This window comes from Triticum aestivum, chromosome 4A (genome assembly GCF_018294505.1).
Source record: "Triticum aestivum cultivar Chinese Spring chromosome 4A, IWGSC CS RefSeq v2.1, whole genome shotgun sequence".
Lineage (NCBI taxonomy): Eukaryota > Viridiplantae > Streptophyta > Magnoliopsida > Poales > Poaceae > Triticum > Triticum aestivum.
In genome coordinates, this window is record NC_057803.1 from 708,643,346 (window position 1) to 708,715,434 (window position 72,089).

General features: G+C 46.8%; 2 protein-coding genes and 3 pseudogenes across 2 annotated transcripts; 4 read left to right on the forward strand and 1 right to left on the reverse strand.

Moving 5' to 3' along the window:
- The first annotated feature begins 10,848 nt into the window (after positions 1 to 10,848).
- On the forward strand, positions 10,849 to 14,523 carry LOC123088268 (uncharacterized). Its single transcript, XM_044510465.1, has 12 exons — positions 10,849 to 11,270; positions 11,631 to 11,695; positions 11,814 to 11,892; positions 12,059 to 12,077; positions 12,176 to 12,295; positions 13,036 to 13,105; positions 13,199 to 13,242; positions 13,431 to 13,472; positions 13,563 to 13,622; positions 13,731 to 13,798; positions 13,962 to 14,019; positions 14,107 to 14,523. The coding sequence occupies exons 1-12, from the start codon at positions 10,969 to 10,971 to the stop codon at positions 14,215 to 14,217; spliced, it is 1,038 nt and encodes a 345-aa protein (XP_044366400.1). The 5' UTR covers positions 10,849 to 10,968; the 3' UTR covers positions 14,218 to 14,523.
- Positions 14,524 to 15,782: 1,259 nt separating this feature from the next.
- Positions 15,783 to 16,333, forward strand: LOC123084355 (uncharacterized; annotated as a pseudogene).
- An 11,808-nt stretch (positions 16,334 to 28,141) lies between these two features.
- LOC123084356 (uncharacterized) lies at positions 28,142 to 30,138 on the forward strand (annotated as a pseudogene).
- Positions 30,139 to 45,322: 15,184 nt separating this feature from the next.
- Positions 45,323 to 45,458, reverse strand: LOC123088972 (uncharacterized; annotated as a pseudogene).
- Positions 45,459 to 59,939: 14,481 nt separating this feature from the next.
- On the forward strand, positions 59,940 to 60,555 carry LOC123084357 (uncharacterized; the record flags this gene model as incomplete). Its single annotated transcript, XM_044506002.1, has 4 exons — positions 59,940 to 59,993; positions 60,066 to 60,133; positions 60,300 to 60,357; positions 60,445 to 60,555. Coding segments are annotated over 4 exons (291 nt in total), but the record flags the coding sequence as incomplete, so codon positions are not given.
- Positions 60,556 to 72,089: the final 11,534 nt, after the last annotated feature.

Genomic DNA, 72,089 nt, shown 5'->3' on the forward strand with positions numbered 1-72,089 from the left:
TACCACATCGGATAGAAAAATAAATTTCAACGATGAACGGATGAAAAAACAGAGAAACACACCTTGCCTCATTAGTAGACTAGCAAATATGCCCGCGGGTTGCAACGGGACAAATTTTTTTTTTTGTGGGTAGCAACAGGAATGACAATTGATGTGTAATCCAAAACAAGGGTCTCCACAACGGTAGGCCACAAAGCAAGGAATTTTGAACATTTTTATAATTTGTTCTTTTTAATTCTAAACGTTTTTTGAGAGTTTTGAATTTATGAAATAAATTCTATAAGCAAAATAAACTTGAAAGAAAAAAATTGATAGGGGAAAGAGAACAAAAATAGAAGTAAACATAGAAAGAAAGGGAAATGGGCCAGCCCATTATTTTGTTGTCTTGTGCGAAGCTCCGACTATTTGTCACCCTGTACAGAAAGTAGAATTTTCTCAGCTGCGTGGGAAGAAAAATAAATCTGCTGGCTTTGCTGGGCCACAGCGTGCCGCCCATGTACGAAATTCTGGAAAAGCCTTTTTTTCTTCTAGCAGACGAACACATAAGAATTTAGTACGACCTTAGATATAAGAAAATATCCTTCTCCCGTTTGAGCAGCTGAGCTATAGGAACCTACTCATCGCGGCATTTGATCCACATGTGCAATTCTTTAGAAAAGGCCATTATACCCAACACATTGTGCTACATTGCCATGCTTGTTTACCATCAATATTGGTTGGAGAGTCACTAACAAAATAAATCCAAGTAATGCATGAAGTTAATTATAATCTGCTATTTCCCCCAAAAAAACTATTTAGGGAGGTAAGTCAAGCTTAGTTAACTACCATCGAAGAAAGTGTTGTTAACATAATCTAGTGTATGATTTTTTTAATCTAGTGTTCTAGCGGTATAACGGTTGCATAGAGTAAGTTATTTTGTAACAAATTGCATGGTAGTTCTTCGTGCCTCCAAGGATCATGATAGCTAAGGAACAGTGGACACAGATGCTTGGAGACTCACAAATCGCTCTTCATAATTAGTTTAAAGTTTAAGAGGTATGAGTAAGAGTTGCAGCTTCCTCACCTTAAAAAACAGCCTAACTAACTGTAGTGCTCATAAGTTGTGTACCTTGGTATCATACTTGCTACATGTTTTCATTTCTTTGTCATGTTTCTTGGTGTGTTAGGCTCTCTATATAGCTTCTCATATTTCCTAGTTGATGTTTGTATGATCCACTTAGATCTCTGATTGCTTACTCAGAAATCAGAATGCAGCTTTTATGTACCACATATCATCTATTAAGCTAGGGGTTCGTCATGGCATCAGTGTAGATATTAGAGGAAACTGACCTGCTCACGCACTACCTACAGTCTCATGACTTGTATCTTCAATGGGGTTTCAATACCTTGAAGCAGGAGGCCCATACATATATTTTATTTACCTAGGATCGGTTCTCACTCATGCAAGGTGTTGTAATCAGTACCTGAATTTAAGCTAATCAACTGGCTTTTCTGTACAACCAAAGGGGGCTAGCCGGAAAGAAGATACGGCATCGAGCTTGCTCAACGTGCGCCAATGCCAAATAAGACGTGCCGATGTACCGAGAACTAAGAGATATACAAATTTAACACATAGCCTTAGCCTTCTTGCAAAAAAGAAAAAAGAGAAAAGAAACAGTAGCCAGCCGGGCAAAAGTATCAACCGGTTGATCCAGATCATAGCAATCAGGGTGTAGTGTAATCATCCTTTTATTTCTATCCACCGATTGAATTGAATCATTTCAAGATGAGTTTGCCGAGATATTTTGTTTTTGAAATAAAATCCTAGTTCATATCATTTTTTAAATAAAAGATGAGTTTAGAAAAAAAAATAATAACAATACTAGTATTTTATCGATCTCACAATATAAAATCGTTTTTCAAGATACTCAGTGAGCTACTACTACAATACAAGGAGAGCTACCCAGTGAGCCAGCGGAAGTTGGTGGAGGGATATCTTTCTCCCGTTCGAGCAGCTCCCTCGGCTACACTCCGCACCCCTCCCTGTCCACTCGCGCGCGCCAGCGGCAGCCTCTGTCTCCCGCTCCGCTCGCGTCGCCCCGCGCGTGGCGGGCAAATGGCCACGGCGGCGCTCCGCTTCCCGCGTTACTCTCCTCGCGCGGTGCACCTACCACCACCGCCGCCACCTGCACCCGGAGGACGGCGTCAGCCACCCTCAGGGTCGCCGCGCAGCCCGAATCCGCCCCGCCTCTGCCTCCACCTCCACCTTCGACGGGCCACTGGAGTTCGCGCCGCCAGCCGGGTTCGCGCCTCCGGTGCCCAGGCGCTTGGCTATCAAGGATGGCCAACTCGGAAGATGAGGAGGAGGTATAGGAAGAGGTGGCGAGGAGCGAGGCGTAAGGGGTTGATACAAAGGCCGAGGAGCTAGACGCGGAGGAAGAGGATGATGCCGGCGACCACATTCACATCCTCTTGTGGGAGGAGGTAGAGCGGGAGTACGAGAAGGCCATGGCGGAGAAGAAGAAGCACCGGACGGTGGAAGGAGGTTGCCTGGATCTCCGGCGACACGTAGGTGATGGAGGTTCAACTTGCCTTTGGGCACTCCATCACCAATGGGCAGGAGGCACTCGATCGCGAATCGACATTTCTTGGATGAGACAGATTGAGAGCGGGACACTCTCTTCGTCGAGATCGACACAAACGACTATGTTGACGAGTCGGTGCCATGGCGGCACACCCACAATAGCGAGGTGTCGCGCTCCGGCAAGCCGTCAGTGATCAACCTCAAATCCGAAGAGGATTAGTGTGTTTTAGATTTTGGACATATGTGCAATTTAAAGGGCCCACGCCCCATGTTTAAAGAAAAAGGGTCCACACCCCAAGTATTCCTTACAAAATGGCCATTCTATGCTTGTTTATCATCAATACTGATTGGAAGTCTGTCACGCCCAATATGCGATACTATCCTAAAGAGACTCGAAGGTCCCACCAAGGATAGAACCGCATATTGATACGCTTTTGCAAGGTGGATATCATTACATCAACATTACATAATAGATGGGGATACATACAAGAGGCATACAATGCCACACGAATACAACATCACAATACATAAGAGCAACATCCGACTACGGATGAATCACAAACAGAAACTCAAACGACATCCACCCTGCTAGCCCAGGCTGCCGACCTGGAACCTATCCCCTGATCGAAGAAGAAGCAGAAGAAGAACTCCAAAACAAGAAAACATCGCTCTCGCGTCATGATCATCGCAAAACCTGTACCTGCAGCTGTTGTTGTAGTAATCTGTGAGCCACGAGGACTCAGCAATCCCATTACCATGGGTATCAAGACTAGCAAAGCTTAAAGGGAATGGAAAGGATAAGTGGTGAGGTTGCAGCAACGACTAAGCATGTATGGTGGCTAACATACGCAAATAAGAGCGAGAAGAGAAGCAAACGGAACGGTCGTGAAGCTAGAAATGATCAAGAAGTGATCCTGAACTCCTACTTACGTCAAACATAACCCAAAACCGTGTTCACTTCCCGGACTCCGCCGAAAAGAGACCATCACGGCTACACACGCGGTTGATGCGTTTTACTTAAGTCAAGTGTCAAGTTATCTACAACCGGACGTTAACAAATTCCCATCTGCTACATAACCGCGGGCACGGCTTTCGAAAGATAATACCCTGCAGGGGTGTCCCAACTTAGCCCATCACAAGCTCTCACGGTCAAAGAAGGATATTCCTTCTCCCAGGAAGACCCGATCAGACTCGGAATCCCGGTTTACAAGACATTTGGACAATGGTAAAACAAGACCAGCAAAGCCGCCCGATGTGCCGACAAATCCCGATAGGAGCTGCACATATCTCGTTCTCAGGGCACACCGGATAGGTCAGCCTACGAGTAAAACCAGCCCTCAAGTTGCCCCATGGTGGCCCCGCAGTCTGCCCGTTTCGGACCAACACTCAAAGGAGCACTGGCCCGGGGGGGGGGGTTAAATAAAGATGACCCTCGGGCTCCGGAAACCCAAGGGAAAAAGGCTTAGGTGAGGCAAATGTAAAACCAAGGTTGGGCCTTGCTGGAGGAGTTTTATTCAAAGCGAACTGTCAAGGGGTCCCATAAATCACCCAACCGCGTAAGGAACGCAAAATCAAGGAACATAACACCGGTATGACGGAAACTAGGGCGGCAAGAGTGGAACAAAACACTAGGCATAAGGCCGAGCCTTCCACCCTTTACCAAGTATATAGATGCATTAATTAAATAAGAGATATTGTGATATCCCAACATAATAATCCTGTCCATCATGGAGCAATCTTTGACTTCACCTGCATCTAACAACGCTATAAGAGGGGCCGAGCAAAGCGGTAACATAGCCAAGCAACAGTTTGCTAGGAAGGGTGAAAAAGGTTAGAGGCTGACATGGCAATTTGGAGAGGCTTGATAAGCAAGTGATAGGTAGCGCAACATAGCGATAGAACGAAGCAGCTAGCATAGCAATGATAGTAGTGAGATCCAGGGTAGCGGTTATCTTGCCTGAAATCCCTCTAGGAAGAAGAACAAGTCCATGAAGAAGATGAAGCCACGAAGACGAACCAAGCATAGACGAACGAATCCTCACGATCGCAACGAAACATGAACTAACGAGAAGGAGCACAACCGGAAAGAAGCAAACACACGGTAAACACACAACACATAACAAGGCATGATGCACAACCAAGCATGATGCATGACAAGGCTACATGCAGCTGCTCATGGCAAGAGATGATGCATACAAGAGCAACACATCAAAGCAAGCTTAAATGAGGCCGGAAATAGCATGTAACAAAACCGGTAAGTCCTCATATGCAAATTTCAAAATTGGTCCAGATCTGAATAAACCGTATGTTCAAGTTTTTAAACAGCAAGTTAAAATGCACCAAGATGATCTACACGAAATTCTAGTCAAGTTTCATATAAAGTTCATTTAGTTCGGAGCTACAACCTAGAAGATATGAGCAAAACAAGTTAAACATGGCATTGATGCAAAAGGCACTCAAACATCAAACAGACACATTCAAGACATGGATGCAACAAGGTAATATGAAACTACATGCAAAACTAAGCAAGTTTCATATAGAGCACACTCAAAACAGAGCAACGGTTCAACACATACACATAAAACAAGTTTAAAGGACAAGCTGTCCAAAACAGCAAATAGGCATCTAGCAAGCATCAAAACAATATGCTACAGCACTTCAACATGAAAACAAAAGGCATGGACATGATGTACAGGTAAAGCACGACAAAACATGAACACTGAGCTATCTCCAGAAAACACTATAACATGCTCAAAAGGACATGTCAAGATTTCAAATAATAACAGTTTCACAGACTTAGCAGTAATCACTGGACATGGCAGAAATAACATCAGGTTGCAAGGTTTAGAGCTATCAAAGAACATGCTACAGGAATTTATCATGGCAAACAAATGCATGGAATCCAAATTATACATAGAATGACTTGTAGCAGCAGGTTTAGATAGCATCAAGATATAACAGATTCAGCCTAGCAAAACAGTAACAACAAGTACCCTACTTCACGAGCTTGATTCACTCACCACAGGGCACACAAAAATACATGGATTGCACCAAAGTAAAGATGTCATGATGTAGCTCAAAACTCATGTAGACATCAAGCTCATAGGATGCACACACAAAATGCAATGAAAAAGAGAAATCACCAAGTTCTAACAATTTCAACAGGTTAACATCATATAGCACTCTTGCAATGATGATTAGGGCATCAAGATGAACTCAAACAAGCATGGCACAATAGAACAAAATGTAGAGCACCTTATGATGAACATTTTGATATATTATATGCACAAATCGGAGCAGCACACAAGAAGTTATGACATGATGAACAGAGCAACATAATGCAACAATTTCGGGACTTGGTGGAATTCCAACCTCGCAGAAAACAGGACGGAGCCATGCGGGATGGAGGGATCCGGGACGGAGGGGCCGTTTGGATGGATGAGCTGGTGGATCTCGTCCCGATCCACTGGATCCGACCGGCGACGAGTCCGGCGAGCGGTGCGGCGGCCGGAGGCGGCGCGAGAAGGCTCGGTGGAGGAGGGGAGGCCACCAGCGGCGCGGATCTATCTGGGGCGACGCGCTCCGGCGACGACCCGGCGGCGGGGAAGACGCGTCGGCGGCGGGGTCGAAGGAGCGCAGCTCCGGCGGCGGGGACGGCGATGGCGACAGCGGGCGGCGACGCTGGGTGATGTGGCGAGCGGGAGTCCGAGGGGGCGGCGGCGCGGCCAGATGGGCCGGGAGGGCCCGCCCCGGGCCGAGCGGGCCGGCGGCGGCGGGAGCGTGCAGGGGCGGCGCGCAGGACAGGTGGCGCGAGGCCAATGGCTGCGGGCGGCGGCAGATAGGGCGGACGATGGCGGCGGACATGTCCATCGGTGGGGGGAAAAGGTCCGGCGACGCGAGGGGAAGAAGTCTAGGGTTTTCATCCGTGAATTTGGAGGGGGAGGCACCTATATATAGTGAAAGAACATGTGGTGCCCCCATGTTTGGTTTTGGTAATTGATGACAATCTCTATGAACTAATGGTTGTCTTGAGTTATATTTGAAGGATTTGTCCATAGGATTTTCTTGAAGTCCATGTGTTGGTTTCAAGGAGTTTATGAGTTGACCAAGGTGCTATTAAGGAATTATCCAAAGATTGGTCATGCGAGTGTTGAGCTTATTGCAAGCATGTCTTGAAGAAGAAGGTTGTGTGACCATTCATGTTTACCTTCAATACATCATCCAAATGAAGAGAGTTGCAAAGATTTAAGGTTGATCAAGACTAAGTCAATAGTGAATCAAGTTGATCAACTCACAAAGCGTAGAAGATGTACCGAGAGGGATCAAGTGATCCCATGGTATGGTAAGCATTGTCCATTGCACTTTGTGTACTAACCCATGGTCTATGTGAGAGTTCTATGTGGGGTTAGGTACGTATCCATGGGCTTGCATCAAGAGGAAGATATCATACAACCCATGGAAAGGATGACATCAAGTGGTGATCGTCATCAAGATTGCCGTGTGCAAGTTCAAGTGGAGCATCACGAAGAGATCAAGTGCTTGAATCTTTCCATCCATTGTGGTGTCAATGGACTTGTGAAGATGAGCCGAAGAGTGGCTCGCCCATAGTGGACTATGGGGGAGCAATCATCTAGTCTTCATCGAGCCAACGCAATCAAGAAAGGTGGTCCATCTTGAGGGAGTCAAGATCGTCATCATCTAGCTCAAGTGGACCATGTACAAGGCAAAGGTTTGCCCTTGATAGGTTTTCTATTTTACCGGTCTCATGGTGGTAGTAGGGGGACCGGGTTATATGATCGTTTGCCGTACTACCAAGGGGGGCTCTCAAGTTGGTAGCTTGATTGTATCGTTAGTAGAGAGCTCAAACCCTTGCATCCTTGCATCATGTTTCTTGGTTCTTGTTTGGTTCTCTTTGTGAGTCTTAGAGCTTATGGTCATCTTGATGACAAGCTTGAGTTCATCGAAAATGGAGTTCACATGCGTCTTCTATGATGTTTTCGGTGTTGGAGGTTTTACCGGTCTTTTCCGAGGAAGGGTTCTCACCTTTTTCCTTTGGGACTTTTCTCATTTGCTTATTCTTGATATTTCTATCAAGATTGTGTTAGCCCAGGTCGTTAACTTTCCAACAAACTTGGTTTCGTTGAATTCGGAGTCCATTTGCAAAAGTTGTGGCTGTTTTGGTAAAGGCTGCAGCGGTACTACCGCGACTAGAGCGGATGTAATTTTTTACTACCGCTCCAGAGCAGTACTACCGCGGCTCCTGAGCGGTAGTACCGCTCCGGACCAAAATCTCGTGTTTTGCTCAGCGGAAGTAGGCACAAAAGTATTTTTTTAGTACCGCTCGCAAGCAGTAGTACCGCTACCATTTGCGGTAGTACCGTGAGGTCGAGCAGTAGTACCGTGAGGACGAGCGGTACTACCGCTCCGAAGGTTCTTTTGGCCTTTTTGCCTCCTCGCTGTTGTGTTTCGAAGGGGTACTACCGCCCTAGCGGTAGTACCGCTCCTTGGAGCGGTAGTACCGCTCTGTGCGGGCTGTGAGCATAACGGTTGGATTCGGGAGCTCCTATAAAAGGGGGTCTTCTTCCCCATTCAACCTTATCCTTTGAGCTCGTGTTCTTCCCCCATTATTGACCTTCTTCGAGCTTGCTAACTCTCAATCCCTCCATGGATTCTTGCTAGTTTTTGAGGGAAAAGAGAGAGGAGATTTAGATCCACATTTTCACCAATCACTTTCTCCTCTATGTGAGGGGAACCCCTTGGATCTAGTTCTTGGAGTTCTTGGTGTTCTCCTTCTTGTTCTTCCTCTCATTTTCCTCCCTAGCATTAGTTGCTTCGGTGGGATTTGAGAGAGAAGGACTTGGGCACTCCATGTGCCCTTGCCATTGCATTTGGTGCATCGGTTTGAGTTCTCCACGGTGATACGTGGAAGTTACAAGTTGAGAAGCTTATTACTCTTGGGTGCTTGGTGCCCTTGAGCTTGTTCCTCTTGGGTGCTTGGGCGCCCTAGACGGTTGGTGGTGTTCGGAGCTCAATCATTGTGGTGTAAAGCTCCGGGCAAGCATCGGGGTCTCCAATTAGGTTGTGGAGATCGCCCCGAGCAATTTGACGAGTACCGGTGACCGCCCCCAAGGGTTGCCAAAGTGTACGGGTTCGGTGACCGCCCCCAAGGGTCGCCATTTGTACGGGTTCGGTGACCGCCCTCAAGGGTCCCTTAGTGGAATCACGGCATCTTGCATTGTACGAGGGCGTGAGGAGATTACGGTGGCCCTAGTGGCTTCTTGGGGAGCATTGTGCCTCCACACTGCTCCAAACGGAGATTAGCATCCACAAGGGTGTGAACTTCGGGATACATCATTGTCTCCGCGTGCCTCGGTTATCTCTTACCCAAGCCCTTTTACTTATGCACTTTACTTTGTGATAGCCATATTGTTCTTTGTCATATATCTTGCTATCACATAATTGCTTATCTTGCTTAGCATAAGTTGTTGGTGCACATAGGTGAGCCTAGTTGCTGTCGGTTTTGTGCTTGACAAATTAACCGCTAGGTTTATTCCGCATTTGTTCAAGCCTAAACCGTAATTATTTTAAAGCGCCTATTCACCCCCCCCCTCTAAGCGACATCCTCGATCTTTCATATAGGTAGGAGGAGCTAGGAGAGTCCAAATAAGGTGTGATTTTCGCCCACACGATCACGATCGAACGACCGAGAGCATGGAGGGGGTTTGGATGGGCTCATGGGTTGTGGTGAAGAGGGGCTGGTCTGCAAAGAGAGAGGGGTTTCGGTTAAGCGTTGGGGCATAAAACGACCTCCAAATGGAACGAAATTTGATAGGCGGTCTACCGGTGATATACCAAGGCCACTCGGCAAATCTCGGTCCATTCCGAGAACGTTATTCGGCGGCTCACAAAACAAGGTCTGAGAGGTGCGATGGGCGCGTGCGAGTGTGCCTGTGCTCAGAACGGACAACGGAAAGAACCGGTGGAACCCGAACGGATGCAAGTTTTAAAAAACATGCAGATGAAATACAGATGATGATATGGCAAAAAGCAACACGCAAGCAAATGATATGGCAACTACGACGAATAGCTGGAAGAGACTTGGCGCATCGAATCCGGGGCGTTACAAAGTCGCTAACAAAATAAATCCAAGGAATGCATGAAGTTAATTATAATATGTTATTCCCGCAGTAAAAGAACTATCTAGGGAGGTAAGTCAAGCTAGTTAATTGCCATCAAAGAAAGTGTTGTTAACATAATCTAGTGTATGATTTTTTAAATCTAGTGTGCTGTAGCGGTATAGCAGTTGCATAGAGTAAGTTATTTTGTAACAATTGGCCTGGTAGTTCTTCGTGCCTCCAATGATCATGATAGCCATGGAACAGTGGACACGACTCACAAATCGCTCATCATAATTAGTTTAAGGTTTAAGAGGTATGAGTTGCACCTTCCTCACCTTAAAAAACAGCCTAACTAACTGTAGTGCTCATATGTTATGTACCTCGGTATCATACTTGCTACATGTTTTCATTTCTTTTCCATGTTTCTTGGTGTGTTAGGCTCTCTATATAACCTCTCATATTTTGTAGTTGATGTTTGCAAGATCCACTTAGATCTTTGATTGCTTACTCGGAAATCAGAATGCAGCTTTTATCTACCACGCATCATCTATTAAGCTAGGGTAAAACTGTTGTTTCGTCATGGCATCGGTGTAGATATTAGAGGAAACTGACCAGTTCATATGCTGCCTTCCATTCCATGACTCATATCTTCAATGGGTTTTCAAAACCTTGAAGCAGGAGGGGCCTATGTATATTTTGTTTTCCTAGGAATGATTCTTAAATATGTCAAGGGTTCGTATCAATACCTAAAATTGAGTTAATTAACAGGCTTCTCCGTATAGCCGGAGGGGGCTATCCTGGATTGAGAGTTGCGGTCCAGCTTGCTCAATGTGGCGTAGTAAGATGACAAGTCGATGTACTAAGGACTAAGAATTATACAAGTTTAATATATAGACTTAGCCTTCTCGCTAGAAAAAAAGGAAAAAAGTAGCCAGTCGGGCAAAAGAATCAACCAGTGCAGTGTCAACAGGATGAGCACAATGTATTCATCCTTTCCCTCGATCCACCGATTGCATTGGATCATTGCAACATAAGTTCGTCGAGATATTTTGTTTTTGAAAGAAAATCCATCCTTGTTCATATAGTAAAATGTTAAATAAAAGGTTCACTTGGAGAAAGAAAATGTAGTACAGTACAAGCAGGCGAGCTACCTACTGAAGCGAGTGGAAGCTCGTGGAGGGATATTTTTCTCCCCTTCGAGCAGCTGAGCTACGCTCCCCACCCCTCCCTGTCCACTCGCGCCTCCTTCTCCCGCTCCGCTCGCGTCGCGCCGTGCGCGGCGGGTAAATGGCCACGGCGGCGCTCCGCTTCCCGCCCTGCCTCTCCTCGCGCGCCGCGCCTACCACCACCGCCGCCACCTGCACCCGGAGGACGGCGTCAGCCACCCTCAGGGTCGCCGCGCAGCCCGAGTCCGCCTCCGCCTCTGCCCCCACCTCCACGCCCGACGCGCCGCCGGAGTTCTCGCCTCCGGCAGGGTTCGCGCCTCCGGTGCCCAAGCGCTTCGCGGTCAAGGATGGCCAGCTCGCCAGCGTCGCCGGCGCGGCCCTCGCCCTGCCTTTCCGCCTCGGCACCGGCCTCTTCGTCCTAGGGTTCGTCCCCTCCAATCCTTCTCCAGTTGGGCTTGTAAGATGCAAATCTGTTCCGATTAAGAACCACAGTGGAATCTGTCCAAATGAGCTGCTACTGCTTCAGCAATTAGCAATGTGTAGTTACTTCGATGTCAATAATTAGTACTCGTAGTAATTAGCAACGTGTAGTTACTTTGGTGTCAATAATTAGCAGTGCCTGGTTAATTTGGTGTCAGTGATCCGCGAAAATTAGCTCAGTACCGTCGCCGGCGAAGAAATGCGAATGGGAAATTCCTCTTCAGTTTGAAGATTTCGTCTCACATTGAGCTGTATTCATATCTAGTGGTCGGTTTCTCATTTCTATGTGCCTGCGATGTGCAGATACTCGGTATCACTAGTCTCCGCTGACAAAATACCCCCAGACCAATACTCTCTGGAATTTCTAGGTGAATTTCTCTAATTCCCCATTTTTGCTAGCTAAGATCATTTTATTTTACTTGTTCAGTGCCTATTATGTTTCAATTTAAAGGAGTAGTACACAAATACATTTGTTTCTTATTTAAGGTCTGAAGGTGAAGGAGACCTCAAAGATAGATCAGTGCCGTCGACCAGAAAAACCTATCGAGATATACGAGTTTGAAGGGTATGAGTTTTCTTTCAATTGAGATTCGTAACTTTCCATTGAGAAAAATGATGGTCCTGCATATCTATAATTGGACATGCTTTTTTATATATACCAAGGGCTAATATTTTTCTTTGCTTCTGATTCTTGGCTTCACTTATTGGTGTATTCTGGCTAAAACTTTCAGATGTCCATTTTGTCGAAAGGTGAATGTCCTTTTAGTTTACTGCATCTGCATTTTGTAGTTGTCATTTTCCATGTTTGGAAAATCTCGGTGTTTATGGTTGCCATGTACAATTTTCAGGTGAGAGAGATGGTATCCGTGTTGGACCTTGATGTTTTATTTTACCCCTGTCCTCAAAAGGGGCCAACATTTCGTCCAAAGGTTTTAGAGATGGGTGGGAAGAAACAGTTCCCTTACATGGTATGCAAGAATTCCTCACCAGTTCTATGGTTTGTTAGGTTATATGTGATCGCTACCATTTCCAATTTTACATATCTCTCTAATGTAGTTTCTGAATTATGTTCGACAAACAAGCATGAGCCCAGCAGAATCACCATTAACTAATACTCACTATGTTCCGAAATGTAAGAAGTTCTTGGTTTATTCTAAGTCAATATTCTTCATGTTTGACCAACTTTATAGAGAATTGTACTAACATCTACATTCTACAATATCAACTTAGTATCATTAAATCCATTATGAAATATGTTTTATAATATACTCACTTGGTGTTGTACTGTTGTGAATGTTGATGTATCTTTCTATAAATTTGGTTAAACTTGATACAGGTTGACTTAGGACAAAGATAGAACTTCTTAGATTTTGTAATAGAGGGGGTATTAATATTTCTGAACTTCTTGTTTCCTGGCAAAATGGGTTTTTTGTCATATTTTTGCAGTCTTATGCTGCAATGCCATGCGTTTTGTCATTCATTAGTAAGCAGACATGTTATGATTTGTCATACTGTTGCAGTTCTCTGCTGCAATGTGTTTTGCCATTAACTAGTAAGCAGACATCGGGTGTTTTGTCATGTTGTTGCAGACTTCTGCTGCAATGTGTTTTGCAGTTATTAGTCAAAACCGTTAGTTCTTCTATGTTGCCTAAAAAATGCTGTGTGAAAGCAAAATTATATCTTCATTTAAGATAATCATATGTTGCAGGTGGATCCAAACACCGGAGTTGCCATGTATGAATCAGATGCCATTATAAAATACCTTGCGGACACATACGGTTTGTATCTCATCATTTATTTTACCAGACCTTGCTTGCCCTGTTCCTCACAGGGTCCTTCCTGTTAGCTCCTTCTCTGTGTTTGTCTTTCAGGTGATGGAACTGTCCCGATTATGCTATCGCTTGGTCTATTTACGGTAAGTAATTAAGTATTCCATAATCCAAAAGTATAGACTATGTTCAGAAGCACATCACCGTTTATTTATACGCGATCTTTATTTACCATATGTTCATGATTTTGTTACTGTTTGACTTAAGTATGATGGTTCAATATTAGTTAGTAATCAGTTGTGCAAAAGCTGATGCTTTATGGCTTATTTTGTAGACAATAACAGCAGGGCTTGCTATGATTTGGCGTGTATGGAAGGTAGATTGCCAGTAAACCATATAAGCATGTATACAGTATGTGCCCTCTGAATGTTTTTGCTCAAACCGGGCTGACCCATATTGTTTGCAGGGATCTTCCTACACTGTTTCAAAGCTTCCACCCCAGCCGATAGAGATCTGGGCATACGAGGTTTAATTCTTCTCTGATGCCCATCCATAGCATCTGGGGTCATTATTTCCTTTTTGTTCCCGTGTGGTACCAGTTCGAGAACCTGATGAGCACATGTTTTGTCATCAGGGATCTCCTTTCTGTAAAATAGCACGAGAGGCCCTTGTTGAATTGGAGTTGCCACACCTGCTACACAGGTATTCGATATTGGAAACTTCACGAAAAATCTGTAAATAGAAGCTAAATACTCAGCCATCATAGGATCTACTTTTTATATATGCCATAAGTGCAGTATCTTGTTGACACAATACATCCTTGTAGCGTCAAACATTGGAATTAACTTTTACTTTTTTGCTGCAGTTGTGCTCGTGGCAGCCCCAAGCGACAGGAAATTTTCAAGAAACATGGCCTTTTCCAGGTCTGGAACCTTGTGAACATGCTGTTGCTAAACCTTTGCTTTCGCATGGCCTAGTAGTGTGTGACATTTATCATATTGTCTTTGCAGGCGCCTTATATCGAGGATCCTAACACGGGGGTCAAGATGTTCGAAAGCGCTGAGATCGTAGAGTACCTAAGGGCAACATATTCACTCTATCCTCAGTACCAAAATCTCTGAAGTGTCGATATATAGTATGGATTTAGAATATATTCTTTACAATAAGCCGCCGAGTCCCAAATGCAGTGTAAAAGTTGTATTCATCCACTTGCTATGATGGCGACCTGGGGTTATATGGTAGAGAAGGAAGAACCAGGCCAAGTATTGTTGAGTACCGTCAAATGTTACCCTTGAGATTTTTTATGGTTGTGCGAAACCATGTGGAGATGAAATTTTGTAGCACGGGAACATGTTGGATTTATGATGCAAAGGAAGACATATGTAATGTGTAAAATCATACATATGCAAATAAGGTAGTATTCCCTCCGTTTTTAAATATCGTTTTTAAATATAAGACCTTTCAGAGATTTCAATACAAACTACATATAGATATATAGATGCATTTTAGAGTGTAGATTGACACATTTTGCTTCGTATGCAGTTTGTATTGAAATCTCTAAAAAGTCTTATATTTAGGAACGAAGGGAGTAGAAACTAGAAATACTTATTTTTTTGGAGAGAGAAACTAGAAATACTTGTTTTGTAGAGAAACTAGAAATTGAACATATAAAGGATGAGCTAGTGCATGCGCCCAACTAGTGGCACCAGCCACGTCTCCTTTTATTCATCTATGAGTAGTGCGTGCATAGTGCGTGCATTGCTGTAGCGACGAGCGAAGGGATAAGGTCCTGAGCGCCGCATCCAGCATCCTCTCCTCTCCCTTTCCCCTCGCTCGCTTCCCCCTCCTGAGGCCCGCAGATCCCTAGTACTTTGAAGAGACGAGATCCATAAATTACAGTGAATAATGCTGAATGTTTTATTGGAAAAGGGAAATAGAGGTTAGGCAATACTCGAGTCCAACATTATACTATAAAGTTGTAATCTAATAACAAGTAAGATCAACAAATAATTAGGGGGTGACATGATAAAATTATCAACAAATAATTTGAATTGCCAAAACGTCATATATTTAGGAACAGCAGGAGTATATGGTAATACAAGATAAAACTAGCCGCACAAATGCGCGAGCCATATGGCCCACACCGCAGATTATTAATTTGACAAGTATGATAGTTTTGCACTAGTACAACTTACTACTCCTCCGTCCCGAATTACTTGTTACAGAAATGGATGTATCTAGACGTATATTTAGCTCTAGATACACCAATTTCTACCCTTTTTAGTGACAAGAAATTCAGGACGGAGGGAGTATATATAAAATCAAGTCTAAGAATGATCATCCAGATATTGTGACAGACCACGGAAAAATCCTGGCACATGCTACACGGATGATAGATTTTGCGTCATAAGTAATAATCCAATTAGCAGTATAGCTCATGAGTTGTACATGTTATTTGGTGTCATACTTGTGGCATGCTTCCCAAGTTTCTTCAGCTGCATTGAGCACAATATATACCCTCTCATATTTCACCATATTCACTCATGTTTGCACTATCCAGCCCTCTGCTTATTTAGCCAGGAATTTAAGATTCAAGTTCAGGTACCAACCATCACATTGATGATCTAGGTATCATATCTAGAATATAATTTTTGTGGTGTGATGTGACTGCAAGTTGAGATATTAGATGGAACTGAGGTATCTAGGCAGTCGCGACCCACCAAAAGTCCTGTTGCCTAGGTTTCTTGCCCCCAGGCTGGATGTTCTTGAGGGCCAACCCAACCGTTTTATTATGTTTAACATGCTGGACAGTGTAACCTGGGTGGACAGCCACCATTGCTCTTTGCGATGATGACTTATACGCCCAAGGGTTTCAATAACACTTATAGGCGGCGGAACCACTTCAAAATGTTCAATCCTATTGTGCCAAGGTCCACCAAATTGCCCATTGGCCACTATTACCCGGAGCTACTACCTCCGTATGCAAAGGGCAATGCAAGATCACACGAAGAGCTCTATAACCTAGTTCCCTTGGGTATAGTTGCCGTCAGACGCGCATTTAGGACATTAGCGTATGTCACACCACGCGAGTGTGGCGGACCTTAGATCCGTGTTGTCACCTTAATAGTCATGTTCTATGAAGGGCAGTGCTTTGATAAGCTCAACACAAGACTCAAGAATCAGTGGGATAGACCAGGAGCAATCTACATGCTCCATGATATGGACAGACCGTGTTAAACACACACATCCATGAAGAAAATAATCTTTACATTGCACTGCATTATGTGTGATCCTAGTATGCTTTTTAATCGAAAATCCAGTGTGTGTATAAACTGAATTTGAAGCCTTTTTTTAGAAGTATTTAATAATTTCCATGACATCCAATCCAAGTTGCTGAGAAACAAAACTTTGGCCGGTAAGGAGTTGGCCACTACTTGGCTGCCCCCGTAGTTCAGAAAACAGATCGGGTGCCCAGCGTTTGTGAGTCTTAACCACGTAAAGGTTAAGCAGTCCTAAATAGTGAGGCAAGTTCGGTTCTGTTCACAGTTGGGCAACCATTATGGCGTTATCATCCTCACACGCTCTATCAACTGTCCAAAAAAAAGGTAGAACATGTATTGTATATATCTATATATCCCGCTCCCCAAAACAAACCTAACTAACGCTACTACTCATACCTTGTGCACCTTAGTGTCATACTTCTCGCCTCACATGGATCACCTTACTGAGCACCACCATCACTAAAAAAGGAGAGAGACACGAGAACAATACACATTACCATTATAGTACTTTGCATATTTATTTGACCATTAAATTGAGAGAATCACATTAGTTATATTAGTTGTATTCACCCACTTGCTATGGTGCCCGTGAATTGTCCCACTTGAGATTTTTTTTATGGTGACCTGAAACTATACGGATATGAAAGTTTGTAGCATGGGAAACATGTCAAATTTATGATGCAAAGAAGTACATATGTAGTATGTAGCACCGGATACTTTATTGGAAGAAGGAAGTAAAGACGATAAACGAACATGATGATTTGAGTTGGCAATACTCATGTCCAACATTTTATAGATCAATGCAAAACCAAACAGAACATTGGCTAACTAATGATTGCCGGAACGAAGCAAAATAGTAGAATGATGAACGTGCAAGATGGTGGTGAAGACTCGACGTAGTGAGGCGGCATGCCAGTCTATGGGCGAGTGGGGAGCACAAGGTGCGGGGGTGGAGGGCCGGAAGGTGCGTAGTGGTTCCGGCCGCCTGTTGAAAGCGCGAGACGAGTGAGAGTGACATTGAGGAAGGTTGTGTACAGTGGCATTATATTAACAATTCTACATACGATAACTGATGAAGTGAAAGAATGCGAAGTAAACAGGGGGCATGATTAAGCTAATTGATGATCTCTTAATAAGAAATAGAAGCCTATGTCATGTACCAGATGTCTTCTGTCATTAATTTTTTCTAGATTAATTTTAGTCACCCATTTAAGATCATGCAACTATTAATTGCTAGAGATAATACATACTGTAGCATGTTATTTTCGCTTCTTTAGAAGACTTAAATACATAACAGAAGACCGCCTTATCAACCATTGCACATGTCCTTAGGAGGACGATACTTAGACATTTTCTATGTGGAAAGCCAGCATGTGTGCCATGGCTTTCCTACAAACACATGACCTATAGACCATATAGAACCGATGTTTTTCATACTAGTCAAATTGGAATAAAATATAAAAAATGACTTCAACAGTTCACGGATGATATTATGCTATAATGCTTTCGATATTGAATTTGAAAAAAGAAGATCATGCAGATAGTGTCGACTGCATGAAAAAAATCATGGGACATGCTACCCGGATGGATAGATAGATTTGGAAGAAAAAAGAAGTCCAATAAATAATAGCAGCTCATCAGTTGTACATGGTTCTTGGTGTCATACTTGCTACATGATTGCCAAGTTCTTCGGTGGTGTTGGGGTCAATATATATATCCTGCATATTTCACTATATTTATTCATATTTGAGCTATCCTGCCCTCTGTTTCTATTTCTGCGAGGCTGCCATGAGCTTATATAGCCAGGAATCTAGATGTGATTTTTGTCTAGCACACAACAGTTTGATTCAGCTGGTATCTTGTCTACACCAAATATTTTGTCGTGTGATAGGGCAGAAGTTGAGATATTAAAGAAAACTGACCAGCTCATGTATTCCGCTTTGACTCCACCTTCAAGGTTCAGGGCTGCACTCGCCTCGCATCGTATGTTGCCGCAAGCTTCGTCAACATGCTTTCGAAGGCTTGGGCCGCCATGATTGTCCCGTTTGTTAGAGTAATCTAAACCTATTGGCGCAAGTTAGGACACATGTTGTGTCATGATAGTTAATTAGTGAGTCCGGCTAGGATTAGTGATCAGACCCGTGTCCTGTGCTAGTAATAGTTTAGGTCAGATTGTTCTGTGTACTAGTCTAGGCTAAGTTTAGTTATTGTCCGAGTGGAGTTGGAGTACGCATAGGTTTAGATTGGTATATTTGGTCGGCTGGCTGTGCATATATATATGCACATCACGCTATGAAATTTTGTAACACCGTGGTGAAAACAAGAAAAATAAAGAGAGAAAAAAGAATGCATGTGCCTTTGGCCATAAATTTTCTGTGCACGTGTTCGTCTTGATCTGATGTGATTAATCCAAAGGGCGGATTTCCAACACCGTTCAACATCTCCAATGACTCCCCAGATGTCGTGCTGGTGCCCACGCAGATGGCATCGGCAACGCCATCCTGCAGCCCGACCCTCTACAGTTCCTCCTGGGTTTGGGTGTGCTATGCGGTGTCAACCCAACAAACCTGTTCACCCTCTCTGCACATGATCCGTCAACCTCCATTGACTCTTTCCGTTTCTCCCTTCCATGTAACACCTCTCTCCTTAGCAGCACCTGGAGTCGTGGTGGTCTTTCGATCAGTCTCGAAATTCTGGACTCGAAAATTATGGGAAAAAACTGCTATTTCGATGGTTCTGAAATAGACAGGGGACTGATTACGACCATCTATCTGAATTTAATAACAACAATCTTTTGAGGCACCCAGACATATAAAGAGCGATAAATTAAAACCGAGTTCATGGAGATACCTTCCCGCTCCTCCCCTGTCCACTCGCTCGCTCCAGCGGCAGCTTTCTTCTTGCGCACCACGTGCCGCGGGCGGATGCATGGCTGCGGCGGCCTCCCCTCCCACCTATGCTCCCCTCGTGCATCGCACCCACGACCGGCACCTGGAGGATGGCATCAGTTAACCCGAGGGTCACCATGCAGCCCGCCTCCGCCTCCGACTGCAACGAGCCCCCGGAGTTCTCACCGCCAGCCGGGTTAGTGCCCCCGGTGCCCAGACGCATCACGGTCAAGGATAGCCAGCTCGGCAGCATCGTCGGCGTGTTCCTCGTCCTGCATTTCCGCCTCGGCACCGGCCTCTTTGTCGTACGGTTCACCCCCTTGGATCATCTTCCATCCGGGCTTGAAATTGAGCACCACAAGGGCTGATAATTTTCTCTGATTTATTCTTCGCTTCAATTGTTGGTGTATTCTGGCTAAAACTTTCAGCTGTCCGTTTTGTTGAAAGGTGAATATCTTTTATGTTTGCAGTAAAATAATACCTTAATTAATTTATTAGTTCAATCGTATGGTGACTAAAAATAAACAAGGGGAGGTGAAACTTGCAGATTAAAAAATTAGACCTATCTCTGCCTAAACATGTGTTTTCACATGGAGAACTATACGTAGCATTATCAAGAGTTGCAATTAAGGGATGGACAAAGGGTAATAGTATATAAATAAATATTCTAAAGGCATGAAAAACACAATTTTAGTATAGTTCTTCCTCAATAAGATGTTGATACTGACCTTTTATTAGACGAGGATAAATAATGAAAATTTTGTATATTGCCTCCGTACCGGTGTATTAGTCATCTTAGGTTGTGCACCACGATCAAGATGGAAAAAAAGAGAGAGAACATGATGTTTATTTGCTAATTAATACCATTGCATGCAAAGAATTGACGCATGTTATGCTATGTAGTCTCAAGTCATTGAATGTCCACATGACACACGTCTCCTATTGGCCGATTTCTTTTTTCAAGACAAAAAACAGGGAACGAGGTGGGTAGTTAATGCACTGCACCTAAGTGTTTGGGATTATTTGGTTTTCATAATGTGACTTATGCACCGGTACATAGGGAATACTACAAACTATCTTCAAAATAATAACTAACATATCAGTGCTACCATGATATGGCATGATGGATATGGTCTACTGATATGCATAAGTAATGGAAACATGCATAAGCATTTGATGGAAACAACTCAGCCATACCTAACATTGACGCTTAATATTAACTGCTATGTGAGGGTCATTACATATTTGATAGCATGAATATGAATAGGGGTACGAGAGCTACTGCCAATATCAATCCCAAGTACAAATAAGGTTGATAGGCATAAACAATTTTTTTTGAGGGATAGGCATAAACAAATTAATATTTTCACTACCTTAATTACATCGGTTCAATGGTACAAACACAGGAATATGATAAGAAGAAGTTGGAAATGTGACATGAACAAGAGATGGAAAAACGTTGGACTTCTAGGCCAAAGTTAGCAGCTGCTATGGAGGAGGAAGATGAAGTGTCGGCCGGCCTTGACTCACTAATATGGATGTGTCTTATGGGGGATGAACTCAGTCTAGATCCAAGCTGGCTACAGGAGATGAGATCCATGCCCACAACGAATCAGCAATAGCACCGACGGTGCTCTTTGTTTACGTAGACATCAGCCGGCGACATCAATTTGGGAGTCAATGGAGAAATGGAGAGTGTCTTTGCTCTATTAGTAGCTGGACATCAGTCACCGGCAGCAATTGGGAGTCAACGCAGAAAGGAAGGAAAGGAGAAATGGTACAACAGGGATCAGGCAAGACCAGCCTCTGTGTGAAGACCGTGACAGATGCCTGAACGTTGTGTGCATCTACGTGGGCATGTTGAGCTAAAGATCAACTAACCATTCAAGTGAAAAAGATATTTTAGTACAAATAACACAAATAATCAACTATGAATTATAAAAAATAACTATAATTGATGTACATCATCTAGGGAAAAAAGTATAGTGGATATACGTATTTTTAGCGTAAATTAGGTAAGTTTGGGTGATGTAATTTTTTTTAAAAATAAATTTGTGCTAACATATAATTAATAGGAATATGAACAAAAAATATAATCGTTACAAAATAACCCATATTGACTCAAATGTCATGCATATGATACTTCTTGGGAAAATACTATATACTAAAAATAGGAAACTTTAATATGTCACAACGTGATTGTCAAGCGAGGCACACACCATTTACAAATCACTATAGCCACATTAAGCAAACCCGTGGATTTGAGCACGTACCACTAAAATAGTTGAGCAACAACATAGCCTCCCGAAACATTAAAGGGGTAACTCTTATATCATTAAAATCACCACTTCACGACCAACCCAAAGATCTGCTAAATATGAACTTATTGCAACCAAACTATATTAAGAGGGTGCTTGGATCCAAGGGACTATTAGTCTCTTTTAGAGGCTAAAGTTCCAAACACCCCTGACTAAAAAGAGGGTAGGACTAGTCTTGAGGCTAAAATTTTTTAGTCAGAGGAAACCTACTAAAATATGAAATAGTCCTCTCTCTCCTCATTTAACTTCTCTCTTTAAACACAAGTGAGTTCTGGATTGGAGGGTTTGGAGGATAATAAATGCTCATTAACTTGATTTTAGTCTCTTTAGTATATGGATCCAAGCATGGGTGATGCTAGCAAGTTTTAGTCTCACTACTTTTAGTCATGGGACTAAAACGTATCCAAGCACCCTCTAAATACTAGCCCGCGTGAAGAGCGGGCCACTTTGCTAGTTGTAAAAAAACAAAAAAAAAGGAGAAAAAGGGCACTGTCAAGGATACACATGTGTACTACAACATTAGCTAGATATTGATTCATGCACGTAGGTGCTCCTTCACGTACCCATCTATGCATGCATCGTGATCAAGTATACGATGATGACATGCATGGTCGTGGCCATGTGTGTGTACCGTGGTATGCATGTATCCAAATACTTGCACCGGTCGGATGGGCGCGCACGTACCCGAATACGTGTGTACCGGCCGGCCATGAGTGTCTATACGTGTCCGAATACCCGCGTACCTGGCCATGCTCAGATGCCTGGACACTCGCACGTTCGAAAAGGAACTGATCCACCTGCCGATACACAACTAGGTACATATGACGTATAGGCCATATGGGCCACCGTTTTTCATACTAGTTGTGGAAGGCAATGCAACTCTCGATGTATTGATCGGGTGCACGGTGCACGTATATATGGGTACAAGGGCAGCCCTCAGCCTCATCTATACAAGGAAACTAGAGGCGGGGCCGGTAGGAGATTATCCTAACAGATACATGCACAGATATGTTCAACATCCCCCCGCAGTCGATGCGTCACCAGTGACACATAGACTGGACCGGAACTCCTCGAATGTAGGCGTCGGTAACCCCTTTGTCATGACATCGGCAAACTGCTGGGCAGTGGGAACATGAAGAACGCGGACGCGCCCAAGAGCCACCTGCTCTCGCACGAAGTGAATGTCGAGCTCAATATGCTTCATGCGATGATGATGAACGGGGTTGGCGGAGAGGTAGACCGCAGAAACATTGTCGCAGTAGACAATGGTGGCCTTCTGGACGTCAAGAAACAACTCCTGGAGAAGCTGACGAAGCCACGAGCACTCGGCAACGGCATTGGCCACAACACGATACTCGGCCTCGGCACTGGAGCGGGATACCATAGGTTGTCGTTTAGACGACCACGATATGAGCGAGGGCCCCAGGTAGACGCAGTAGCCTGAAGTCGAGCGTCGGGTGTCCGGGCAGCCAGCCCAATCGGCGTCACTGTAGGCAACCAGGTCAATCGAGGGCGAGGCCGTCAATGTAAGGCCCAGAGCCGTGGTGCCGCGGATGTACCGAAGAATCCGCTTCACCAGGTTCCAGTGAGTGTCACGAGGGGCGTGCATGTGGAGACACACCTGCTGAACGGCGTACTGCAGGTCAGGCCGAGTGAGTGTCAAGTACTGGAGAGCGCCGACGATGGAGCGATAAAACGCTGCATCTGCCGCGGGGGAGCCGTCGAGCGCAGAGACCTTGGCCTTCGTGTCGATAGGCATGGGGACAGGCTTGCAGTTAAGCATGCCTGCCCGCTCAAGAAGGTCCTGTGCATACTGTTGCTGATGGAGAAAGAACCCATCGGCGCGTCGTACCACCTCAATGTCGAGGAAGTAGTGCAACGGGCCGAGGTCCTTAATGGCGAACTCAGCGCTGAGGCGAGCAGTATGCTGGCGAAGTAGCTCGGGCGAGGAAGCCATCAGGATGATGTCGTCGACGTAGAGGAGCAGGTAAGCGGTCGCCGGAGCCTGGTGGAAGACGAACAGCGAGGCGTCGGAGCGAGTAGCTTGAAACCCAAGCTGCTGCAAGAAGCCGACGATCCGCTGGTACCAGGCGCGAGGGGCCTGCTTCAACCCGTACAAAGAGCAGGAAAGCAGGCACACATGATCAGGCTGAGCCGCGTCGACGAAGCCGGCTGGCTGCTGATAGAACACCTGCTCCGAAAGATGGCCATGCAAGAATGCATTCGACACATCCATCTGATGCACCGGCCAGGCGCAAGAGACCGCGAGCTGAAGAACTGCGCGAATCGTGCCCGGTTTGACAACCGGGGCGAACGTGTCGGTGAAGTCGACTCCGGCGCGTTGCCGAAATCCACGGACCACCCACCGAGCCTTATAGCGCTCGAGAGACCCATCAGGACGAGTCTTATGCCGGAATACCCACTTGCCAGAGATGACGTTGGCATGGGGTGGCCGCGGGACAAGCTGCCAAGTGCGGTTGCGCACTAGCGCGTCGAACTCTTCCTGCATCACCGTGAGCCAGTGCAGGTCGCGAAGGGCGGCTCGAGCGGACAACGTGAGAGGTGACGGCGCAGACGTTGAGGCAGCGAGTAGGTACTCGTCCGCAGGATAACGGTTGCTGGGCCGGTGAATACCGGCGCGTGCACGTGTGACCATGTGGGTCTCCGGGGCTGCCGGCGGGGGCGGCGACGAGGCCGGCGAAGAGGCCGGCGAAGAGGCCGTCGAGGAGCCAGGGCCGGGCGCTGGAGAATCGCTCGCTGCCCGGGCTACGGACTCAACGGGAGTCGGTGGCGCTGTGGCTGCCAGCGAGGAAGCAACCGGACCGGTGGAGGCCGTCGAGGAACCCGGGTCAGGCGCAGGAGATGCGCTCGCTGACCGGGCTGCGGACTCAACGGGAGTTGGGGGCGCCGTGGCCGGTGCCGAGAGGTCTGGGTCCGTCGCCGTGGACCTAGAGTGCGGCCCAGGCGCAGCCGGGGCGCCATAGCCGGGAGGGGGCCTGCGCGCTGCAGGGGGCCCGAAGCCAGGAGGGGGCCCAAGCGCAAGGGAGCGGCCTCCGCGAGAGGCACCAGGGGGCGCGGGTGATGATGACGAATCAGCCGGCGGTGGTACTTGGTGAAAAGGAAAAGACCTCTCGTCGAAGTAAACGTGTCGTGAAGTGAAGACTCGGTGGGAAACCGGATCATAGCAGCGATAGCCTTTGGTGTTTGGTGGGTATCCGAGAAAGATGCATGCCATGGAGCGAGGTGCAAGTTTGTGAGGAGTGGTGGAGGCGATTAGGATAACAAAGACACAAAAAAACACGAAGATCATCATATGAGGGTGGGCTGCCGAAGAGGAGCTGATGTGGTGCATAGTTTCCACGAGCACGAGTTGGACGGACGTTGATGAGAAGAGAGGCGGTGGAGAGAGCATCCGGCCAAAACCGGGGCGGGACATTGGCATGGAAAAGAAGGGTGCGCACGCAGTCATTAAGTGTGCGAAGGATCCGTTCGGCGCGACCATTTTGTTGCGAGGTATACGGGCAAGTGAGACGAAGAATCGTGCCGTGTGTGGCAAGGAGGGTGCGAACCCCGACGTTGTCGAACTCCTTCCCGTTATCAGTCTGCAAGGCATGGATGGGACGCCCAAACTGCGTGGCGACATAGGAGTAAAAGGTGGTGAGAACGGAGAGTGCATCAGATTTTCTCCTCAACGGGAAGGTCCACACATAGTGCGAAAAATCATCAAGTATGACCAGATAGTATAAAAAACCCGTATTACTGGCAACAGGAGATGTCCACAAATCACTATGAATCAACTCAAATGGATACGACGCCACCAATGATGACGTCCTAAACGGAAGACGGATATGCTTACCAAGACGACAAGCATGACAAGTATGATCATCGGTTTTATTACACGTGAATGAAAAAGTCCTAAGAATGTGACGAAGGGTGGCTGGGTTCGGATGTCCCAACCGAGCATGCCAAAGGTCCACCGTGGCGGAGAGAGCGACCGGAGTGGATGTGGAAGTGTCGGTGGAGGTCACCTGGTAGAGGCCATCCGGGCTGTCACAACGGTGGAGCACCATCCGGGTACGGGCGTCCTTAACAGAAAAACCCACTTCATCAAATTCAACAGTTATAGGATTTTCACGTGTAAGAGAACGAACGGAACAAAGATTAGTGACTAACTCAGGTGAAACTAAGACATTAGACATATGAATGGGTGTAGAGTTAAACGGAAAAGAGGCATGACCCACATGAGTAATAGGAAGGGAAGACCCGTCCCCAACAGTAATACGGCATGCGCTGGAAACTGGAAATGCGGAGTTGAGGTTACCGGGGTTGGAATTCATGTGGGTGGTAGCCCCGGAGTCCATATACCAGTCACCGCCTCCGGTGTACGTGTTGGGTGTAGGAGCGGAGTGGAGCGCCGCAAGGAGGGCCGGGTCCCATGGGGCCGCCGGAAGGGCGGCGGCCGCGACCGGAGGGGCGGTGTAGCCACCCGGGGCAGCGTAACCACCCGGAGCAGCGTAGCCGCCAGGCACGGTGTACGGAGGAGCCGCGGCGGGATAGCCGCCCGGGGCGGTGAGGAGTGCCTGATGCGCACCGGGACGGGGGCCCGCGGCACGGGCATCGTGTACGCGTGGACCACCCCCGTCCAAGGGTTGGTCGCGGCGGCCCATGGGGCCGGGGGTAGCTGCTGCTGCTGCGGCTGGCGGGTGCCCCCCCTCCCCCCCCCCCCGCGCCGTGCTGCTGCTGCTGCTTCTTGCCGTGGCGCCTCCTGCGGCAACGATCAAGGGCAGGGGGCGGCGGCTGGTAGACGGGCGCCGGAGGCGCCTGGAAGTAGGAGGCCGGCGACGGCGGCGGCGCGGTGGGGGGAGCGGCGCGGGAGGTACCCGCCGCGAGAGCTGTGTGCGTGGCACGGGACTTCACCATCTTCATCCTCCTCTCCTCCAACCGAAGATAAGCCACAACCCTAGGAAAGGTCGGGTCCGGGAGGAACGTAAGGTTGGAGGCCGCGTTGCTGAACTCCTCGTTCAGGCCGGCGGTAAGCGTGCTGAGAAGGAGGTCGTCGAAGACCCGCTCCCCGAGGTCGCGGAGTTCGTCAGCGAGTTTCTTGAGGCGCATGCAATAATCGTCAATGGACCAGTCAAGCTGATGGCACCCAAAAAATTCCTGCTGAAGAAAGATGCGGCGCTGGAGGGCGTTGTCGAGGAAGAGCCCGTTCAGCTTCGCCCACACCATCTGCGCGTCGTCAGTGTCGCAAACAATGGTGTGGAAGATGTCCTTGGAGATGGTTTGGTACAATCAACGAGTGATGGTGGCGTCAATGGTCAGCCAGTCGTCGTCCGCGTACATGAGACCGGAGTCAACGGAGCCATCAACGTGATCGATGAGGTGGTATTCACGGAAGACGAGGGAGAAGTAGGTTTTCCATGCGTAATATGTGGAGGTGGCGTAGTCGAGCACGACGGGGACGCGGGCGAAGATGTCCAGATCGCGGACAACCTTGACGGGAGGAGGGGCCGGACCCTCGAAGGGGTTGGAGGGGAGGGAGGCGGCGGAGTGAGGAGAGGCCATGGGTGGCGCGGCGACCGAGGGGAGGGGTGGCGGCGCGGGTGTGGTGGCTCGGGAGGGGATGGAGGCGGCTCGGGAGGGAGGCGGGTGTGGCGGCTCGGGAGAGGAGGCGACGCGGGGAGGGAGGAGGGGTGGATCGGGAAGGAGGGAGGGGAGGGAGGCGCGCGCGGCGGCGGAAGGGTGCGACGGCGGCGCGGGTGGATGGCGGCGGCGGCGGCAGCAAGGAGCTGCGGCGGCGGCGGCTAGGAGCGGAAGCTAGTGTTGGATCCAAAAAAAACTGATACCATGTGGAAGGCAATGCAACTCTCGATGTATTGATCGGGTGTACGGTGCACATATATATGGGTACAAGGGCAGCCCTCAGCCTCATCTATACAAGGAAACTAGAGGCGGGGCCGATAGAAGATTATCCTAACAGATACATGCACAGATATGTTCAACACTAGTCAAATCGGAAGCAATTAAAAAATGAGTTCGACAGTACATGGATGATATTATGCTGGAGTATAATGCTTTCAATAGTTATTTTTTTTAAAAAAACATCATCTAGATAGTGTGTGTCACATGCTACACGGATGGATAGATAGATTTGGAGGAAAAAAAGTCCAATAAATAATAGCAGCTCATTAGTTGTACATGTTACTTGGTGTCATACTTCCTACATGATTGCCAAGTTCTTCGGTGCTGTTTGGCTCAATATATATAGCTTGCATATTTCACTATATCTATTCATATTTGGGCAACCCATCCCTCTGTTTCTATTTCTGCGGGGCTGCCATGAGCTTATATAGCAAGGAATCTAGATGTGATTTCTGTTTAGCACACAACAGTTTGATTGAGCTGGGTATCATGTCTACGCCAAATATTTTGTCGTGTCACAGGGCAGAAGTTTGTATTCCTCTTTGGCTCCACCTTCAAGGTTCAGGGCTACACACGCGCCTCGCATCGTATGTTGCCGCAAGCTTAGTCAACATGCTTTCGAAGGCTTGGGCCGCCATGATTGTCCCGTTCAACATCTCCAATGACTCCCAGATGGTGCCCACGCAGATGGTGCCCACGCAGATGGCATCGGAGACGCCACCCAGCAGCCCAACCCTCTACACTTCCTCCTGGGTTTGGGTGTGTTGTGCGGTGTCAACCCAATAAACCTGTTCACCCTCTCTGCCACGTGATCTGGCAACCTCCATCAACTCTTTTTTGCTTCCCCCGTCCATGCAACGCCCCACTCCTTAGCAGCACTTGGAGTCGAGGTGGTCTTTCGATCAGTTCCAAAATTCTGGACTCAAAACATTGCCAATCGTGCAGAAAATTATGGGAAAGAACATCTATTTGGATCAGTTCTGAAATTGACACGGAACTGATTAAAACCATCTTTCTGAATTTAATAACAACAATCTTTCTGAATTTAAACCGAGCTCGTGGAGATACCTTCCCGCTCCGCTCCTGTCCACTCGCTCGCTCCGGCGGCAGCTTCCTCCTCCCGCAACACGTGCCGCGGGCGGATGCATGGTCGCCGCGGCCTCTGCTCTCCTCGCGCATGGCATCCACGACTGGCACCTGGAGGACCGTGTCAGCTAACCCGAGGTCGCCATGCAGCCTGACTCCGTCTCCGCCTCCGACGAGCCGCGGTAGTTCTCACCGCCAGCCGGGTTGGTGCCCCGGTGCCCAGGCGCTTCGCTGTCAAGGATAACCAGCTCTGCAGCGTCGCTGGCGCGTCCCCTCGCCCTTCCTTTCTGCCTCGGCACCGGCCACTTTTTCATAGGGTTCTTCCCCTTGGATCCTCTTCCAGCTGGGTTTAAAATTGAGCAACACAAGGGCTGATAATTTTCTCTGTCTCTAATTTATTCTTTGCTTCAATTGTTGGTGTATTCTGGCTAAAACTTTCAGCTGTCCGTTTTGTTGAATGGTGAATATCTTTTATGTTTGCTACAACTGCATTTTTTAGCTGACTATTTCTTGCATGGACAATCTTGGTGTTTACTATTGCCATTTAAAATTTTCAGGTGAGAGAAGCCAACATTTCGTCCAACGGTTTTAGAAACGGGAGGGGAGAAACAGTTCCCTTATATGGTATGCAAGAATTTCCTTACCAATTCTGTGGGTTCGTAGGTGATATCTGTCGTTGCTGTATCAAATTTTATGTTTCTTTCTAATGTAATATCTGAATCATATTTGACCAACAAGCATGATCTTCATACACTGTTTCAAAGCTTCCAACCCAGCCGATAGAGATCTGGGCTTACGAGGTCTAATTCTTTGCTTTTTGTTTTCGTGTGGTACCAGTCCCAGAACCTGACCAGTACATGTTTTGTCGCCAGGGATCTCCTTTCTGTAAAATAGCACTAGGGGCCCTTGTTGAATTGGAGTTGCCACACCTGCTACACAGGTATTCGATATTGGAAACTTCACGACACATCTGTAAATAGATAGCTAAATACTCTGCCATCATAAGATCTACTTTTTATATATGCCATAAGTGCAGTATCTTGTTGACACAATACATCTTTGTAGCGTCAAACAACATTGGAATTAACTTTTCCTTTGTTGCTGCAGTTGTGCTCGTGGCAGCCCCAAGCGACCGGAATTTTTCAAGAAACATGGCCTTTTCCAGGTCTGGAACCTTGTGATTCATGCTGTTGCTAAACCTTTGCATTCACATGGCTTAGTAGTGTGTGACATTTATCGTATTGTCTTTGCAGGCGCCTTATATCGAGGATCCTAACACGGGGGTCAAGATGTTCGAAAGCGCTGAGATCGTAGAGTACCTAAGGGCAACGTATTCACTCTATCCTCAGTACCAAAATCTCTGAAGTGTCGATATATAGTATGAATTCAGAATATATTCTTTACAATAAACCGCCGAGTCCCAAATGCAGTGTAAAAGTTGTATTCATCCACTTGCTATGATGGCAACCTGGGGTTATATGGTAGAGAAGGAAGAACCAGGCCAAGTATTCTTGAGTACCGTCAAATGTTACCCTTGAGATTTTTTATGGTTGTGCGAAACCATGTGGAGATGAAATTTTGTAGCACGGGGAACATGTTGGATTTATGATGCAAAGGAAGACATATGTAATGTGTAAAATCATACATATGCAAATAAGGTAGTATTCCCTCCATTTTTAAATATGGTTTTTAAATATAAGACCTTTCAGAGATTTCAATACAAACTACATATAGATATATATAGATGCATTTTAGAGTGTAGATTCACACATTTTGCTTCGTATGTAGTTTGTATTGGAATCTCTAAAAGGTCTTATATTTAGGAACGAAGGGAGTAGAAACTAGAAATACTTATTTTTTTGCAGAGAGAAACTAGAAATACTTGTTTTGTAGAGAAACTAGAAATTGAACATATAAAGGATGAGCTAGTGCATGCGCCCAACTAGCGGCACCAGCCACGTCTCCTTTTATTCATCTATGAGTAGTGCGCGCATTGCTGTAGCGACGAGCGAAGGGATAAGGTCCCGAGCGCCGCGTCCAGCATCCTCTCCTCTCCCTTTCCCCTCGCTCGCTTCCTCCTCCCGAGGCCCGCAGATCCCTAGTACTTTGAAGAGACGAGATCCATAAATTACAGTGAATAATGCTGAATGTTTTATTGGAAAAGGGAAATAGAGGTTAGGCAATACTCGAGTCCAACATTATACTGTAAAGTTGTAATCTAATAACAAGTAAGATCAACAAATAATTGGGGGTTGACATGACAAAATTATCAACAAATAATTTGAATTGCCAAAACGTCATATATTTAGGAACAGCAGGAGTATATGGTAATACAAGATAAAACTAGCCGCACAAATGTGCGAGCCATATGGCCCACACCGCAGATTATTAATTTGACAAGTATGATAGTTTTGCACTAGTACAACTTACTACTCGCTCCGTCCCGAATAACTTGTTACAGAAATGGATGTATCTAGATGTATATTTAGCTCTAGATACACCAATTTCTACCCTTTTTAGTGACAAGAAATTCAGGACGGAGGGAGTATATATAAAATCAAGTCTAAGAATGATCATCCAGATATTGTGACAGACCACGGACAAATCCTGGCACATGCTACACGGATGATAGATTTTGCGTCATAAGTAATAATCCAATCAGAAGTATAGCTCATGAGTTGTACATGTTATTTGGTGTCATACTTGTGGCATGCTTCCCAAGTTTCTTCAGCTGCATTGAGCACAATATATACCCTCTCATATTTCACCATATTCACTCATGTTTGCACTATCCAGCCCTCTGCTTATTTAGCCAGGAATTTAAGATTCAAGTTCAGGTACCAACCATCACATTGATGATCTAGGTATCATATCTAGAATATAATTTTTGTGGTGTGATGTGACTGCAAGTTGAGATATTAGATGGAACTGAGATATCTAGGCAGTCGCGACCCACCAAAAGTCCTGTTGCCTAGGTTTCTTGCCCCCAGGCTGGATGTTATTGAGGGCCAACCCAACCGTTTTATTATGTTTAACATGCTGGACATTGTAACCTTGGTGGACAACCACCATTGCTCTTTGCAATGATGACTTATACGCCCAAGGGTTTCAATAACACTTATAGGCGGCGGAACCACTTCAAAATGGTCAATCCTGTTGTGCCAAGGTCCACCAAATAGCCCATTGGCCACTATTACCCGGAGCTACTACCTCCGTATGCAAAGGGCAACGCAAGATCACACGAAGAGCTCTACAACCTAGTTCCCTTGGGTAAAGTTGCCATCAGACGCGCATTTAGGACATTAGCGTATGTCACACCACGCGAGTGTGGCGGACCTTAGATCCGTGTTGTCACATTAATAGTCATGTTCTACTTAGGGCAGTGCTTTGATAAGCTCAACACAAGACTCAAGAATCAGTGGGATAGACCAGGAGCAATCTACATGCTCCATGATATGGACAGACCGTGTTAAACACACACATCCATGAAAAAAATAATCTTTACATTGCACTGCATTATGTGTGATCCTAGTATGCTTTTTAATCGAAAATCCAGTGTGTGTATAAACTGAATTTGAAGCCTTTTTTTTAGAAGTATTTAATAATTTCCATGACATCCAATCCAAGTTGCTGAGAAACAAAACTTTGGCCGGTAAGGAGTTGGCCACTACTTGGCTGCCCCCGTAGTTCAGAAAACAGATCGGGTGCCCAACGTTTGTGAGTCTTAACCACGTAAAGGTTAAGCAGTCCTAAATAGTGAGGCAAGTTCGGTTCTGTTCACAGTTGGGCAACCGTTATGGCGTTATCATCCTCACACGCTCTATCAACTGTCCAAAAAAAAGGTAGAACATGTATTGTATATATCTATATATCCCGCTCCCCAAAACAAACCTAACTAACGCTACTACTCATACCTTGTGCATCTTAGTGTCATACTTCTCGCCTCACATGGATCACCTTACTGAGCACCACCATCACTAAAAAAGGAGAGAGACACGAGAACAATACACATTACCATTATAGTACTTTGCATATTTATTTGACCATTAAATTGAGAGAATCACATTAGTTATATTAGTTGTATTCACCCACTTGCTATGGTTCCCGTGAATTGTCGCACTTGAGATTTTTTTATGGTGACCTGAAACTGTACGGATATGAAACTTTGTAGCATGGGAAACATGTCAAATTTATGATGCAAAGAAGTACATATGTAGTATGTAGCACCGGATACTTTATTGGAAGAAGGAAGTACAGACGATAAACGAACATGATGATTTGAGTTGGCAATACTCATGTCCAACATTTTATAGATCAATGCAAAACCAAACAGAACATTGGCTAACTAATGATTGCCGGAATGAAGCAAAATAGTAGAATGATGAACGTGCAAGATGGTGGTGAAGACTCGACGTAGTGAGGCGGCATGCCGGTCTATGGGCGAGTGGGGGGCACAAGGTGTGGGGGTGGAAGGCCGGAAGGTGCATAGTGGTTCCGGCCGCCTGTTGAAAGCGCGAGACGAGTGAGAGTGACATTGAGGAAGGTTGTGTACAGTGGCATTATATTAACAATTCTACATACGATAACTGATGAAGTGAAAGAGTGCGAAATAAAGAGGGGGCATGATTAAGCTAATTGATGATCTCTTAATAAGAAATAGAAGCCTATGTCATGTACCAGATGTCTTCTGTCATTAATTTTTTCTAGATTTATTTTAATCACCCATTTAAGATCATGCAACTATTAATTGCTAGAGATAATACATACTGTAGCATGTTATTTTCGCTTCTTTAGAAGACTTAAATACATAACAGAAGACCGCCTTATCAACCATTGTACATGTCCTTAGGAGGACGATACTTAGACATTTTCTATGTGGAAAGCCAGCATGTGTGCCATGGCTTTCCTACAAGCACATGACCTATAGACCATATAGAACTGATGTTTTTCATACTAGTCAAATTGGAATAAAATATAAAAAATGACTTCAACAGTTCACGGATGATATTATGCTATAATGCTTTCGATATTGAATTTGAAAAAAGAAGATCATGCAGATAGTGTCGACTGCATGAAAAAAATCATGCGACATGCTACACGGATGGATAGATAGATTTGAAGAAAAAAGAAGTCCAATAAATAATAGCAGCTCATTAGTTGTACATGGTTCTTGGTGTCATACTTGCTACATGATTGCCAAGTTCTTCGGTGGTGTTGGGGTCAATATATATATCCTGCATATTTCACTATATCTATTCATATTTGAGCTATCCTGCCCTCTGTTTCTATTTCTGCGAGGCTGCCATGAGCTTATATAGCCAGGAATCTAGATGTGATTTTTGTCTAGCACACAACAGTTTGATTCAGCTGGTATCTTGTCTACACCAAATATTTTGTCGTGTGATAGGGCAGAAGTTGAGATATTAAAGAAAACTGACCAGCTCATGTATTCCGCTTTGACTCAACCTTCAAGGTTCAGGGCTGCACTCGCCTCGCATCGTATGTTGCCGCAAGCTTCGTCAACGTGCTTTCGAAGGCTTGGGCCGCCATGATTGTCCCGTTTGTTAGAGTAATCTAAACCTATTGGCGCAAGTTAGGATACATGTTGTGTCATGATAGTTAATTAGTGAGTCCGGCTAGGATTAGTGATCAGACCCGTGTCCTGTGCTAGTAATAGTTTAGGTCAGATTGAGTCTGTGTACTAGTCTAGGCTAAGTTTAGTTATTGTCCGAGTGGAGTTGGAGTACGCTGTACGCATAGGTTTAGATTGGTATATTTGGTCGGCTGGCTGTGCATATATATATGCACATCACGCTATGAAATTTTGTAACACCGTGGTGAAAACAAGAAAAATAAAGAGAGAAAAAAGAATGCATGTGCCTTTGGCCATAAATTTTCTGTGTGCGTGTTCGTCTTGATCTGATGTGATTAATCCAAAGGGCAGATTTCCAACACCGTTCAACATCTCCAATGAGTCCCCTGATGTCGTGCTGGTGCCCACGAAGATGGCATCAGTAACGCCACCCTGCAGCCTGACCGTCTACAGTTCCTCCTGGGTTTGGGTGCGCTATGCGGTGTCAACCCAACAAACCTGTTCACCCTCTCTGGCACATGATCCGGCAACCTCCATTGACTCTTTCTGTTTCTCCCTTCCATGTAACACCTCTCTCCTTAGCAGCACCTGGAGTCGTGGTGGTCTTTCGACCAGTCTTAAAATTCTGGACTCAAAACATTGTCGCTCGTGCAGAAAATTATGGGAAAGAACTGCTATTTCGTTGAGTTCTGAAATAGACAGGGGACTGATTACGACCATCTATCTGAATTTAATAACAAAAATCTTTTGATGCACCCAGACATATAAAGAGCGATAAAGAAAAACCGAGTTCGTGGAGACTCCTCTCCTGTTCACTCGCTCGCTCCAGCGGCAGCTTCCTTCTCCCGCACCACGCACCGCGGGCGGATGAATGGCAGCAGCGGCCTCTGCTTCCCTTCTCTGTTCCCCTCGCGCATCGCACCCACGACCGGCACCTAGAGGACGGCGTCAGTTAACCTGAGGGTCGCCACGCAGCCTAACTCCGCCTATGCCTCCGCCTCATATCAGCCACCGGAATTCTCACCGCCAGCCAGGCCCGTGCCCAGGCGCATCGCGGTCAAGGATGGCCAGCTCGGCAGCGTCGTGACGCCGGCGTGTCCCTCGCCCTGACTTTCCGCCTCGGCACCGGCCTCTTTGTCATAGGGTTCTTCCCTTGGGATCCTCTTTCAGCTGGGCTTGAAATTGAGCACCACAAGGGCTGATAATTTTCTCGGCTTCTGATTTATTCTTTGCTTCAATTGTTTGTGTATTCTGGCTATAACTTTCAGCTATCCATTTTGTTGAAAGGTGAATATATTTTATGTTTGCTACATCTATCTGCATTTTTTAGTTGACAATTTTCATGTATTGATAATCTTGGTATTTACGATTGGCATCTAAAAAATTTCAGATGAGAGAGGCCAACATTTCGTCCAATGGTTTTAGATACGGGAGGGAAGAAACACTTCCCTTATATGGTATGCAAGAATTTTCTCAGCAATTATGTGATTTCTTAGGTGATATATGTTGTTGATGTATCGATTTTTACGTTTCTTTCTAATGTAATATCTTTTATTTCAATAAAAGGGTAAATTTTATTGGCTCAAAATGGAGCATCAATAGGATACAAACATAACGAGCACATACGTCCAGCCTCTGCATTGGTAGGATGCACACAACCAACACCAATGCACACAAAAAAAATATGTCAGCAAATAGCAAATTCAAATAAGACCAAAGCTAAGATGAAAAAAACCTAAAGCGACCAGATCCGCAATCAGCAAGCTATAAGAAAGTCCATATCCGCACCAACCATTTAATGACACCACATGGACGATGAAATTCTTCAACAGCAACGCTTTTAGGAAGGGAGCAACGCTCAAGCGTCACCGGCATCGGATCCAACCACCAAAGGCAAGACTCTAGGTTTTCACCTTAAAGAATTAGTCGGCACAAAACCGAGCAATGCCTTCAACAAGGTAATGACTTAATATAGCCATTGCGAGGTATAACCAACTCAGGTCAGACCTAGGCTTTCACCCCGGATCTCGATACCGGAAGCTCGAGTAGCACGACCGTCAACATCACACATGTGTTGTGACCACCACTTTTCCGCGATCCCAGCAACAAAATGCGATATGCACCAACGCCGCTACACCATCACCCCTTTGCGTCAAGCCATCTTTTTATAGTTTGCGTCTCACCATCGAAGTTAACTGTCAGATCTGACGGAAGGAACCCTCACAAATACCTTTCGATGGCCATCGCAATCAGTAGTGAGGCCTGTGCTGTAGGCCGGAGTGGTCACCGAAGGACCAACCAACGGCGAAGCACACCACTGCCGATTACCACCTCATCAGAGAGAGCCATGCACAGGCTGTCAGCCTAGGGGATGACATGGCCGGAACCAGGACAGGGAAAAAAGATCACCATCATCGAAGCTGGCTGGCCAGACAGTGCCGTCACTAGCAATATGAAAGACGCTGCAGCAGGTTGGATCGAGGCATCATCTAACCACACCACCACAATGAGGATCGCCATCGGGAATCTGCACCGCTATCAAGAAACCGTCCCGCAGCAGGCCTATTCGGACCCGCCAAAATCGATCCCAAGATCCGTCCATGACACTACCCATGCAGCCACCATGTCCGCCCTCACTACAGAAGAGACCCGGGGCTGCCGCCGTGGCACTCGCGCTCCGCCGTGAGCAAGACCCACAGCCGGAGCCCCACCAAGATGCAGCCCACAGCCCCACACATGCCCAGATGAGCGCTCTGGAAGACGCGGAACACATCCGCCATTGCTACCACCAGCGGCACCTCGCCTCGTGCTGAGCGCCGCAGGACCGGCTAGGATGAGAAGTTCCACGATTTGATGTCGGTTTGATGCGCGGTGCGGCCGCCGCACCGGCCACCGCCATGGACGTCGTGCACCCATCAACAGGGACGCGCCATTGTAAGATCCCTCCGCCGCCAGCCGTCGACAGACTTTCCCTAGCGGCATAACATGATCTGCCTACAAACAAGCATGATCTTCCTACATTGTTTCAAAGCTTTCACCCCAGCCGATAGAGATCTGGGAATACAAGTTCTAGTTCTTTGCTTTTTGTTTTTGTGTGGTACCAGTCCCAGGACCTGACGAGTACATGTTTTGTCATCAGGGATCTCCTCTCTATCAAATAGCATGAGAAACCCTTGTTGAATTGGAGTCGCCACACTTGCTACACAGGTATTCGATACTGGAAACTTCATGACACATCTGTAAATAGATAGCTAAATGCTTTGCAATCATACATGATGACAGTGTGGAATACTTCTACAACTGACCCTAGTACATGTTCACATCTCCCATTTATTTATGCCACAAGTGGAGTATCTTGTTGACGCAATACATGTTTGTAGCATCAAACAAACACTTGAATTAACTTTACCATTTTTTGCTGCAGCTGTGGACGTGGCAGTCCCAAGCGACAGGAAATTTTCAAGAAACATGGCCTTTTCAGATCTGAAACTTTGTGATTTATGAAGTTTTTGCTAAACCTTTGCAGTCGCATGGCCCAGTGGCGTGTGACATGTACATATTGTCCTAACACGGGGATCAAGATGTCCGAAAGCGCTGAGATCGTAGAGTACCTAAGGGCAACATATGCACTCTATCCTCAGAAACATATCGCCCAAGAGCTCTGAAATATCCATATATAGTACGAATTTAGAATTTATCCTTTACAATAAACTGCTGAGTCCCAAATGCAGTGTAAAAGTTGTATTCATCCACTTGCTATAATTTATTTGTTTGGGGACTTGGGGCTTATATGGTAGAGAAGGAAGAACCAGGCCAAGTCTGTCAAACTCCCCTGAATTGTCACCCTTTGAGACTTTTTATGGGGGTACGAAACCATGTGGAGATGAAATTTTGTAGCGTGGGAAATATGTCAGATTTATGTTGCAAAGGAGAACATATGTAATGCGTGTAATCCATTATAGGAAAATAAGATACTAGTTGAAATTAGAAATACTCTGAGACGAGCTCCGTAAATTACAATGAACAATATCGAATGCTTTATTGCAAATGGAAAATAGAAATTTAAATGAAGATGATAATCTGAGTTGGCAATACTCGTGTCCAACATTATACTGAAAAGTTGTAATTAATAACCAATAATATAAACCAATGACGGGGAGGAAGTCAAATATTTGGCAATACTCGTGGCCAAGTGTGTGTACCCGAATACGTATGTACCGGCTGGCCACGTATCTATATGTGTCCGAATACCCGCGTACATGGCCATGCTAAGATGCCTGGACACTTTTTTTTACATGGTAATACGTGTCTCATTCATATCATAAAGATTAAAGTACAAGTTACATAAGGACTGTCATGACAAAACTGAAAAGATAGCAAAACATCTCTGAGCTTGACACCAACACCCATCACCTGCCTCTGGCACCACAACAGCAGCCATCGAAGAAATAATATGATGGATCACTTATTCACCCGAGCTTGACGCGGCTCCATCGATAATATGCAGCTTTACGGACCTCCAAGATGGCTCACTAAAAGTGAAGTCCTTACCGTTCGAAAAGGAACTGATCCATCTGCCGATACACAATTAGGCACATATGACGTATAGGCCATATAGGCCACGGTTTTTCATACTAGTCAAATGGGAAACAATATAAAAATAAGTTCGACAGTACATGGATGATATTGGGCTATAATGCTTTCAATAGTGATTTCTTTTTTAAAAAATTATCCAGATAGTGTGTCGACCACATGGAAAAAATCATGGACATGCTACACGGATGGATAGGTAGATTTGGATGAAAAAAAATCTAATAAATAATACAGCTCATTAGTTGTACATGTTACTTGGTGTCATACTTGCTACATGATTTCCAGGTTCTTCGGTGGTGTTGGGCTCAATATACATATCCTTCATATTTTACTATATTTATTCATATTTGAGCTATCATGCCCTCTGTTTCTATTTCTGCGAGGCTGCCATGAGCTTATATAGCCAGGAATCAAGATGTGATTTCTGTCTAGCACACAACAGCTTGATTGAGCTAGGTATCATGTCTACACCAAATGTTTTTTTTTTTGCGAAAGAATTCTTCCATTACTCAAATATCAGATATTACAATTCGTCCCACAAGTGCCAAAACATCTTCCGGACCAGAGCCTAGCTAAACCAAAGTTCGGTGTTGCAACTTACTAAAATTTGCCAAGGCATGACTAACACTATTACAGCTCCGGCGAATATGAGTAATGCAAGAATTGGTCTCTTCCAAACTACTAATGATCTCTCGAATGATGAAAGCATATTTAGATTTGTTGCTAATACCTCTCTTAATCATATTGACAGCCTCTAGACAATCAGACTCCACGTCTATTGGTAAGGTACTCCACTGAAGGGCCAAAGAAATTCCTTCCCTTATTGCAAGTAACTCTGCCTCCAGAACATCATCACATGCATAGAGAAATCTGCAACCACTGAAAACAGTTTCTCCCTCCTGAGCCCTTAGGATCATTCCGGCTCCCGCGGTAGAGCCCAGGACCGAAGCATCCGTGTTGAGTTTGACTCTACCCACAGCTGGAGCGGACCAAGAGCCGCCCACTTCATCATCTCTGCAAGTGTCCTGATCAGGAATCTGAAAACATGCAGCTGCCATTTTTTCCTTTCTGTAGATCATCACTTGAGCATATGTGACTGGAATTTAAGGAGGACAGATAGCTTGCCAGGAAGCGCACTGAAACATGCACTGGCGGTCGTTGTTCTGCATGCACAATTTCGTTACGCACATACCAGATTCGCCAGAAGAGCATCATGATCCTAGCTCTTTCCTCCTCATGCATGTTTGACAATAGATGAAGGAACCAATCTCGACGAACATGTACAATGCATAGTCGGTCCGGCAATGTCCATTGCTTCGCCATGGCCTTCCATAAGATCACTGCATGGTCACAGGTACGAAAAACATGGAACTGAGTCCTCCTCCTCCATCCCACACACAGGGCATGTTCCTGAGACTTCCAAGTTCCTTTTCACTTTATTTGTCCAATTTGCTAGCGAATCGGTAGCTAATTTCCAAGCAAAAGACTGAACCTTTGGTGGTATATTACTGCGCCAAATAAAGTTCCATCCGGCCGAGAACTAGTAGAAACCTCTCTAGCATTTGAGCATTCATCACTTGCCAATTTGTACGCACTACGTACAGTAAAGATTCCAGTTTTCTCTGGCGCCCAAGCAACAAAATCTTCATCTAGACGAGTAGATGGTTCTATTTTCTGGATTTCAACAATGTCGACCGGGAGAAAAAACTGATTTATTTTGTCAAAGTCCCAATTACCATAGATATTCAGTAGCTCTGAGACCCACTTCAGCCGACACCTCCCATGCTGTGTAATCAGGCCTCCAGTTGGCTCGCATGCGATCCATCGGTCTCTCCATATACATACATTCTGGCCATTTCCGATTCTCCAGACCACATCTTTTTTCAGAAGATCAAGACCATGGGTAATGGCCTGCCATGTAGGTGATGGATTACTAGTGAACACCGTATCCAGTAAGCGCCCATTTGGGAAATACTTGGCTCATGTATTCCGCATTAACTCCACCTTCAAGGTTCAGGGCTGAATTGCCTCGCATCATATGTTGCCGCAAGCTTCGTCAACGTGCTTTCGAAGGCTTGGGCCGCCATGATTGTCCCGTTCAACATCTCCAATGACTCCCCTGATGTCGTGCTGGTGCCCACGCAGATGGCATCGGCGACGCCACCCTGCAGCCCAACCCTCTACAATTCCTTCTGGGTTTGGGTGTGCTCTGTGGTGTCAACCCAACAAACCTGTTCACCCTTTCTGCCACATGATCCAGCAACCTCCATCGACTCTTTCTGCTTCTCCCGTCCATGCAATGGCCTACTCCTTAGCAGCACTTGGAGTCGAGATTGTCTTTTGATCAGTTCCGAAATTCTGGACTCAATGTAAGATTGTTGGGAAGCGTTAAACCCTTTGCTCGGGCCGCACTTATATTTATATGGGCAATGCCATGGCTTACAAGAAGAAAATGATCGATAGATCGATCGGTAAAGAGAGTTGGAACAGAAGAAGAGATAGAGAGGAGATACAAGTTTAAACAGGAGAAGTTCTCTCTCTATACAACTCTAACTCTATACAAATATTCCAACACTCCCCCTCAATCTAAACCTATGCAATTCCAAGGTTGAGATTGAACTTAAACTCATCAAGCCTCCTCATAGTGAGATGCTTTGTAAAGCCATCAGCCAGTTGATCACCAGTGGGTATAAACTTTATGTCAGGCAGTTTGCGAGCTACTCTTTCTCTGGCGAAGTGGAAATCAACCTCAATATATTTGGTGCGTGCATGAAAAACAGGATTAGCTGAAAGATAGGTTGCACCAATATTATCACACCATAATCTTGCAGCTTGTGGAGTCTTAATTCCAAGCTCATAAAGCAATGTTTGAATCCACATGACTTCAGCTGTGGCATTTGCTAGAGCCTTATACTCTGCTTCAGTACTTGACCTTGAAACTGTAGCCTGTTTCCTTGCACTCCATGATATAAGATTTGTTCCCAGAAAAACAGCAAATCCACCTGTAGACCTCCTATCATCAGGACAACCTTCCCAATCTGCATCTGAGTAAGCAGTCACAAGCATAGACGAAGACTTGACAATTCTCAGTCCAAGTCCTTCTGAGAACTTCAGATACCTTACAATTCTTTTAACTGTAGTCCAATGAGTGGTAGTAGGTGCATGCAAATATTGACACACTTTGTTTACAGAGTAAGAAATATCAGGACGTGTAAGAGTCAAATATTGTAACGCACCCACAACACTTCTATAGTTTGTTGCATCCTCAGGTCCAAGTGCTTCTCCACTATCAACTGTGAGTTTCTCTGAAGTTGAGATTGGTGTACTTACAGGTTTGCAGTTTTCCAGCCCTACTCTCCTGAGTATGTCATGAGCATATTTCTCCTGTGAAAGAAGTATACCATCTTTTATCTGTTTGACCTCTATGCCAAGGAAATAATGAAGATCTCCTAGATCCTTAAGAGAAAACTCCATCTTTAAGTCCTTAAGCAAACAAGTGGTAGCATCTGAACTTGAACTAGCAACAATAATGTCATCAACATATACTAAAACATAGATAACGACATTTCCTTTCTGATAGAAAAACAATGAGGTATCTGCCTTAGATGGTGTAAACCCAAGTTGTTGTAACTGAGTGCTCAACCTTGAGTACCAGGCTCTTGGGGCCTGTTTCAAACCATATAAAGCCTTATCTAACTTGCAAACAAAATGAGGTGAGCTTTTGTTCTCGTAACCTGGTGGTTGCCGCATAAAAACCTCTTCTTCCAGAATACCATGAAGAAACGCGTTCTGAACATCTAGCTGCCTTAAACTCCAACCCTTGGAAACCGCAACAGATAGCACAAGTCGAATAGTAGCTGCTTTGACAACAGGACTAAAAGTATCATCATAGTCAATACCAAATCTCTGCTTGAAACCTTTTGCAACTAACCTCGCCTTATAGCTGTCTATGCTTCCATCAGATTTTCTCTTGATCTTGTATACCCACTTGCAATCTATGACATTTATGCTCTTTGTTGGTACTAGCCGCCAAGTTTTATTTTTCATAAGTGCTTCATATTCAACATCCATGGCCTTTTTCCATTCTTTACTAGCAAGTGCATCATGCAAATGAGTTGGTTCACCCATACTAGTGAGAAAGGCACGTTTAATTTTATCATACCTTATAGTGCCATCAGTGTATTCCTTCTTCTTAACAATACCAGACCGAGATCTCGTGTGTCGAAGTGAAATACCTAGCGCATTAGAATCATCAGCAGAATTCGCAACCACAGAAGATCCAACCGGATCCGCTGCGCCAGACCCTGCGCCAGACCGATCTGGATCAGCTGTGCCAGATCGCTCCAGATCCGAGGCGCCAGGGATCTCCCTCGCGATCAGCGCTCCACTGGAGCCGTGCCGCGTGTCACCCTCGCTGGCTGTCTCCTCGGATGCGCGGGGCGAGACGTTGGTGCTGGGCCCCGCACCTGTCGCCTGGTCGGCCACCAGCCCATCAGCCGCGCGCGTGGCGCTCGGGGAGCAGCACGAGCCCGCGCCGGCTCGGCTAGACTGGCCCACGCTGCCTGGGCTGTCATCGGCTGGCGCATGCGACACGGAGGGAATCGCCTGGGATCGTGCGCCCAGTCTGACGAGGGGATTTTCCTCGGATCCTGTTCTGCTGCCGCCCAAATCTTCCTGGGATCCCGTGACATCTTTGGCTGCATCCCTTTGCATAAAATCACGCCCTGAAGCTGCACTTTTATCATCAAAAAATATATTTTATTTAGGATTAGTCACATGATCAGCACTTAACTCACCCCCGTGATCTGGACTAGACATATACTCCGGAAGAAGTGCAATTTCTGCACGAAGTAGAGCTCCAGCATTTGGATGAAGTTTTTCAAAAGGGAATATTGTTTCATCAAATATAACATCACGAGAGATATAGATTCGTCCAGTAGAAATTTCAAGACACTTGTATCCTTTGTGAAGATTACTATAACCGAGAAACACACATTGAGTAGAACGAAACTCAAGTTTGTGATGATTATATGGACGGAGATTAGGGTAACAAGCACACCCGAAAATTCTCAAAGAGTTATAGTCTGGTTTTTGATGAAACAATTTTTCCAAGGGAGTAATATAACCAATCACTTTGCTGGGAAGACGATTTATAAGATAAGTGGCAGCAATAAAGGCTTCATCCCAATATTTTAAGGGCATGGATGCATGAGCTAGAAGGGATAGACCTACTTCGACAATGTGGCGATGTTTACGCTCGGCGGAGCCATTCTGCTGATGAGCATGAGGGCAAGAGACATGATGACTAATACCAATGTCACGAAAGAAAGAGTTGAGTTTCTCATACTCTCCTCCCCAGTCACTTTGGACTGCAATAATCTTTCTGTTAAATTGACGCTGAACAAGTTTTTGAAATTCTTGGAAGATGGAAAGAACTTCAGATTTAAACTTAAGCAAATATATCCAAGTGAACTTGCTAAAGTCATCAATAAAGCTAACATAATATTTTTTCTTCCAAAAGAATCTCTTGCATGACCCCAAACATCACTAAAAATAAGTTCCAATGGAGCACGAGACACACTATTTGACTTAGGATAAGGGAGTTGATGACTCTTTGCACACTGACAAGCATCACAAACAGACTCAATATTTTGACTAGATGACAATGGAAGATTGCCTTTATTCACTACTTGCTTGACTATGACCGAAGAAGGATGTCCTAATCTTTGATGCCATCTCGCCAAGGAGGGCTTGATGACGGAGTAAACTTGATGACGACGCTTTCGACTAAGTGCTTCGGATGTCATGGGATACAAGCCTCCAATGCATCTAGCGTGGTGAATGAGCTCCCTCGTTGCCCGATCCTTAATGAAAAAAATATGTTGGATGAGTTTCAAAGAAAACATTATTATCGGCAGATAAACGAGACATAGATGCTAGGTTTTTGTCGGCTTGTGGAACATGAAGAACATATTTTAGAATAAGATCATGTTTAAGAGTAGGGGAATTAATAGATGCTTGACCAATGTGACAAATATCCATACCTCCACCGCTTGCAGTGTGAATTTGATCATTGCCGAAGTATCTCTCCCTCGTGGAGAGTTTTTCAAGCTCGTTGGTGACATGATCAGTGGCCCCTGAATCGGCGTACCAGACCGTGCCATCTCCTCCTTGCTCTCTGATCGCAGCGGCGACATGACGAGCGTCAGGAAGAAAGTCTTCATCATAACGATGCCAACAGTCCATGACCTCATGGCCTGGTTTCTTGCACAATTGGCACCGAACACGGTTGCTTGAGGAAGGACCAGAGGAGGTGTGATTGTTGTTGAAGACACCCCCTCCAGAACGGGCAGGAGCGTTGGCGTTGGTGTAGCCGCCCCCGCCGTGTCGTGCACCTGATCCGCTGCCGCGGCCGCGCCCGCCACCACCGCTGCTATTGCTGCGGTTCCTCCCCTGATCGCGCCCATGGCCTGTACCACGGCCACGCGAGGCGGCGTTAGCTGAAAACTGGCGCACGTTCGTCCCATGGAGAAGATTGAGGCGTGCGTCAAAACTGAGAAGCTGCGTGTATAGCTCCTGAACGGTCACGGGTTCCACCCACACAGCAAGCGCCGACACGACCGGGTTGTAGTCGAGGTCAAGGCCGCCAGAACTTGGGAGACGATCTCGCCTCTGGACATGTCAGCTCCGGTGCAGGCGATCTCATCCGTGAGCATCTTGATCTTGGCTAAGTACTCTATCATGGACATGTTGCCCTTCTTGAGGTTTGTGAGTTCCATTCGAGTATTGATCGCCTGTGCTTCGGTTTGGGCAGCAAACATAGCTTCGATTGCCGCCCACACCTCCGCCGGTGTCTGAAGGGTAACCACCTGTGCAAGAATCTCGCGAGATAGAGAACCCATCAGAAAACTCTGAACCTGTTGCTGTTGTGCATACCAGAGAACTCGGGCGAAATTGGCGATCTGCTCCTCCTTCCCTTCCTTGGTGATGGTAAGGGTTTCCGGTGGCGCCTGGCTCGCCGGATCAAGGTGGTGGCCCATCTATGCGCCTCTGATTTGAGGCAGCACGATGGCCTTCCACATGAGGTAGTTGTTCCTCATAAGCTTCTCCTGGGGGTTGATCCAAGGGACGTGGTAAAGGATGCGGTGGAGGATGAGGAAGGGGCGAAGGTGGAGTTGGACGCAAGGGACGTGGCGAGAGCACTCATGGTGCTGGAGGTGGTGGAGGCAGTAGTCATGGCGATAGGTTGAAGATAGGCTTGTCTAGATGCGATATCCTTTTGATCTTAGGAAGAAGTCGCTCTGATTACCATGTAAGATTGTTGGGAAGCGTTAAACCCTTTGCTCGGGCTGCACTTATATTTATATGGGCAATGTCGTGGCTTACAAGAAGAAAACGATCGATAGATCGATCTGTAAAGAGAGTTGGAACAGAAGAAGAGATAGAGAGGAGAGTTTAAATAGGATAAGTTCTCTCTCTATACAACTCTAACTCTATACAAATATTCCAACACTCAAAACATTGCCAATCATGCAGAAAATTATGGGAAAGAACTGCTATTTCGATGAGTTCTGAAATTGACACGGAACTGATTACGACCATCTTTCTGAATTTAATAACAACAATCTTTCTGAATTTAAACCGAGTTCGTGGAGATACCTTCCCGCTCTGCTCCTGTCCACTCGCTCGCTCCTGCGGCAGCTTCCTCCTCCCGCAACACGTGCCGCGGGCGGATGCATGGTCGCCGCGGCCTCCGCTTCCCGCCTCTACTCTCCTCGCGCATGGCACCCACAACCGGCACCTGGAGGACCATGTCAACTAACCTGAGGTCACCATGCAGCCTGACTCCGCCTCCGCCTCCGACGAGCCGCCGGAGTTCTCACCGCCAGCCGGGTTGGTGCCCCCGGTGCCCAGGAGCTTCGCGGTCAATGAGGACCAGCTCGGCAGCATTGTTTGCGCGTCCCTCGCCTTTCCTTTCTGCCTCGTCACCGACCACTTTACCGTAGGGTTCTTCCCCTTGGATCCTCTTCCAGCTGGGTTTAAAATTGAGCAACACAAGGGCTGATAATTTTCACTGCCTCTGATTTATTCTTTGCCTCAATTGTTGGTGTATTCTGGCTAAAACTTTCAGCTGTCTATTTTAAGATAAAGGGTTTCCCCCCGCTTTATATATAAAGCAGACAACAGTTTGCTGGGGGCACAACACAACAAAGCCCAAAAGAAAAAACAAGAAGAAAAAAGAAGAGAAATAAATGCCGACATCGGCAGATCAATGGAGAAAGGAAACCCAACAACCGCTGCACCCTCCGAAGAAGTACCACCATGCTCCCAGCATCCCGAAGCTCATGCACCAAGCAACACCTTCAATAAGGGATGAGACGGCATCGTCGTTGTTGCCCGAACAAGTTCTAGGGTTTCCCTCGGTACACGGGGGGTAGTGGGGAAGGGATACACCCGACGCCCCTTCGGAGGGACCGATGCCGCCAGCAGGCGTCACCGCGTCGGTGCTGGACAAGCCGACATGGATTTCTCCCGATCCACGACCACCACCACCACCCCAGGCATTTCGACATGCATCACCCCAACACCCTCCCACCAGCGTGCACTACTAGGGAAAAGGCTAGCAGCAGCACGGGTTTTAGGTGTATCAGTAGCGCGGGGAGTGGCGCTACTAATAAGGCGCTACAGCTAACACATAGCAGTAGCGCGTGCTCACCGGCACTACTGCTACACAAGTGTAGCAGCAGCGCGGTTAGTGGAAGCTCTCTACTGCTAGTAGCTCTAGCGCGCTTTGCCTGGACGCGCTACTGCTATCGCGGTGCTGCTGCTAACTTTTATACACTCGCTACTGCTAATTTAAGTAGTTTTTTGTTTTTTTCCGGCATATTTGTTTTGTATTTGAACTGGCTTTATAGAAGAATCTTTAGCACATAGAAATGTCATCATGATACACATACAAATGCCTGCGAGACCACAAATGTAATCATAGCATATACATACAAATAGTCTCATCATAATCATCATCCAACACAAAGTGATATCTTGTCATCATCTCGAAAATAGCGATACATGCAAGTCTCGAATACTTGCAACTACAACAACGTCATCCATCTAAACAAAGGTATATGCAAGAAGAGCTATCACTATGAGTGAGAGCGGAACTATGCAGTACATGAGGTGGAGGTTACGAGTCCTCTCTCGCGCTAGCGTGAACCTCAAGTAACTAGCTTCTCCTTCTTGTCTGCTTTTGAAGCCTTTATGGCTGGCGCCCGTGTACCCATTCACTTGCGCCTGACGCTCATGCCACTCGTTGTACACCCCCGGAACCTTCCCTTTGTACACGACATAGCAATTCCATCTCGCCATCAAGAAACTAGGTACTTGTTAGAGATGCATGTTCATGAAGAGGATGTGCAATCATATATATGCAACAAAATATAGTAGAGCAACACCGAAAAAGAAAGGGTTAGCAACTAGATGCAACATACAGTAGCAAATTAATTAACTAGAGGTACGCAGGTCATCGTACGCAAACTAACAAAGTAGCGTTACGCAAGTTCGGCAGGGACCATGGACATCACAAAGTTTCATCGCTACAAAAAGTATACAAGTTCAACCGACACATATCATCATCTTCGGTATCATAAATCACTAGAAGTTCCATCCTTCCATATCATCTAGGATGAACCCTAGCTTCTTGAACGGTGTGAGGTCTATACGTTGCATGCCTATGCGAGTTCGTACGTCAGCTCGCGATATAGGGCCGTGGTGGAACATCCCCTTCTCATCGACGACTTCTTTCATGATGATCGTCGCAATGTCACTTTGGATGCGAAAGAAGTCATCTCTAAGTTTATAATCCGCTTCTCCATGAGATTCTAGCCACTTGTGGATATGATCATCATTTCTGCTTCTGATGCGAAGCTTTTGGTGATCCGTGTTGAACTGAATCATGAGATGGACGATGTAGAATCCATCCTTCTTGCTTGGTTTTGGGACATGGATGCAGGAGAAGTTAGTTTTATGCGCGAAACCCATCTTCTTGTTCCTTTGTTTCCTAATCTGCACGTGGCCACCTCTAAAGCTGAAGCCTTGGAGAGCATCATCTAGAATATTCATTATGTGGGTGTAGTCTTTTTTCTCGTAGTCTCTGGAAGGGTCAAAATACACAGCGCAAGAGACTTGGAGGTAAAGAACGATAAGGACGGCATGCCCGTTGCTGCGGGAAAAGACACCTGAAATTATTCCCCATATGAGAGAGAAGGAATGATTGAAATGTACGAAAGGGTTGTCCGGAACTGACTTACTTTGGATGATAAGGCACGAGGACAATTTCCCGGTCCTTATTCTGTACCATGAAGTTTTGGAGGTACTCCCTAGCAGTTTCACGCTCAAAGTCGCCGAGACTCAAGAAAGACTCGTGCATGTAGTACGGATCCGCCACACAGATTTGCTAGACTTCTTCACTCTTCATGACGGAGCTCATATGTAGCGCAAAAAGGCGGACGATTGTAAAATCGAGCCGCCTTGTTAGAAACATCTCAAAGATATGGTCAAACCGCAGGAAGAACACCTCAGCGGGCCGTGTCTAGATGTAGCATCTTCAGGCATGTCCTGTGAGGATTTCATGAAGAGATACTTTTTGCAATCCCTGCTACGACCCTGCCCGGGCATATCATCCATATCCTCATTAGCAAGCTGATAGCCCGATTCGTCATATGGTTGACTCATCATATCTATGTCACAGTCATACGCGTTTGTATTGAGGAAATCCATAGGGTCGACCTCCGTCTCATCATCCATTCTCTGTTCTACAGGAGAAATTACATCAGCCAGTACTATTGCACCCCCTTCATCATGTCGTCGGCCGCTCTCACCCGGCACTACAGGAGCTGGTAATTGCGTAGGCAGGGTGGTGTTCTCCGCACATGCTTGTTGATGTGTGGTTATTGGTGTGCTCTCGGCCGGCTCCAGACAAATAAGATTCTTCGGCCATAGCAGCACCCAACCCTTGCAGCTTCCAATCCGCGGCGGGGTCTCGTCGTCCGCTCCCACATGCTGTACTGGAGGAGGCAAATCCTCGTGCCCCGATTTCACACTGGTCAAGCTAACCCCGAAGTGCCCAGCGGGGATCGGCTGGTTGTGGAACGTGGGTTGCGAGGGGTCCATTATCATCCCCTTTCCCACGTCCACCTTCTGGCCTTTGATCAAGTAGAGTATGGTGCACGGGGTTTCTTTCGCCTGCAAACACATATGTCTGTGGCGTAAAACAACCGAAAGGCAACAAAAATGGAATATTATATATATATATATGTTGGTGCGACATGTAATTACCGTGACGGCATCGAGCTCAGCCAAAGACGAAGGCCCGCCTAACGCGCCTGATACTGAGGACGGGCTGCTATGAGCGGGAGCGGGTGTGAGAGGAGGCCCGGTTGCGTGAGCAAGTGATGGTGCGATGGTGTTGTTGTTCATGGAGTTGCTCCCGACGAAACTGGGCAACGGGAAATCATGTACCGTCTTGTCTGGATTTTCCTTCGTCCAGTTGATGATAACTGGAACCAAGTTAGTAGCGAAATCATTTCTGCAGGAAGTTTCAGCTGCATTAACTGCCTGCTGTAGCAACTCATATTTGTCCTCGGCTGCTTTTTTCGCGTCCTCAGCTGCTTTTTTCTCGACCGCAAGCTTCACCTTCGCGTCGATGTCCGCCTGACTAAACTTCTTTTTCTGCTTCTTGGCCTCCGGGCCCTCGTTGTAAAACACCTTCCACGTGGCGCCGTCTCCAGCGCCGTGCACACGACCATATTGCAGTCGCTTGCCCAAAGGGAGTCCCTTAAGTTCGTTCAAGGCCCGGTTGAGAGGGGTGTCCCACTTGGGCCTCATCGAAGAAGTAGGGCTTTTGGCTGCAAGCTGGTGTTGCTTCTCCAGTAGTCTAATCAATTTCCTCGTGATCTTGTCCGTGTAAAAAACCTTTTTCTCCTTGTCCCACTTGTAGCGGGCCCTGATGAAGTCACGCTCCAAGGGGTTGGCAAACTTCGCGAAGGGGTCTGGGAGACCCGCGGCTTCACGTTCCACGTCCTCCTTATCCCATATGGGCCTTTTAACGAGGTAGCCACGGCTTCTGAGGCGATGCTTCCCCGTGTTCCTTTGCTGAAGGATCTTGAATTTCGCAGCCTTAGCCTTGGCTGCCTCGGTAGCGCAAGTTTCCTTGAACTTTTCGAACTCCTCTTCCGTAAGTGTCGGATTTTCCTCCAGAATCTTGGACAGGGGTTCATCAGCCCCAATAGCTCGTTTCACCCTCCCTTTCCAGGAGGCCAAATCATTGCTGAACATGCCCATGGCATGATTGTTAATCTTTTTCATCTTTGGATCATCCCACGGTTGTTCTATGTTATCATCCCGGTCGGGGAACTTGAATCTCTTGTGCAATTCGTTAGGAGCAACTACGTCAAATGTTCTTTACTCCTTAAGTCATCATCGTTGATGCTTGCGCATTCCCGTAGGATGCATCCTACTTGGTTCCCATAGCACTTGCGAGGTTCTTCCGGCTCTAACGGCTCAAACTTGCCAGGTGCCATCTTTGTGATCACACATTGTCCAATCCCTAGTTTGTTAGGTTTTCCTATCCTCTGCTTCTTATGCTTCCTCTTTTCGGTAGTGGCATCGGGGCCGGTACCTTCCCCGCCGGTATCTTCCCCGCCGGTACCTGCCCCACCGGTCTCGGCGCCGCCATCGATGCCGGCGCCGTTGTTGTCGATGTCAGTGTCAGTACCATCATCGAGGCTGACCTGCAAACCTTGCTTAGCAGTCAAATAGTCGAGGTACTCTTGTTCACCCTCATAATCCATCTCGTCTGCATCTTGGTCAGAAGGCCCAGTTTCTTCGTTGTTCGACATGTTTCCTATGATTAAGTGTCCTCATTTATTTCTAAAAGTATGAATAAATGAGAAATGACATAAAAAGAAATCTATGTGCCAGCACTCAATATGCCAACTATGTAGCACAAATCATGCCTTTATTCACGGGAAATTTCGGCATGACCTTTGCTAAAAATGGGACATATCGAGCGCCTGAAATTCACCGGAACGGAAATGAATCAACATTCCAGTCGGATCATTTTCCAAACACGACATGTCCAAAACATGACATATCCACATATCACATGTCCAGTTCAAATTTAAATAGAAATTCAGCTAATTTTGAAACCTAGCTAAATTCATAACTAAATAAATAACCTAATTAACATACTGCCCTAACTAAAACCTAGCTAAATTAACCGAAGAACCCTAGCAGAGAGGAGAGGGGGGGGGGGTTACAGAGGGTGCAGGGGCGAGGAGGTAGGCCCGTCGACGGCCGAGGTTGGGATGGGAGGAAGCAGAGGAGGGAGGCGAGGGTCGACGGGTCGGGGGCGAGTGCGCCGGGGTCGGGGGCGAGCGCCTGGGTCGGGGGCGAGCACCGGCGCCGGGGTCGGGGGCGAGGGCCGGGTCGGGGGTGAGCGCCGGGGTCGGGGTCGGGGGCGAGGGCCGGGTTGGGGGCGAGCGCCGGGGTCGGGGGCGAGCGCCGGCGCCGGGGTCGGGGGCGAGCGAGGGGGGAAGAGAGAGTGGGGATTTGGGGGGGAAAGGCGGGATGAAGCAGGGATAGTGAGAATTTTGGGTTAAGTGGACGTAGCAGCAGTGCATTTGGACAAAACGCGTTGCTACTACCTTCAGTAGCTGTAGCGGTTTATACGAAATGCGTTACTACTACCTTCAGTAGCTGTAGCGGTTTATACGAAATGCGCTACTACTACTGCCAGTTTTCCTTTTTCTTTTCCTTTATTTTCTCCCACTTTTATTTCCCGAGAGCAGTGAACGAAGGGAGGGCGATATATATTGCATCATTTGACGGTTAAATATGTATGCAAAATAGAAACATATATATTACATCATTGGACCCATGCATAATAATGGCTAAGTGTGTATACAAAATAGGAACATATATATATATATATATATATATATATATATATATATATATATATATATATATATATATATATATATATATATATTACATCATTTGACCAATAACATACGGTTCCTCAGCGCTGACGTTTTCGTTTTTGAGTCAGCTTCTTTCCCTTCTTGTTCGTCGAAGAATAATTGAGCCCCTCATTGTGACTTTGCCTTTTCCGTGGAGTACGATTTTTCTTAGGTAATGTAGTATTGATTCTTCTTTTGATGTATACTTCATCATCATCGTCATCTTCCCTCATTGGGTTGCCGCACTGATCATAGTCTTTCTCGTTGGCGACTCCATCCACTCCAATGATTTTCCTTTTGCCTCTCCTCACGACAACACGACTGGGATTGCATGGGTCGGTTATGAAGAAGCATTGTGTCACGTGCTTAGCGTGTACCCATGGCTCGTTTTTTGCGATAGCGTTCACGGTAGCGCTCTTGGCGTCGGGTATACTCATGGTAGTGAAAATCCGGTTTTCTCTTTCGACATTCTTTGCCCGTCTGACACGAAACATCGTCGTGTTGTGTAGTCCAGAGTAGTCAAGCTCCTAGATCTCCTCGACCCTTCCATAAAATCATTTAGTTGCGCCGTTGTCGCTGCCGGTCATGCATCCCATCGTCACCCCTGAGTTCTGATCATCACTGTCCATATCTTTGGCCTCCGTGTAGAACGTGTATCCGTTGATATCTTATGCCTGATAGGTTACGAGGTTCGGCGAGGGGGCATGTGCTAAGGCGTATATGAGAAATCCGTCCATAGAGCCCTCCTCCGGTGGATTAGCAATAATATGCTCTTTGAACCAATGCAGGAAAGTGGAGTTGTGCTCTCTAGTAACTTCGGCGTTCGTCCTACATACCCCCGGTCATGATACTTCTTTGCGATAATTTCTTTGTGCAGTGCCACGAAAGGATCTACCTCATCTAGGTGTTGTAGCACTACCAAGTTTGCTCTGTCAAAGTCGCTGCGTCGATCTGAGTATGCCACGTGCAGTTCCCTACGACCGTTGCAATGACCATCTCCTTCGAGCCTCCCATCGTGCTTGTTAACGGGCAAACCAACACTAACACCAGGAGGCTGGTCTGCGCCATATAGAAAATTCTCACAGAAAGAGATGCACTCTTGTGTCAAATAGCCCTCGACGATGCTTCCATCCGGACGGGACATGTTACGAACGAATCCTTTGATGATCCCATTCATCCTCTCAAACGGCATCATGTTGTGCAGGAATGACGGCCCCAGGTCTATTATGTCATCCACAATATGGACACACAGATGCACCATCACGTCAAAGAACGCGGGCGGGAAGTACATCTCAAGCTCATTCAGTATCACAACGATCTCTTCCTGTAGCCTTTGGAGCTGCTTCAAACTGATCGACTTTCGAGAGATGACGTCGAAAAAGTTGCAGAGGCCAATAAGCGTGTCATGGACGTGCTTGTCCATTATCCCTCTAAGAGCAATAGGTAGTATCTGCGTCATCATCACATGACAATCATGAGACTTCCTCCCGCTGAACCTTTTCTTGTCCGTGTCTAGATATTTTCTTATCTTGCCACAGTAACCGGAACTAACTTTGACTCCGGTAAGGCACTTAAAGAATTGATTGATCTCAGCCTGACTTAAGGTGAAGCAAGAAGGGGGGCAATAATCCTCTTTCTTTATTTTCTTGCCCTTCTTCTCCCGTGCCTCTGTCTCCGTCTCTGTCTCGTCTGACATTTTACGGGGCGGCATCTGCAGATCTTCCCTGATTTTCAAATCTTGCAAGTCTTTTCTTGCGTTCGGCCCATCCTTGGTCTTATCCGGCATGTTCATCAGTGTTGCGAGCCAAACTATTCCTTTGCATTTTCGACACGGACATAAAACCTCTGTCAGGTTATTTTCTTTCATGTCCTGCACCGCCGACCGCAACCACCTGTCCACCATCGTTTCACTGACCATCATGAACGTCTGCACGGTAATAATAAAACAAATTGATTATAAAAATGCGTGCATGCATCAAAGTCATACAAAAATTCGGCATGACCTTCCCTAAAAATAGGACATATATGGATCTAGAGTTTGCCCGGAATTCGTCGAAACGGAAATAAATCGACATTTCGGCAAAACATAGGCAACTCAAAAGCACAATTTGGCGTCAACTCATGCCACACACACAATTTCCACAAACATATCACACACACATAAACATATTTCCATTTTGCAAAAGCATGAAATTTTCATCACCTCTATCTCGAGATCGAGCACACGGTGGAGATGATGTTGTAGGGAGATCAAAAGTACACAAAGCTCTTCTTGACAAAGATAGATCTAGTTAGGGGGCAAATAGGTCACTGAACTAAATCCTACATCTACCTAGCTACCTAATTTGGGAGGAGACAACTTCAACTAGTGGAGGGGAAGGAAAAAGAGAAAGGAGATGCATTAATGGAGGTGGTGTAGTTAGGTAGGAGTAATGAAGAGAGAGAAAGGTAGATAGAAGAGAGAGAGTAATGGGGGAGAAGTATTGAGGAAGAAGAAGAGTGAGAGTGGGAGCATGTGGGAGGTAGGGGAAAGGGAAGAGAGGAGGGGGAGGGGGAGGGATGGGTGGGGAAAAGGTGGTGGGTTGGTGCGGATTAGCAGTAGCGCGGGAGTTAAAATGCACTGCTGCTAAGGAAGTAGCACCAGCGCGCTTTGGGCAACGGCGCTACTGCTAACCGGGACCAAAAAGTGTGCCAATTTGAAATTTAGCAGCAGCGACCTCAGAAAAAGCGCGCTACTACTACATCCGTAGCAGTGGCGCGGCTCGCGGCACCGCGCTGCTGCTAAATGGAGTTTGGTGGACACCCGCCGGTCGATATTTGTAGCAGCGCGGTTTACACCGAGCGCGCTACTGCTAAAAACTTGTCAGTAGCGAGTTTCCCGCACACGCGCTACTACTAATTAGCAGCAGCGCTCCTTTTTGAGCCGCGCTGCTGCTAAGATTCTGTGTATAGGCTTTTCCCTAGTAGTGTGTGCCACCACGATTACCGGGGAATCCTTGCCGCCTCACTAGAGCTGCCAACACGAGACCTGGGGATCGAAAGGGAACAACGGCCACGGGAGTGACCACACCGCGACTGGAGGGAGGGACAGCCTCCACCGCCTCGGCGGGGCCGACCGGACGCAGCGACAACGATTTGCAGGGCACCGAATGCCCGGCCGGGTACACTTGGAACCGGACAGTCCTGTCACCAAGCTGCAGTGCGCCGACCGACGAAGCCCTCACCGCCCGAGACCGCCGCCACCACGCCACCAGGGAATGACGCCGAACGCCGAGCCACCGGCCCACCCAACCCGGATGAGGCCCAAAATGGCCCAGATCTGGGCTGGTTGGGCACCGCCAGGCCCACCGCCGCCCCACGGCTAATGGCCGCACCGCCGTGTCGAGCACCACCGCGGCCCGCGACATCACCACCGACGGGCAGCACCGAAGCTGGCCGAGGCGCACCGCCACCGGCCATCACTGCCCGAGCAGGGGAGGGTCGCGCGTGGGGAGATGCATGCCCATCGCCGCCAGCCCCACATGGACGAGGACCGGCGGCGGGGGGGGGGGGGGGAGGAGTGGCGCGGGGGAGATCTGGAGGGGCACTAGTGAAGGTCCCCCGGCCGCCACGCTCTGGGAGGCGGTGCAGGAGTACGGGGAATGGAGGGGGGGAGGAGAAGGGAAACGAGAGGGGGAAGAGGCTGGCGGCTCCGGCGGGCTCCGGCCGCCGGCGGCGGCGGGGGAACCCTAGGAGCGGGGAGCGGGTCACAAATGCTTTCCAAGCAGAGTGGTGTAACCTTCAGCTGGCCATTTTGTTGAATGGTGAATATCCTTTATGTTTGCCAAAACTGCATTTTTTAGCTGACTATTTTCATGCATGGACAATCTTGGTGTTTACGATTGCCATTTAAAATTTTCAGGTCAGAGAGGCCAACATTTCATCCAACAGTTTTTGAAACGGGAGGGGACAAACAATTCCGTTATATGGTATGCAAGAATTTCCTCACCAATTCTGTGGTTTCGTAGGTGATATGTGTCGTTTTTTTTGCGGAAAGGTGGTATGTGTCGTTGCTGTAAAAAATGTTATGTTCCTTTCTAATGTAATATCTGAATCATATCTGACAAACAAGCATGATCTTCCTACACTGTTTCAAAGCTTCCAACCCAGCCGATAGAGATCTGGGTGTACGAGGTGTAATCCTATGCTTTTTGTTTTCGTGTGGTACGAGTCCTAGAACCTGACCAGTACATGTTTTGTCGCCAGGGATCTCCTTTCTGTAAATTAGCACGAGAGGTCCTTGTTGAATTGGAGTTGCCACACTTGCTACACATGTATTTGATACTGGAAACTTCACGACACATCTGTAAGTGATAGCTAAATACTCAGCCATCATAGGATCTACTTTTTATATATGCCATAAGTGCAGTATCTTGTTGACAAAATACATCTTTGTAGCATCAACAAACATTGGAATTAACTTTTCCTTTTTTGCTGCAGTTGTGCTCGTGGCAGCCCCAAGCGACAGGAAATTTTCAACAAACATGGCCTTTTTCAGGTCTGGAAACTTGTGAACATGCTGTTGCTAAACCTTTGCATTCGCATGGCCTAGTATTGTGTCAGGGTGGACACGATCCGGGCCGGTCCGGTCTCGGTCCGAGTCGTCGTTTGGACCGGCCACCGGCGGGCCGGACCGGACCGGACCGTGGAGGCGAGCGGTCCTGTTTTGGGGGACCGGACCGATGCTGACGAAGCCCGAGCCAGACCGACTGGACCGAATGGACCGGCCAACAACTACCGGCGTCGATGTGTGCGAGTGCAGCGGCGAGGTGGGGTACGTGCATGGCTGATGGGACGAAGTGGACGACGTGCGCGAGAAATTAGCTAACAAGTGAAACTTGGGCGAAACCAACAAATTGAATTTTCTGAACCTGTTGAAACTGAACGAACGTAGCTCTCTCTCTCTCTGTAACTACCAGTCCTAGTCTCTAGTGCATGATCGCACGAGCTTATCTAGATGAGTTTGTTACGGAGTTTGTTAGCGTAGTAGCCGCACCTGCATCCTCCTCTTCTCTGTACATTTGTAACTCTCACAGATACATGAACATACGACCTGCTTCTCTCCTATTGCTCCTTCTTACACTGATGAAACTGACGAAACTGATGAAACTGAAGTGCGTGAGAAATCCCACGAGCACAGAGGGACTCCTCGAACAGCAGCGGTGGCTTCACCCTCAGAACGTTCGGCTCATGTCCAGTTATTCCTGGTTGTGCCGGCGACGCGTTTTCATACCTGGGGCAGTTGGTAACCGGTTGTACCTGATGTCGCCATGGCAGGATTGGTGCCAAGTTTGGGGTCGACTCCAGTAGCGGATCTAGACCAATGGATCAGGGTGGGCCAACAATAAAACTGTTCATATAAAATATTTTTTCTTAATATTTTTTTACATTTTTTTTCCTATGCTATAAAGCTATTCAAAAAATCCCAGGGTGGGCCGTGGCCCACTCTTTCCACCCTCTACCTCCGCCACTGGTCGACTCCGTGGTCGAGAACTTCAGATCAGCGCAGGTGCACGCACGGCAGCGATGGCGAGTGGCACCAAGAGGCTATGGCGCACTGGAAAGTGAGGAAGGGATGAGAGAGGAAGCTCGGGGAGATGATGGTTCACACGGCGGCTGCCGGTGGCCACGACGACGAGGCACGGCAGCAGTGGTGACTACGTTTTCTCGGTCCGACCGAGCGGCTCGGTTAAAGACCGGACCAGACCGACAGTTTCTCGGGCCGAAAATTGCAGCCCGGACCGACTAGATTTTCTACCGGTCCTGGACCGTACGGTCCGGTCCTGAACGGGCCACGAGTGGGCCGAAAAGCTTGCTCGTGTCGTCCACCCTGAGTCGCGGAGGTCAGCGCGGGAGAAGCAGGGCCGATGGCAACTTGACGATTCAGCAGTTGGAGCCCACGGGCGAACGGCGGCGGGCGGGTCATCGAGCCCCAGAGCTCCGGCGCAGCAACGACGTCTTGTCACGCAGTCGATGCGAGCCGGTTTGTGGCGAGTAGTGTATAGGAGATTTGATGATCGGCGGTTGTAGTAAAAGTGACGACTTGAGGCGCAGCGAGGCCATGGATGTAGCAGCGCTTCGATGGCGACTCCACACAAAGGGAAAGAGGAACGGCGGCTCACTGTCCGGCGAGGTGAGCAGCCTGGCGAGTTAAGGCAGAGTCGCGATTGAGGCCGTCGCGCAAGGCCAAGGCACTCCGAAACCGTGGGGACTTGTGGCAGTCCGAAGCAGAACCGAGGGCGAAGCAAAAGTCGCGGGTGCCGAGCAGGTCAAGGCCGTGTTGGCCCCAGGTCTTGAGTCTTGTAGTGGTTTGACTTGGACATAGACGAAGTTGATATGCCTTCTGTGTCACCGAGGGTAGAGCAGTGGATCAGCAGATGGAGGAACGGCTGCGTCGGCCAAGCCCGCAACTGATAACAATAGGCGGGTTAAACCGGACCGGGTCAAACCGCTTGCGCCGGGCGGTTTAGCACAATCATAGGCGACAACTTGGATCGAAGGTGGCCGCCGAGTCCGTGCCCTTTCTCCAGGTCATGAAGATTGTAGAATTCCCAAACCGATCATGGCGACTCATGTGAGGTAAACAGTAACAACAACTTTGATTGATTTCAGGTTGACTCCCCGTGTTAACTTGGCGACTTGCGGGAGCAAACAGATCGCAGTCTCAGTTTTCATGACCCTTGAACCTCATAGATAATGAATCTGGACCGATGAAATCAAGGCTGATGTAGATTCTTTCAAACCGGCTCTTCTTCGTCCGAAAAACTGTGACCTCTCGATCCCTATGAAAGATCCCTCCAAGAACTCAACACGACCATGCGCGGGCCCCATAGTGGACGCCAACTGTTGTGAAATTAACACGTCAGATGTCCTAGTGTGAGGACTTAGTCGTGAGGCGAACGCATCTATGTGGTAGCTTGAGAGAGGTTGAGCAGAATCGAGAGAACGCAACACAAGACAAAGATTTAGACAGCTTCGGGCCCCGGAAAACATCATCCGGTAACAACCCTACAGTTTGTTTGTGGCTAGGTCTCATTATCATCATGAGGGAGTCGCCGTAAACCGGATCTTCCAGTTATGACTGGATCTCCCAACTTGATCTTCCTACACTGTTTCAAAGCTTCCAACCCAACCGATAGAGATCTGGGCGTACGAGGTCTAATTCTATTCCTTTTGTTTTCGTGTGGTACGAGTCCTAGAACCTGACCAGTACATGTTTTGTCGCCAGGGATCTCCTTTCTGTAAAATAGCACGAGAGGCCCTTGTTGAATTGGAGTTGCCACACTTGCTACACAGGTATTTGATACTGGAAACTTCACGACACATCTGTAAGTGATAGCTAAATACTCTGCCATCATAACATATACTATTTATATATGCCATAAGTGCAGTATCTTGTTGACAAAATACATCTTTGTAGCATCAACAAACATTGGAATTAACTTTTCCTTTTTTGCAGCAGTTGTGCTCGTGGCAGGCCCAAGCGACAGGAAATTTTCAAGAAAAATGGCCTTTACCAGGTCTGGAACCTTGTGAACATGCTGTTGCTAAACCTTTGCATTCGCATGGCCTAGTAGTGTGTGACATTTACCATATTGTGTTTGCAGGGGCCTTATATCGAGGATCCTAACACAGGGGTCAAGATGTTCGAAAGCGCTGAGATCGTAGAATACCTAAGGGCAACATATTCACTCTATCCTCAGTACCAAATTCTCTGAAGTGTCGATATATAGTATGAAATTAGAATATATTCTTTACATTAAACTGCTGAGTCCCAAATGCAGTGTAAAAGTTGTATTCATCCACTTGCTATAGATGGCGACCTGGGGTTATATGGTAGAGAAGGAAGAACCAGGCCAAGTATTCTCGAGTACCGTCAAATGTCACCCTTGAGATTTTTTATGGTGGTGCAAAACCATGTGGAGATGAAATTTTGTAGCATGGGGAACATGTTGGATTTATGATGCAAAGGAAGACATATGTAACGTGTGAAATCATACATAGGCAAATAAGGTAGTATTCCCTTCGTTTTTAAATATAAGACCTTTCAGAGATTTCAATACAAACTACATATAGATGTATATAGATGCATTTTAGAGTGTAGATTCACACATTTTGCTTCATATGTAGTTTGTATTAGAATCTCTAAAAGGTCATATATTTAGGAACGAACACTAGTAGAAAAAGGGCCTAATGTGAAGCACATTAGTCCCGGTTTGTATCAGAACCTACACTAATGTGACCATTAGTGATGGTTCCAACGGCTAGGGGGACGGAGATCATTAATATCGGTTCGTGGAGAACCTTTAGCACCGGTTCGTGCCACGAACCGGTACTAAAGAGAGTGGTGACAGGATGTTGTCAGATTGGGGCCCCTCCAGCACCTTTAGTACCGGTTCGTGCCACGAATTGGTACTAAAGGTCATCCTACATACAAACCCTTCGTCCAGCTCGCTCTGTTCTTCCCCCCTTTCCCCTCTCCTCCTCTCTGTTCTTCCTCTCTTCCCCTCGAGCTCCATCACACATTTTGCCCAAATTTTGTCAAGATTTGAAGGCTCCCATCCATTCAAGTGATCACAAAGGTTAGCAACTTTGTCCTCTCATCTCTCATTGCTAGATTAGCTCTTGCAATGCTTTATATAGTGATTAATTTGTGGGTTTTAGTAATTTGGGAGGAATTATATATGTGGTAGTTTATTTGATTTATATGCAATTTGATCTTAAAATAACTCTTAGTTTGCATATGTAGGTGTGGTTTACTTAGTGCCTTCCCGTCTCCGTCGTAACCACCATCGATCGTCCGCACCAACCCGTCGCCCGCACCACCTTGTGGTGAGTCTCTTGTTCTTATGTTTTTTATATAAAAAAAATCATGTTTGTGTGATTTAGATATATAGTTAATTGTATAATTATCTTACCCGTACATTGTTTGTTATACATAGTGCCATGGTTTTGATATCCGTCCCCGTCGGCCCTCGTCCGTGTTATGATTCGGATGTGGTATATTCCCTTTTAAAACTATTTTTTGCATTTTGTGTTTATGACAAATTGTGCCCATCAAGTTGACATAGATATTTTTATCTATGAGGTATGGGAACCGGAAATTCCAACCGACCCTATTGTCGAGAGGTTAAATTTAGTTGAAAGAGAAAATGAGTATTTGAAAGAAAAATGGCCTTTTCCAGGTCTGGAACCTTGTGAACATGCTGTTGCTAAACCTTTGCATTCACATGGCCTAGTAGTGTGTGACATTTATCATATTGTCTTTGCAGGCGCCTTATATCGAGGATCCTAATACAGGGGTCAAGATGTTCGAAAGCACCGAGATCGTAGAATACCTAAGGGCAACATATTCACTCTATCCTCAGTACCAAAATCTCTGAAGTGTCGATATATAGTATGAAATTGGAATATATTCTTTACATTAAACTGCTGAGTCCCAAATGCAGTGTAAAAGTTGTATTCATCCACTTGCTATAGATGGCGACCTGGGGTTATATGGTAGAGAAGGAAGAACCAGGCCAAGTATTCTCGAGTACCGTCAAATGTCACCCTTGAGATTTTTTATGGTGGTGCAAAACCATGTGGAGATGAAATTTTGTAGCATGGGGAACATGTTGGATTTATGATGCAAAGGAAGACATATGTAATGTATGAAATCATACATAGGCAAATAAGGTAGTATTCCCTCCGTTTTTAAATATAAGACCTTTCAGAGATTTCAATACAAACTACATATAGATGTATATAGATGCATTTTAGAGTGTAGATTCACATATTTTTCTTTGTATGTACTCTGTATTAGAATCTCTAACGGGTCATATATTTTGGAACGAATGGAGTAGAAATTAGAAATACTTATTTTTTTGCAGAGAGAAGCTAGAAATACTTCTTTTGTAGAGAAACTAGAAATACTTTGAAGAGACGAGCTCCATAAATTACAGTGAATAATGCTGAATGTTTTATAGGAAAAGGGAAATAGAGGTTAGGCAATACTCGAGTCCAACATTATACTGTGAAGTTGTAATCTTATAACAAGTAAGATCAACAAATAATTGGGGGGGGGGGGTGACATGACAAAATTATCAACAAATAATTTGAATTGCCAAAACCTTATATATTTAGGAACAACGGGAGTATATGGTAATACAAGATAAAACTAGCCGCACAAAGTGCGAGCCATATGGCCCACACCGCAAATTATTATTTTGATAAGTATGATAGTTTTGCACTATGTACAACTTACTACTCGCTCCGTCCCGAATTACTTGTTGCAGAAATTGTCGTGGAATTAACCCGTCAGATGTCCTAGTGTGAGGACTTAGTCGTGAGGCCAACGCATCTATGTGGTAGCTTGAGAGGGGTTGAGTGGAATTGAGAGAACGCAACACAAGACAAAGATTTAGACAGCTTCGGGCCCCGAGAAACATCATCCGGTAACAACCCTACATGTTGTTTGTGGCTAGGTCTCATTATCATCGTGAGGGAGTCGCTGTAAACCGGATCTCCCAGTTATGACTGGATCTACCAATTATGCCTAACCCTAAGGTTTCTCTCTCCCTCTTGGGGTGACCTGCCCCTCCTTATATATGTTGAAGGGGCGGGTTACATGTAGAGTCAAACTCGTACTAAGACTTAAACTATTTTGACTTCTCTTCCTGGGCTTCTTAACGTCTCGGGCTTGTTAACCCCAGACGACTCTGTCTGTCGGGTTATGACTAGTGTCGGTTTATGATTGTCTGCTGGGTTATGACTGTCTGCCGGGTTATCATCTGACTTAACTCCTGTCGGGTTATCATCTGACTTAACTCCTGCCAGGTTATCATCTGACTTAACTGCTGCTGGGTTATCATCTGACTTAACTCCTGCCAGGTTATCATCTGACTTAACTCCTGCCGGGTTATCACTCCGGCCGGGTCAAACCGCGGGGTATATCCCCGACAGAAATGGATGTATATAGATGTATTTTTAGCTCTAGATACACCAATTTCTACCCTTTTTTGTGACAAGAAATTCAGGACTGAGGGAGTATATATAAAATCAAGTCTAAGAATGATCATCCAGATATTGTGATAGACCACGGACAAATCCTGGCACATGCTACACTGATGATAGATTTTGAGTCATAAGTAATAATCCAATTAGCAGTATAGCTCATGAGTTGTACATGTTATTTGGTGTCATACTTGTGGCATGCTTCCCAAGTTTCTTCAGCGGTATTGAGCTCAATATATACCCTCTCATATTTCACCATATCCACTCATGTTTGCACTATCCAGCCCTCTGCTTATTTAGCCAAGAATTTAAAATTCAAGTTCATGTACCAACCATCATATTGATGATCTGGGTATCATATCTATAATATAATTTTTGTTATGTGATGTGACTGCAAGTTGAGATATTGGAGGGAACTGAAATATCTAGGCAGTTATTGTCCTACAGTCGCAACCCACTATTGCGCAGGTTTCTTGCCCCTAGGCTGGATGTTTTCAAGGGCCAACCCAACCGTTTTATTATGTTTAACATGGTGGACAATGTACCTGGGTGGACAGCCACCACTGCTCTTTGCGATGATGACTTATACGCCCAAGGGTTTAAAAAACACTTATAGGCGGTCGAACCACTTCAAAATGTTCAATCCTATTGTGCCAAGGTCCATCAAATTGCCCATTGGCCACTATTACCCGGAGCTTCTACCTCTGTACGCAAAGGGCACCGCAAGATCACACGAACAGCTGTACAACCTAGTTCCCTTGGGTAAAGTTGTCGTCACACGCGCATTTAGGACTTTGGCGTACATCACACCACACGAGTGGCGGACCTTAGATCCGTGCTTTCACCTTAATAGTCATGTTCTGCGAAGGGTAGTGCTTTGATAAGCTCAACACAAGACTCAAGAATCAGTGGGCAATCTACACGCTCCATGATATGGACAGACCGTGTTAAACACGCACATCCATGAAAAAAATCTTTACATTACACTGCATTATATGTGATCCTAGTATGCTTTTTAATCGAAAATCAAGTGTGTGTGTGTGTGTGTATAAACTGAATTTGAAGCCTAATTTTAGAAGTATTTAATCATTTCCATGACATCCAAGTCGCGGAGAAATAAAACATTGGCTCGTAAGGAGTTGGCCACTACTTGGCTGCCCCCCGTAGTTCAGAAAACAGATCGGGTGCCCATCCTTTATGAGTCTTAAGAGCATCTCCAGCCGTTCGCCCCTCCCAGGGGACTGGAAAAATCGCCGCCTGGGGGCGAACCAGCGCTAAAATCGGCTTGGGGGCGATTGGGTTCCCAGCTGGCGCCCCCAGGCGCCGATATCGGCCAATTTTGCCGCAAATTTGCCCACTTTTCAGCCCACTTTCGATGCAAAATTAGTCCGCTATCGGTGCAAATCGGCCCATATTCGTCGTGCTTTGGCGCAAATTCAAGAGAAGCTATTTTTTATCGCATAGTTCATCACAGAAAATCAATAGAAATCAAATGGTTCAACAACAAACAGTTCAGTACAAATTATATAGTTCAACAAATTAAAACTCATATTTCATCACACATCGAGCTAGGCATTGCCCTTGAGCCTCAATAGTTGCTCCACCACATCCTGCTGCAGTTGTTGATCCACCAGTGGGTCTCGGATCTGCTAACGCATATAGAGGAAGGTCGTCCAGGTTGCCGGTAGGTGGTGATCAACTTGGGTAAGAGGACCCTGCCTGTAATATGGTTCAGTGTCAAACACTGGCTTTTCCTGCTCGCTCTCAATGACCATGTTGTGCAAGATTACACAACAAGTCATGATCTTCCACATTTGATCTTTTGACCAGGTCTGAGATGGGTACCAAATGCCCGCTCTACATCCTTTACATCCTTCCTACAAGCCTCCTGAACCTTCGCAAAGTGACAGTACTTGCCTCCTGGCACAGGGTTTGAGATAGTCTTCACAAATATGGACCATCTCGGATTGATGCCATCTGCTAGGTAGTATCCCTTGTTGTAGTGTCGCCCATTGACCTAGGAGTTCATCTGAGGAGAATGACCTTCAACAAGCTTAGCAAAGACAGGGGAGCACTGCAGTATGTTGATGTCGTTGTGAATTCCTGGCATACCAAAGAACGAGTGCCAAATCCATAGGTCGTGTGTGGCCACTGCCTCAAGTGCCACACTGCAACCGCCTTTGGCACCTTTGTACATCCCCTGTCAAACAAATGGACAGTTTTTCCATTTTCAATGCATGAAATCAATGCTTCCAAGCATCCCAGGAAATTCTCTTGCTGCATTATGTGCTAGGATCCGAGCAGTGTCTTCAGCATTGGGTGATCGCAAGTATTGTGGTCCAAACACTGCCACGCTGCCCTGCAGAACTTGAAGAAACATTCAATGGTCGTGGACTCAGCCATGCACCCCTGGTCTTCGAGTGAATCACCGGGAGCTCCGAATGCAAGCATCCTCATAACTGTCGTGCACTTCTGGAGTGAGGTGAATCCCAGTGTGCCAGTCCAATCCTTCTTGCACTTGAAGTAGCCGTCGAACACCCAGATCGAATTTGTCGCCCTGTAGTGGAGCGTCGGTAAAGTAGTCAGAGTAGAGCAAGCAATAGCCTTCCAGTCGATGCCGGTTCTTTGCCTTCAGCCGGCCTGGCGCCGAGCCACCTCACCGCGACTTTGCATTGCTCACGAGCAGGCCGACCAGGGCGGCGAGGTACTTAAAATGCTCTTCGTACTGGACGTCGGCATCGGCTTCCTCCTCTTGCAGCGCCATGAGTGCCTCCTTGTTGTCTGAGTAAATCGCCGGGCGGACAAATCGTCGAACACCTGGCAGGCGTGGTAGAGCGCAGCCGCCGATATCCCGCCCTGCGCGGTCAGAGCGCCGGAAAGCTCGCCCAGGAACAGGGTTGAGGATGCCACGACGGAACCCTCTCTTTTCTGGCGGGGGAATGGCCTACCTAGAGGTGGTGGGGGTTGGTCGGCGCCGGGATCGGCAATGCGGAAGGAGGGCGTGCGTGTGCGGGGGCGAATCTGGGCATGCAAAGATTCGTTTTCGCCTGACAGTGGTGGCCCAGACGCTCTTCTCCCTTCTGCCGGGGCCCCCAAGTGCCCCCCCAGTGCGCTAGGTTCGGCCAGAGATCGCCGGGCCCAAAAACGGGTCAAGCAGGCGGATTTCGGCGTCTTGGGGGCGCGACTGCGGGTTTTTTTTTCCTGCGTCGGCACGAAAAAATTGCCCTGGGCTTGTTGGGGGCGCGGCTGGAGATGCTCTAACGACGTAAACTTCAAGCAGTCCCAAATAGTGAGCCAAGTTTGGTTCTGTTCACAGTTGGGCCACCGTTATGGTGTGATCATCCTCACCCGCCCCAACCACTCGCGCAGGTAACCTTCCCCACAACCTGACCCACCCGCCTCCTCCTGCAACTACCTTCTACACGCCGGTGGTGCCCCACTACATCCCGCCGTCCGACCTGCCGGCCGCCCCAAGCCGTTGAGGATCCACCAGCAACGGATCCGGCCGCCCCCCGCCCACCCTCCTCCCGGCCGACCCGCGCTGGTGCCGATCCACCGGCACCATATCCTTCCGCCACACCCCTCTCCCTGCCGACCGGCACCTCATGCAGCCATCGCGCCCCTCTCCCTGTCGACTGGCACCTGATCCGGCCGCATGCCCTTCTCCTTCTTCCTTCCTGGCCGAGCGCCGCTCCCCACGCCACCGTGCTGAACGGCCAGAGCAACACCAGAGGTGAGCCGTCCCTCCTCTCTTCTTTCCTTCTTCCTCCTCACCTCTTCCCTCACACGTTTGTGTTGCAGGAGCCGCCATGGCCATCTCAAGCTTGCCCGTCTCCTCTTCCCTCACCTCTTCCTGTTGCAGCTCGGTTTGTGGGTGGACCTCGCTTACCAGGGTCATCCTTCGATCCAGCAAAGATCATGCGCCTACGACGACATGGATGACTGTGCCTCCTCGCGTCGGATGCAGCCGCCGATCAGCCAGATGTGCCGCCCTGTGTGCTGCCCGGACAACTTCCACCGCCGATCGAAGATAGCCCAGCCCTCGTGCAGTTCGCTCCATGACGCTGTGTGGTGCCGAGCTCGCCTGCAGTACGGTTGTGGGGCGCGACGTAGCTCGTGTATTCATTCAGCCAGCGGCGCTTGTAGTTCGCTCCGAGCTTGGGCGTCTTGTTTTTGATGCAGCCTCAGTTCCTCCTCTCTGATGCTTGAAGTATAACCCACGATACGCCCGAGAGACTCAGGTGGTGTGATTTGCTGCTTTTGGTCACCACTCGACTGCTCTGCAATTGGACACAACTCGGTTCACTTTTTTGTTTTCAGAAGAAATTTTTCAATGCATTTCCCTATTCTTGATTCTTGCGGTTCAGGTGTTTCAGTCCTCAGCAAGCAACATGCAGTGTGCTAATGCATCTCATTCCCCCACCTAATGAGCATCTCCAGCTGCGGGTGTACGTTGACATCACCACCCCTCAGCTCTGTTGCAGACCGACGAGTGGACAAGAAGATTTGCTCTCTTTCCATGGCGCATCCACCTCGGTGGCTCACCCCCACGACGACGATATTTGCCGTGTGCAGTACACTTTTTTGTTTACATATTGAGGGACATATGTGTTAAGTGCATAAGTTGCCCACTTTGGCAAAACAGCTGGAAAAAAGAGAAATACAATGCACTGCACTTCGAGGGACTGCACGGTCCACTTCTCATAAAAATAAAAGATGTTTCCCAATTCATGAAGTATGCTTTGGCTCTTCTCGAATAAACAACATGCAGTTTACACTCCTCCCTCGACCAAATAGGTTAACCAAATGGAAATTAGAAAAAACAAAAAATAGGGTAAATAAAAACGAAATATAATAAAGACCAAAAAAGATGAAGCTCACTAGCTCTTACCATGCAGCTCGGATGCACTTATAAAAAAAGGTAAAAAATGACAAAAAAATGATATGGTTCAACGTTTCACTTGGAATCGTGTTGCGTTTCACTTTTCCTCTTGATGTGGTTCACTTGGCCTTATCTCTGCGGTCCACTCTCGTTCATAAAAAAAGAACTTACTCATAAAATTAAAATATAGAAAGAATAAAAGAACCATGCAGCTCGCTTCCCCGTCCGATGCAGTGCGGTTTTCATTCTGAAGCAGTGCGGTTGGTCGTATGATGTTGTTCATCCTGTAAGTGCAAAAAAATTGTTACGGGAGCGAAAAAAAGTAACGCGGTTCATTTCTTGATAGTGTTATGGTTCATTTACACCCGATGTGAAGTGCACTCTACTTTCTAATCCTGGAAAAAATTACGTTTGAATAAAAAGAAACCATGCAATTCTCTTACCCGTCCGATGCAGTGCGGTTTTTTGTCCGATGCAGTGCAGTTTTCAGTCGGATGAAGTACCCACGTCGATTTGGGTGTCGCGAAAAACAGTGTCCGCATTTCGATAAATTTGAAATTCCTCTTAAACTGTAAAGAATTAGAGAGAGTGTTCTACATGAAAAGGTTGCGCCTCGTCGATATCTTTCCAACGGCATATCGTTTGAATCATTTCGACCAGCAGTTTGTAAAAATTACACGAAAAAAACGTCCGCTGTCACTCGTCGTCCGCCACACGGTTTTCAAAATTAACTTAAAATTGTAAGGAATCTAAAAAAAATTCAACATACGAAAGTTGCGCCTCGTCCATAGCTTTTCAATGGCTTATCATACGCCTTGTTTCGACAGACGATTAAAAAATTGAAGCGAAAACACTACCGAAAATTTGAAAAAAAATTGGAAAACAAAATTCCGTGATTTATTACATTTAAAACTGCTCTTAAACCGTAGCGAATTAGAAAAAAAAAATATATGAAAAAGATGCACCTCGACGATACCTTTGAAACGGTGTATCATTTGCTTCATTCCAATGAGCGGTTTAAAAAAACGCGAAAAAACGCTCACTGCCACTCGGTGTGCACCGCACCTTTTTCAAAACTGCTCTTAAACTGTGAGGAATCTGGAAAAGTGTTCAACATGGAGAAGTTGTGCCTAATCCATAGCTTTTCAACGGTATATTACACGCCTTGTTCCGATGAACGGTTAAAAAATTAGAGCAAAAATGGTACCGGAAAAACACAGTGTGCAGTTTTTTTCGACACGAAGTTCACTCGCCTGAGTACTGCAGCACACTTGGTTCAAACAATGTCGTGCACTTGTGTTGTGCGTGCAGTGGGAAGTGTTATCGGAATAGTTATTCTGCTAATATATATATCCCTCTCCCAAAACAAACCTACCTAATGCTACTACTCATACCTTGTGCACCTTAGTGTCATACTTCTCGCCTCACATGGATCACCTTACTAAGCACGACCATCACTAAAAAATGAGAGAGACCCTCGTTGTAAAACACCTTCCACGTGGCGCCGTCTCCAGCGCCGTGCACACGACCATATTGCGGTCGCTTGCCCAATGGGAGTCCCTTAAATTCGTTCAAGACCCGGTTGAGAGGGGTGTCCCACTTGGGCCTCATCGGAGAAGTAGGACTTTTGGCTGCAAGCTGGTGTTGCTTCTCTAGTAGTCTAATCAATTTCCTCGTGATCTTGTCCGTGTAAAAAACCTTTTTCTCCTTGTCCCACTTGTAGCGGGCCCTGATGAAGTCACGCTCCAAGGGGTTGGCGAACTTCGCGAAGGGGTCTGGGAGACCCGCGGCTTCACGTTCCACGTCCTCCTTATCCCATATGGGCCTTTTACCGAGGTAGCCATGGCTTCCGAGGCGATGCTTCCCCGTGTTCCTTTGCTGAAGGATCTTGAATTTCGCAGCCTTAGCCTTGGCTGCCTCGGTAGCGCAAGTTTCCTTGAACTGTTCGAACTCCTCTTCTGTAAGTGTCGGATTTTCCTCCAGAATCTTGGACAGGGGTTCATCAGCCTCAATAGCTCATTTCACCCTCCCTTTCCAGGAGGCCAAATCATTGCTGAACATGCCCATGGCATGATTGTTAATCTTTTTCATCTTCGGATCATCCCACGGTTGTTCTATGTTATCATCCCGGTCGGGGAACTTGAATCTCTTGTGCAATTCGTTAAGAGCAACTGCGTCAAATGTTCTTTACTCCTTAAGTCATCGTCGTTGATGCTCGCGCATTCCCGTAGGATGCATCCTACTTGGTTCCCATAGCACTTGCGAGGTTCTTCCGGCTCTAACGGCTCAAACTTGCCAGGTGCCATCTTTGTGATCACACGTTGTCCAATCCCTAGTTTGTTAGGTTTTCGTATCCTCTGCTTCTTATGCTTCCTCTTTTCGGTAGCGGCATCAGGGCCGGTACCTTCCCCGCCGGTATCTTCCCCGCCGGTACCTGCCCCACCGGTCTCGGCGCCGCCATCGATGTCGGCGCCGTTGTTGTCGATGTCAGTGTCAGTACCATCATCGAGGCCGACCTGCAAACCTTGCTTAGCAGTCAAATAGTCGAGGTACTCTTGTTCACCCTCATAATCCATCTCGTCTGCATCTTGGTCAGAAGGCCCGGTTTCTTCGTTGTTCGACATGTTTCCTATGATTAAGTGTCCTCATTTATTTCTAAAAGAATGAATAAATGAGAAATGACATAAAAAGAAATCTATGTGCCAGCACTCAATATGCCAACTATGTAGCACAAATCATGCCTTTATTCACGGGAAATTTCGGCATGACCTTTTCTAAAAAATGGACATATCGAGCGCCTGAAATTCACCGGAACAGAAATGAATCAACATTCCAGTCGGATCATTTTCCAAACACGACATATCCAAAACATGACATATCCACATATCACATGTCCAGTTCAAATTTGCATATAAATTCAGCTAATTTTGAAACCTAGCTAAATTCATAACTAAATAAATAACCTAATTAACATACTGCCCTAACTAAAACCTAGCTAAATTAACCGAAGAACCCTAGCAGAGAGGAGAGGGGGGGGGTTACAGAGGGTGCAGGGGCGAGGAGGCAGGCCCGTCGACGGCCGAGGTTGGGAGGGGAGGAAGCAGAGGAGGGAGGCGAGGGTCGACGGGTTGGGGGCGAGCACCGGCGCCGGGGTCGGGGGCGAGGGCCGGGTCGGGGGCGAGCGCCGGGGTCGGGGTCGGGGGCGAGGGCCGGGTCGGGGGCGAGCGCCGGGGTCGGGGGCGAGCGCCGGCGCCGGGGTCGGGGGCGAGCGACGGGGGAAGAGAGAGTGGGGATTTGGGGGGAAAAGGCGGGATGAAGCAGGGATAGTGAGAATTTTGGGTTAAGTGGACGTAGCAGTAGTGCATTTGGACAAAA

Bases quoted from the DNA above. Each gene is read 5' to 3' on its own strand.
- LOC123088268 (XM_044510465.1), top strand. From the start codon at position 10,969: ATGGCCACGGCGGCGCTCCGCTTCCCGCCCTGCCTCTCCTCGCGCGCC. The intron at 13,106-13,198 runs GTTTGTATCTCA...TTTGTCTTTCAG, and splicing joins ATACCTTGCGGACACATACG to GTGATGGAACTGTCCCGATT. The intron at 14,020-14,106 runs GTCTGGAACCTT...TTGTCTTTGCAG, and splicing joins AGAAACATGGCCTTTTCCAG to GCGCCTTATATCGAGGATCC.